Raw genomic sequence first — 67622 nt, forward strand, 5'->3', positions numbered from 1 at the left:
ATGAGCAGAAGAAAACCTTCACCCTGCTTCTCCAGGGTGAGCACGTGTTTCAACTCTGAGATGCTCCCTGCCTCTTGAAATTAATTCAACATTCCTGTGGCTTGGGCGAAAAGAACCGGAATGAATAATCGGGCTGTGCTGGCCTTGCTGCAGATTGCCTGGTAGATACAGCCCTCTGCAGGAAGGAAAAAGCCAAGAGACTGCAGCAGTGCTCAGGCTGCTCTGCTGGGCACAGGAACATGATACTTTTATATCACATCCTCTGACTTTATCATGAAAATGATCACATTACCCTCAGTTTTGGGCTTGTTTTAAGCACTTTAATTTCTCTCTTTACACAAGAGACAAAAACCCCCAGACTCCAGATGATACCATTGTATGAAGATGGGAATCAATGTCTCTCTGTGTGTGAGTTTGCTAGCAGAGAGATATATGTACCTCCATTTTCTCATGCCATCGGACTGCAAAACTTTCAGATACAAAACCCAGGCCTCTGGTTCAAGGAACCAACCTTTGTCAGGGGGCCATCAGCCAGGAGGAGAGCTAGAGTTTGGGTTTCTTCCCTAAGGAAATTTGTGGTGGTCCCTGAGTCTCAAAAAGGAGAGACAAAACACCCAGAGCTGCTTTCCTGGTCCCACAGCATCTGTGTGCTCACTTAGCCCTTATGTTGAATAGGGATTCAATTATCTTTAACTTTTTAACATTTATGACACAGTTACAGAGTGGGGACTTCCCAAGATTACAGCCCTCACTACAGGCTTTAGGAAGGGGGAGAGAGGGATTTCTTCTGAACTGAGGGCTTCTTATCTTACTTTGACCTCTGTTTTCACAGCGAGTTTCTAAATATCAGTGGTCTCCACCCCACAACCACTAGAAGAGAAACCACTGGGGCCTTTCTGCTCTGCAAACAACTGGACCATGCTCAGCTGCTCCATGAAAATCTACATGGTCCATCACAGAAAAATACCCTGGCTTGGTGTGACAACAGGAGGGGCTGGATACACTGTGCAGACATTCTTTTCTCCTCTCAGATCCTGTCCCACATGTCTGGGGCTACATGGGAGAACCCAAAGGCCAGTTGCTGTTGAGCCTTTATGTTCAAACTGTGGGCAACCCCCTGCCCACAGTTCCGACAATCCTCAGTGAATCGCACCCTGCGCCTCTGCCTTCAGTTTGGAAGGGGAAGAAGCAAAGAGGGCAAGCTGTCCTGTCAGTCATCTGCCTGCCAAGTGAGAGGCAGATGGAACCAAAGCTCCCACATTTCTTCCCTGGAAGAGCCCAGTGTGAGAGGGAAGCTGTCCAATAACCTACACCTTTCTGATGCCGGTGACCAGGTCATGGTTCAGTTTTTGCTGGCAATCTTTTTCTTACGGGCAGAGACCAGATCATAGAAAGGATCCTGTGTGATGCTGGTCCTGGAAATTAGAGGAAATGGAAGCAAAAGTAAGACATTTAATGATGGAGAGCACCACAGACAACCTAACTGAACTTGAACAGAGACACCAGTTATTAAAATGTAGGACTGGAGATCTGCAGATTTACAGCAGAGAATTTCGCTGTGATGGCTAGAGATTCTCCAGAAGGGACCTGGAAACTCTTTAAAGTCAACAAGTACCATAGTTGTTATATTGCAAACATTACTTTCCACCCCCCTTTTCAAGCTCTGATAAAAGACAACCAAATAAACTTTGTGATCAATTGTCCCTAGGGCTGAAAAAAGGCAACTCAAGCCTCAAGTTCTCCTCACCGTATTGCCTCAATCCACTCATCACGCTCTGCTGGAGTGGCTGCTGAGATCTTGTAGGACTGATGCTTGCCTTCAACCACCTTCCCATCCCCATCTGTTTTGCAGGCTTTGATCTTCTGCCCTTTGCAGTTGGGATTGAAGAGTTCAAAGCAGTTCTGTCCGAAAGGAAACAAAATGAGGCAGTAGGATTAGACAGGGGACCAAGAAGACTGCTGCCTTCAACCATGGGTAACAGGCTCAGAGAGCTTCCAACGGGCAAACAGCAACAGACCCAAACAGCAACAGACCCAACAGACCCAAAATGCAACAGACCCTATCTTTCCCCACCCCAAAAATTTCCCTGTGAGTTAGATAACCTTCCTTCCTACGTAAATACACTCCTCCTGTGAACAAATGGACACTAAAACAGGCTTTATGGAGAGATGGAGAATCAACACTTATCAAAACACACCTTCTAGGATCTGTCACTCCACTCATGAAAATCCCTCCCCTTCTTAAGTAGAGGTAACATCCTCTCTTCTGCCTGCCACCACACAAATAGAAGGCACTTTTCCCAGAGCCATGACACATTGAAAAGTGGGTATCCACAAAAGACACACAGAAGAAATGAGTCACTTCTTGGGCAAGTTCCCTAACACCAACACTTCTGTTTGGTCTACATGTGCTGTAACTCATTATGGAGAGTCCCAAGGAGAGAAATTAAACCCACATCTCCTGGTGCAAAATAAGTAGGAAGACAGCTGTGTGCATTCATCTCTGGCCCCCTACACACACGTACACACGTGAAAACATACAATACAGTCAGCCAAAGGACAGCTCTCTACTCACATCAAAAACATAAATTAAAAACACAGCCATGTCTAGATGGGGCAAGGCAGTTTGCAACGGCACCTTCCCTCTGAGAAGCAAGTAGAGTAGAAGCAATTTGTGTAGGGTAGGAGGAATTTGTGTGCATCTTCTCTTCCCTCCAACCATCTGAAAGCCTGTGTTGGCACAGTGCCAATCAATGGACACTTACTGGCTTTTTGGGATCATTCACCTTCTGGACTGATAGATTCTCCAAGGGGATAATGCCCAGAGGTTCTTTGTCCTGAAGGCAAGGAAACATGAATTAACACCAACATGCTCCCCCAGTCTATGCCACTGTTTAGAACCTCTCTGATTTCCCCTGTGTGGGCCTTTGTGGGAGTGACAAGGGCAGAGTAATGCCTCGGGAGACCCCTTCTATTGAAACACAAGAGGAGACCACAGCTGCAGTGTCCAGCCTCTCTCCTCCTCCAGACAGGAGGTGAGGAAACAGCACGGGAGAGAGTGGAGGTGTGAGACCAGTCTGGGACCACAGGGTAAAAGGGGGAGACTTGCCTCCTACCCTCTGCTCCTCCCTGGCCCCTCAGAGGCTCATAACCACCCAGGACAGTTTCCCATGAGTTAAGCCCTTACCGTGGTATATTCAAAGTAATACAGGCAGTTATCAGTCAGAATGAACCAACGGCGTTTCCAGGTTTTCACACGTCCTCCTATAGGCAGTGAGGTTCAGAAGCCATTAGTCACACATTCTTCTGTCCTTCCCCCAAGCTCCAGACATGCACACGCAGTCACACCCTCCCAGCTCTCCCTGTAGGTGAGCCCCAAGCTTGAGACATCATGGTACCACCGTGATGCTGTGTGATAGACACACACACACAGAGCCAATTTTGCTCTGATGGGTCTGGGAATGGGGAGGGTTTTTGAGTCCCTTTTTGAGCAAACAGAGCCTGCAGGAGCTGGGACAAAGGAGCAGGCAGCTGGTTTCAACAGCAGGTGTCAGCCTCAGCCCACCGCAGCAGACGGGAGTGAAGGACAGTGGAGATGACAGTAGGTTCCTGGGGCAAATTTATGGTGGGAGGCAGGCAAACAGGGAGGTCAGAGGAGCTAGGGGAGTCCTTCCCCTTACCTAGTTTCAGCAGCCAGCCTTCACGGTTAGGGTTGAAGAAAGTGTGAGTGAGGTCATTGCCATCGTCCTCTGGTATGGAGAACGGCTCGTTCTTTATGCTCTCAAACAGATTCTACCCCAGAGCATTGGTGGGGAAGGAGAGAGAGAGAAAAAGAGAAAGACTGATTTCTGACAAAGCTTGTACACAACTATCCTAGGTCCATCTGCTCCATCACTCTGTTTTTACAAGGCAAGCTGGGTGAAGGGCAGGAGAGCACATGATGAGCACTGGGGGTAAAATAGTCCCCAGTCCGCACCTCACAGGGTCTCCAGGGGGGTCACCAGCTCTTTTCTCCATCTTGTGCCATAAAAAGAGACTCAGTTTGGAAAATCACAGCTATAAAATGGTGCTCCCATAGCAGGACAAGCTGCAGTGACCAAACCCAGCACGTGACAAGTGCTGCTGTGGGTAGTATTAAGGCACTAGGATGGGACTCAGCACGGCAGAGATGCAGCCCCATTTAGCACCTGGGCTGGTGGTGCCAAATGCTGCCGGGAAGTGAAATGCGGAGACCAGCACGTAGAGCTACATGGCCACAAGGAGGCACATTTCACAGAGCCAAAGCTTTGGTATTGAGGGGCACAAAGGGTGACATTTATAACAGCAAAGTGACAGGGAGGCAGGATACTGCTTTCAAAGGATACTGAAATGTTGCTCCCATCAATGTATCTGCCATCATTTATTACACAAACCCCAAGCCAAGGGAAAAAAAAACAAAAAAAACCAAAAAAACAAGACTACAGGCTCCTGCACCTTCCTTCAAATTGCCTGGAAGAAATGACACTCTGGAGAATGATCTAAAGTGTCTACCCTGAGGGGATGCTGCTCAGCAAACCCCAGGGGTGGGATGCAGGCAGCTCCTTTGACACAAGACAGAAGTTTTTCTGCCCAGGCTTGGGTGAAGGCAGACACATCTAAGAAGGCTGCCCACCTCTACTTTACCTCACAGGGCAGGTTCCATGCCTGCTGAGCCTTCAGGAAAATGCTAGCTCTAGCTTGGCTAATGGATGCATCCCCTGTCTCTGTTTCTCAATGGACCCAGGAGATGAGAGAATGGAATTCTTCTTACCTTTAGAAGCTCTTCTGGCAGGTCCCCTCCATTGTCAATGCCTCTGTTGATGGATACAAATCTTTCAAAGTGGGGTTTGTCTTTCACATTGGGGTTGTGCAGGCTGGTGTTAAGCATGATGATAGAGAAGGAGAGTAGATAACAGGTATCTAGCAATGAGAAAGAAAATCAGCATGGGTGGCACTTGTCTTAGAGGGCAGATCAATCCACACCACAGGTGGCTTGGTTTCTAGTCACTGAAGAAGACAGTCGTCCTCTTATTTGTAGGAGAAGAAGGGAGGTGTTGTTCCCTCTGCTAGGAGAAAGAGGGACACAGTTGATTTCCTATGAGGGAGGTGATTCCATGCCCTTAGGATAATGGGGCAAGCTGGGCAGATGCAGTCTAATAACAGCTCTGCCAGCAGGAAAGTTTCTGCAGACCTACATCTGTCAGTGCTACCCCTGCTGTGATGAGGTAATACCTCATAAGAGGCTGGGAGCCCTTCTCCAGTCTGGTGCCTAGCAGGAGGGCCTGGAGCACAGTAGCAAAAGGAGGACTGAAGATGCTCAGTTTATTGAATATCTTCACAGGAACTGGGCTGCCTTCTTTAGCTTAAGGGGAAACACTTCCTAGTGATGCTGTCTGTGCTTTGTGAATGGAAAAAGAAGGCTCCTCTCCCTAGCAAACAGCATAGCTCAGCTTTACAGGCCTTCTTCCCTCAACTACCTGTGGACTGGAACACTCCCGGGTTACACTTGCAGTACCAGTTGGCAAAGGCCTCCATCATCCGGTCAATCTTCTGCGCCTCCCCAGGCAGCCGGAAGCTCCAGAGGAACTGTCTGTCAGGAGCAGAGTGTCAGAGCATCACTCAGATGGGGTCTGAGGGACACTGATGCCCCCCCCCCAACCCATGCAACACCATTAAGATAAAATAAGTCATCCCATCACACTGGGGAGAAAACACAGGGCATGGAGCAGGAGCTCTGCTCCTCTCTAGAAATTGCCTGGATACATCAGCCTCAAATACCCTAAATGCAGGAAGGAGAACTAAGCCTCCCAGAAATCACAGCTCTGCGCCCCTAATAAGACCCCTGCAAGGCAGCAGAGGCCTCAGGAGAAAGAGTCCTGCCAGGAGGTGGCCCCTAATAAAACAAGGTGCCCTAAAACAGAGTCACTTTGTTACTGATATAACCGGCACTGAGGACAGACTTTTCTTGCTGCCAAAAATAACCTTTTCCATCCCCCCAGACACTGAAACCACAGTGACCCACTTTCCTGCACATGGGCAACCCAACCAAGGGGTCATGAAAGTGTTTCCCACCCCCCTGAAAAACTGTTGACTCCTCACAGAGTAAAAGCCCTGGAGCCAACACACACAGCAGGGCCTTGGGAAGCTCCCACTTCAGCCCAAGAAGGCTTCCTGACCTTCCTGGGTGGTGAGACCCAGTGGCTGAGCAGGTTCCAGCACTGTCCCTGCACCCGGCACGCTCACTCACCTCAGCGCCTGCACCAGGTTGAGGTTGGCAAATTGGTGACATGCCACAAAGGCCTGGAGGATCTGAATGTTTGTGGGGTCCCTGTGAGAGGATAGAGGGAAAAGGTCAGACCCTGCTCTGTCTGGATGTCCCTTGGTGTGACAACACGCACCTGGCTCCATCCCAGTCTCACTTCCCCTCTGACCGAGAAGAAGCCAAGGTGCATACTCCAGTCTGGGATGACTGATTCCATTGCAGGCAGGAGAAAAGGCAGCCCATACAGCCAGCCTTAGTCACACTCCAAAGACCCTCCCAGGGGTGTCCTGCCCACCCAGCCCACTGTAGTTGGAGATTTGTTCAGTCTTGGCACCTGGATGAGGTCTACCACAAGTCATCCAAAATGGTAGTTCAGAGGGGCCAAGCAGGACAGGGCCTCCAAGGGGTCTCCTCATCCTGGGCTGCTCACCTCCCACCCAGGTAATCCCCAATGGCTGTCTTGTTCAGGCCTTCACCCTTGTGGAGGAATCTGGCGATCTCCTGAAGGTCTGAAGACAATACCTGGTGCTCGATCAGGTACTGGATCCCCTGGGAAGGAGAAGCAGGAGAGGGAAGTACAACTGCTCTATGGTCTACTGAGAAAGTAGAATCCCAACACTCTGATGTCAGCCTTCCTTAGCTTTAGTGTACTTGCTCCTCTCTTACACCCCACTCCCTTCATGGGAGACCACAATCATGTTCTCATCTTTATTCAATCCCTCTTCATCCACTATGGGTTGTCCCATTTTCATATCATCCCTAGATTTGGCTAAATGTGTCACTGGGATGGAAACTCAAAATAAGGCAATGTAGATTTAAAGGAAAAGTCAAAATAATAAATTTTAATATTTTCAATCTAAATGTCTTACTGTTCTGTTCCTAAATGTTTTTTTTTTCCTAAATTAACTTAAAAGAAACATTGTTTGTTTAAAAGAAGGCATAATAAAAAAATGTACTCAGACAAAAATATAGGCTTGAGACAACTTGAAACAATTTTTTCCTAGATTTTTCTTCTATGCCACGGAACAGAGAAGTCTGCAATCTTTTCAGATCCATCCCTCCTAGACAATAAGAATGGAATACGCTTTTTAGGGAATATAGAGGTTGTGACTTGGGTTGTACAAAGAGTCAATATCCTATTTTAGAGAGAATTTCATGACTTTTAAAGCCAGAGAAGAAGTTGAGGCTTTTTTTCAAAAGATTCTTGACAATATCTAACAGTGCTGCAGTTCTCCAGACCACACTGCAATTCTCCTTGCAATATACAATAAAGGAATGAAAATGGTTTTAGATTCATCAAAATGTTCTACTTCAACAGAATTATTTCACTTTCTCTTGCAATATATATGAAACTATTTTTAAAATGCCCCAAAGAAAAAACAGCTTTAAACAAAGAAATTGAAATTTTTGTGAGATTTTTTTCCCCACTCTATTTTCCTTTCTTTTTCCCCAGATGGATTTTCAGTAAGATCAATTTAATTTTAAAAAGCATTGCAGTGATGAAGGGGCCCCATTTGCCAGAAGAAAATGTTTCTCCCCAAAGGTTTTTATCAGCTGGATTCCTAATGCCTCCTCTAGCCTCAGGAACTTCCCATGGGATCTTGGAGATAGGAACTCATTTGTAAGTATCAGCATTGCATGGATGGAGTGTAACTTTAGAAAGGAGGGGCAAAGAAATTTCCTTGCATTGCTGCACCTCCCACTCTGTGGCATGTAGCAAGAGGGAGGCAATAATCAGAGATCTGCATTATACAGGCACAGAATATATAACATTTTGACCAGTCTGATTGGCATTGGACTCCTAAAGCTAAACTGGTTTGGGGTTAGAAATAGTTTGGGCATTCCTGTAGAGCATGGCAGAGAGAGATGCCTCAGGGGCTTCAAACCAAGCTCAGACAGAGAGGCAAAATAAAACCAACTCCCACACATGCTGTAAGTACTGACATCGCTGCCCTGAGACAACTCTCACTGGCAGAGGGATGTCCAGGGGACTGGCAAGTGCTCCAGCTGGGGTGTGGACAGTGGGCAAGGCATCTTGATGCTCTCAGCAAGGCACAGAGGAGGCATGAAAAGCTGTTCTGCAGGGCAGCAGCCACCCGAGATGTTAGCTGTGATGGTGAGCTGATGATCACAGCTTGTGGTTTTCCTTGAAGAGCTCAAAAAATGCTCTGCCAGTGAGGAGGAAGGAAGAGGGAACTGTCTTTCTCACATCTTCTCTATTTAATTATGATGGTTTTAGAGCTTTCTGCAGAGGGCTGAAAGCTATGGAGTCTTGACACCACTGGTCAGAGCTCCAGAAAGTGGAAAAGCTATGTTTACTCCACAGTTCAATCACAACGGTTTCCAAGATGACAGAGGCATTCTGTACTTTTCTGTTCTGAATGAGCCAAAGAACACACTCTCAAAACTTCTCACCTTCTTCTTAGTTCATCCTCCTCTATCACATTATAGCAAGGTCCTAGCCTCTCACAGTCAAGAAGGGATGTGCTGAAGGAACTTTGGCTCTCATGGCACGCTGGCAGTGTTAAACCATCCTCCCTTTACTTCTCTTAGGTTTGGGTTGAATTGTATGGCGTGGCCTCTAAGCCCATGATGGGGGGAAGCAAGACATAAGCTTGATCATATCAGAAGAGCTCAGTCCGGGGGAGGGTGGAGGCTGCTCCCAACAGGGGTCTTTGTGAGGTAGGAACCCATCCCCACAGTCCCCTGCCACAGTTCCTTTGATATCAGTGGCTGCAACTGGAACAGCAGCCAGCAGAGGTTTTTCCTCCCAGCTTTATCCTCACAGGTGAAATGAACAAATCCTACCTTTTCAGGATCCATGTTGAATTTCTTCCGGCCCAGGGACAGAACTTTATCCCTCTGTGACAGCTTGCTGTAAACACAAAAAAGAAGGAAAAGTCATACTTAGAATAAAGGAACATGTAATTTCACTCACAAGGGGAGATATCACAAGGACAGGTGTCTGACTATCCAGGAATAATGAGAAATCTAAGAGGCTAGAAGGGCCTCATTTCCCTGCCCATTTCTCTGCCCTTGTTGTGAACCGAATCCCATCAGTGTTTTTGTTTTTTCAACTTAAAAAGGGAGACTTTGTAAGCACAGGAATACTCATTCCACTTGCCTGATCTGCTCTCCAGGATTAGTGTCTTGCTTCTCCTCTGCATGTTGGAAACACTCAATCTCTGCAAACACCTCAGCAATCTCCTCCTTCAGCTTCTGTAAAAGAAATATCAGGAAGATGAAGGCAATGGAGGGAAAAACAGCAGACACTCTCTAAGGAAGCATAAGAGTATGTCTAACTTCTTCCCTCAGTCATAGGAAAAGGACAGGTCAGGTGGTCATGACCAGCCAAGGATGCTTATGAAATGGGCACTGCTCCGGAATGACTCTGCTGGATTCCAGATGAAAACAACTGGAAAGAGAGACAGAAGGATGTTCTCATGCCTATTGTCAATCAAGACTGGAAAAATCAAGCTTAATCAGTGTGGTGAGTGTCAGAGAACTCACCCCACTGTTGATTCCAGTTCCTCAAAGAATGTCAGATGCAAGAATCCTTCCATTGTGCCCATTCCTTTTGAGCTTTTATTTTGCATAGCCCTGCTACAGATCCAGGAAAGGAGAAGTGGAACTGATAACTGTGAGATCAATATGAACCTGAAGTGGCTGTACTGTGAAACACAGAATTTTTAATGTACCTGTCATTTAAATACCATTGAGCAGATAACTCTCTTCAGTTAGAGAGAAAAAAAAGAGAGGAAGAGTAAAGGTACAGTAATTACTGCCAGATTTTAAAAAATCAATTGTGGAATTCACTTTCCTTTAGGCCCATAACAGACCGTGGCTGCCTTGGCTGGATATTCTGTGTTACCATGGAAATGAAGGTGTCTATAACTCCTTGTTTCCATCCTGCAGTCATGTTCCACCTTAAAGCCAAAGTGCATCACAGCTCTCTTTTAGGAATCACCCAAATTCTTCCCCATACCAACCAGAACAGGCAAGGGAAGAGGGTTATTTTATGACAGATCCTTTCTCATTAAGGAATGAGGATGTGGATGGAACACATAATCAGATAGAGAAACTGAATTTCTGCAATATTCCATAACTTAAAAGAGCTTCTGGGTTTCAGTTTTGCTCTGGCCACCTTCTATTGTGCTTCATTGGTCCCCAGAGCTGTGAGCGTTCCTTACTAAGTTTTAGGTGTTGCACAAATGTAACAGAACCATGATCTCAGCTCATGACTTTCAAATGATTATCAATTTTATTATTCTATTCACTGCTGTCTTTTGCCAGTGTTACCGGTAAGCCAAGACTCATCCTCTTTTCTCTTCCCCTCCCCTTCCCCCAGATATGCCTCTAAGTCTTTGTGCTTAAGGGTACTGATAGATACCTTTTGAAAAAAAATCCCCTGGGGAAAATGTCTCTTGTTCTATGTCACTCTTTTCACCCAAACTCACTCTGCTCCACTGGACATTGCGTACTCCATTGCTTAATGGCTTTGGGTTTTAAAGCATACATTTGTGCAGTCTAGCAACCTTTCTCTGTCAATAGTGGGCAAAAAATGTAGTATTCCTGTTCAAGCATCCTGCTCTTACAGTGCCCATCGCCTGTTCTGAAAACTGAAGAGAGACAAACACACACAAGCAAATCCCAGGCATGTACATTCATAATCTGTTTTGCAAGGGGGGACAAGAGACCATTCTGGTTTGCAGCAGAGAGAGGAGGTCTGGACGCCTCTCAGAGTCTGTGGTGTCTCTGTGTGTCGGGATGACCCCAAGATTATAAAAGTCCTTGTTTCCCAGCCCGTGCAGCCAAAGGAGGAGTCTGAAATGCATAGGATCAGCTTCTCAAGGTTGTTTATGTTTCCTTACCTATAACATTCTTTCTCTGACCTGCTGAGGTCTCTCTAGCAGGTTGGCCATGGCATTCTGCGTGTTGCCTCAGAGGTGTTTACATTTTATACTAGAAATTTCGTGTACTATATTTACAATATTGTGCCAATACCTATTATCTATGTTAGACAGTGTGTCTCTATCTTAAACCAATAGAAAAGTGTCACCATCACATCAAGACATGGAGGACAAGAAGAAGAAGAAGGCTAGGACACGCCCAAATCCCTCTACCTTGTACCCCTGAATCACATTCTAAAAACCCCAAAATTCTACTTTTTCACCCTGTGTCAATTCAGCTACTACACTACTCAAACCCTTGTGGCTTGTAATTCCTCATGTAAAGTTGGCAACTTTTCCCACGGGCTAAAATCGAAGCTACAGATGTTTTTGACTTCATGCCAAGGTCTCCGAGCCCCCTGCCAGGGTCTCGAGACAGCCAGGGCAGCCAGAGGGATGTCCTGGACTCCGACAGAAGCCTAAGAAGTAACATGTAGTTTGACTTAATCCCTTATTCCATGCCAGGAAATATTGCAGCTATTCCCTAGGCATCTAGACAGCTTGATGTTGTGGAAAAATCAGTCCAAATCCAATGATTCAGTGTTATAAGCTCTCTCAAATAAGAAACCACATTTCATGGTGGAGGCACAACGGAATAGAAAGGGCACAGCACCATGCAGGACTGTGATGAAGACTTAGTGACTGATTTTGAATCTGTTACTTTCAGACATTTTAAGAGCTACTCGAGAAATAGTTCAGTCAGCTAAAAGAAAAGAAGGAAAGCAAGTTCCAGCCACAGAAACTTGTGTGGAAGGTCCTGCCATGAGACCTCTTTGAAGAGACAGGATCCTTCATGCAGGACTTGCTCGAGGTCCACAAAGCAAACAAAAGTTTGATAAATAGAGGGGGATGCTGCAGGTAACTAGGACTGATATTCCATTAGCAGGTAATCAGTAATTAAAAAGAATCATAAATGCTGAGCCAGATGCCTGCCAGTACGACTTAGTGAAGACATTTCTTTACTCCTAAATATACAACACCAGCTCATCATTGCTCATAATCTGACTAGCCTTTTTCAAATATCCCACTGGGGCAGCTGATGATTCCTGCAGCACAGAGTACCACAGGCTGGATGTACCCTGATGGCAAACAGGCCAGGGCAGCCTGAAGTTTAAAACTGAAGTTGGATCATGACTGAGAAAATGCCTCCTTTGCAAGAGCACTTCGGCATGGCCTGGACTGTTATGTGAAAGTGCTCCTTAGTGAAGACAGATTTCAGAAGGCTAGGCAGGCACAAGGGACAGGATGGTCCTTACCTTAATGTCATCCAAAAGCTCCTGTTTGTGCTTCCTGATTGTCTCTATTTCAGCCTCTTCAGCCCCACTCAAGCCAGTTGATTCTGAAAGAATAAAGATTCCTGTGAAAACTCTACTGGGGCCAACATATCATGGAAAAAGCTGCCCCAACCTCTCAGCACTTACCTTCTCCTGGGGTCATGCCACAGCAACTCTGATTTCTGTGTTTCAGCATCTGTGCTCCCTGCTGTTGCAACCACTGCACCCCACCTTTGCCTTGCAAATGGTTCTCAGCCCAGAGTGTGCAGCACAGACCATACTCCCTCTCCTTGCAGCCAGAGGTTCTGCACAGCCCTCTCAGCTGACCCTGCAGACACCCACTACTTATTCAGCCAATTCTGCTCACCCTGAGCACGGTGAAGAGGTCTCACTAAATGCACTCTGGTCGTTGTTTTGTTAGTCATCTTTAGGTACTGAAAATCGATGACCTAATTACTTCATCTGCATCCAAACCTCACAAGAAAACCACTAGCTGCATGAGTTGATCTGCCATAGCTAGAGTCAGAAATGGCTTAAGAGAGAAAATCAAGGTTTTCAAGTAGGAGGACAGGATCTAGAGGATCTGTGAACAGCAGAAAATGCAGAAATACGAGTAGGCTTCCTTGTAATGTACAGGAACTTAAACAAACAGCAGCAAAGCCAAGGCAACCACAATATGATTCATAAAAGACCTAAAAGAAATGGGGTAACAGTGCTGATGCTAAATATAATCCAGGTGAACGACAGCCTCTTCTGCAAGGAGAATGAGAAGGCTGAGAGCACTGGAGATCACTGGTGAACTTGCAGACAGGGTCCTTGCTGTACCTAAATGCTGCAAGATAAAGCTTCCCCAGGAAGCCAGGTCAAGTCACTGGATGCTCTGCTCCACTGTTTTATAAGACAAAAACCCCTGGGCCTCCAGTCTTCCCAGAAAAAGGGGAAGTAACACCAGCTGCATTGGAAATTCTCTTAGTGTGGATCTCACATGCAAAACAACTGCTACAAATGTGAGTGGAAGAAAAAAAGGGAAGGAAGCAGCCACAATAGACAGAAGGAAAAGCGACAAGAGCAATGATCTTAGTATGCTTCTTTCCTGTCATGGCCACAACAGCTCAGAAAGATCCACCTTCCCCAGTCCTAATCTTTCCCCCATCCTCCTGGCTGGTTGGGTTTCCATGTGCTAAGTATGTTCCTGTTACTTTTCTCAGGCTTCAGCCTCTCTCTTGCCACTCTTCCTGATGGTTTCAAGCATCGCATTCCCTGGGGAGAGGCTGCTGAGTCTGTGGGAGTAAAGCACTGGACGAGGAGCCAGCATGAAGCCAGGCTGGGAAGGACCCATGTGCCCTCCCAGCCCTGCAAGCAGCCCTTGTGAAGAGCAGCAAGAAGCTGTCTGATTGATGAAGCCAGTCCAGAGAGAAGGAAAAAGGCATCCAAAAGCTTACAACAGCCAAATCTGTAGGTGAGGGGAAAACCAAAGCAGTCCAGAAGGTTAGCAAAAAAAAAAAAAAACCAAACAAATGAAAAGAAACCACAAAGAAAAACAACCAAAAACATGCAGTAGCTCTGGTACTTGTAAGGTGGCTTGCTGACTTCCCTTTGAATGTCAGCCCTGTGCCTCTGAGCAGTGACCAGGCCCTTCAGCTTAATTTATGTATCCTGCAGTTGTGGTGTCTGCAGGAGCTCAGCCGGCCTTTCAGTCTCTCCAGCTGTATCTCTCTCCCTCCTGTCGGGGCTCGTAATTGAGGAATCACTGGGGTGACTCCTTGACAAATTACAACAAAGACATTTTGCCCTGTGTTCTTTCCACAAAAGCACCATAGAAGGACAGCCCTGAGGAACCTTGCCTTCCCTGCCCCATCAGCAAACTCTTTGGTGTGGCTGGTTGCTTTGCTTCAGTTGTTCTGCGTCTACTAAAGCATCTCAAAGAGTCATGAGGCTCCCAGAGGACGCCCTCTCACCCACACGACCCCCAGCAAGGCTGTAATTAACACAGTCCCCTTTCCTCCTGAACATCTGAAAAGCCCAACTCCCACCTGCCGAGTTGGTCAGAATGAGAAAAGTGTGGGAAGGACTCTGTATGTGGGGAGGGCAGGGGAGAAAAAGAAGGAGTCATAGAGAAGGGGAAGGAGTCAAGAGGTAAAAAAGTAGGAAAGGGTGACAGAGTTTGGAAAAAAATGGATGGATCAAACTTTTAGGGCAATTTAGACTGGGCTGCAGAGAGGGTCTTTGTCAGGATTCCTATACAGCTTAAGTCCTTGATTGCTTTAGAAAATGGCCCATGCCTTGTCAAAGACCTCAGTACCACCCCAGTTCTACTTCCCTCTAGGACTAGATCAGCACACAGATGAACCATAGCCCTGGTCAGGGTTCTCTGCACAGGGGGAAATTTCACCCTGATGAAGAACTCACCACAAAAACACCCGCAGGTTTCAAAAGGATGCTGTCAGCCCAACCAATACTGAAGTTTTCCAGTTCAGACAAAAAATGGCTAGTATCCTCTCCAGAGAGAATATTAGGTTGTTGCTTGGAATTTATTTTCAGAGAGCAAATGTTGAAAGGCAAGTGCATCAGCATCACATTTGTGGGTCATACACCTGCTCCTGAGGTTGTTTCCCCACTCTCAGGGCAGACCCACATAGAAAGACCTGCCAGTTCTTCACAAACTCACCAGGATTGTATTTTCAGCGCTGTTACTCAGGACACAGACTTCAATTCCAGTTGTGTGGCTTATGCCTTCAGCCTCCCCACCCAGAGGGCAAGTCAGAGTTGCGCAAACGTCTAGGTACTTGTGTGGCCAGCAGAGAGTTCTGCGTTCACTGGTTTCATCTCCCATTGCAAAGGGCTGTGCTGAACCACCCAGGTGTAAGGCTTTCAGTCCCATGGAAAATTATAGGAATAGGGAGATGGCTTTTGAAGCACAGAGGTAAGTGGGAAGTGACCACCCAGGAGAGCTGGAAGGATGAACTGCAGAAGCTGCAGGGGAAGGTTATGAAGAATGATGGTACCTGTGCCACCGCTGCAGACCCGTGTGTTACACACCCACGGTACCACAGCAAAGGCTCATCAGGCTCATTTACAAGGCAATGGAGGGCTTTGAGTATTGCTGCTAAACGGTTTGAGCACCTCCACCCACGGCAGCACAAAAGCAAAGCAGCCTGATGGGCAGCTTCTGCCTGAAGGAAGCTCTCTGGCAGAAAAATTTCACCTGAAATTCCTTTTTTTTTTTTTTATATGGCTGCTGTGTCATCTCCAGTAAAGAGCACCACCTCCATAGAGAGGTACCAGTCTAGTAGCAGGGAGATGACAGAGCCTTCCAGTCCTCAATTCCCTCCAGCCATGTGTGTCTCCCTCCTGCAGCATTCCACAGTTCTCTGCCAGCTTGTGTCAGAAGAAATTCAACATAAGCCCCAACATGTTTAATTTGCACATTTCAGCTATGGGGGGAAAGCTGGGAAGAAGAATTTATGTCCTCTACTGGTCCCCTTATCTCATGTGACACCTGACATCCATCCTTCAGGATAGCTTTCCATGACTTTTGTCTACAGCTCTTACCCCACACATCCCAGCACAGGGCACCACAGTACCAGTCTGCTCTCCTGTGTGTCACACATCCAGCTCAAGGGCTTGGCACACCACCTCTGTGCCCTCACTCAGACAATCCTGAGAGGGTTCTGAAGGAAGCTGGAAGAGGACACACACTGCAGGGAGAACCAGCCTCCCTGGGATCAGACAAACAGATCAGGACCATCATGTCTCCAGGTAGGAGTGGCCCCAGAGGAAGATGCGCATACACCTCTGACCTTCCAGGACAACCATGCCACAACTGAGCAATTCCAAATGCATTCAGTACTCTAAAGCTCACTGGAAAACTGTTTCTGGTGGCAGCCTTGGCTCCCAAGGGAGTTCAGCATCAAACAAACCCACTTTCTCACCTAGCTGTGGAATGACAGGATGAGCAAAAACATCAGTCAGAGCCAGCACATCTCTCCAGGTATTGCCTGTCTCCAGGCTCTGCCTCTACCCAGAACTGAGCAAACCCCCACGGTGCCTGAATAGGATCTCATTGTGCTACTGCAGTGTGTATACCTTCTTGAAAGTATGCTTGCTTGAATGTGTAACTTTCAAGACATAATTAATGCAGTAACACATAACTTGAGTGAATGACTGTGTTAGATCTTCAGTTAGGAGACCTCCAGTTTTTGTCAAAGGCACACCTCCAAAAAAGATAGCAAAATATGAGTTATCCCTCCTCCTGCCCAGTTTGTCCACAGTTGCTTTCAGGTACTGAGGGCTGCATGATCAGAAGAGAACCATTTTCACCAACATTCAATACCAGTCAGATGCTGGCAAGAATTCAGCTCCTACAGGTACCATCAATTTCCCTGGCAAGCAAGGCTGGTATGTGGTTTGAGCATGCCCTTTCCTTGGCTACACCTCAGAGCTAAAAAAGTGCACAATAGTTGTTGAAACTGGGCACTGCTTTTTGCTTTCACTCTGTGCTCCATATCCTATACACAAAAGCCTGAGGGGACAGAGTCAGAATGAGAAGAGACATTGCAAGGTGATCCTTTTTCTTCCACTCAGCTCTCCCTCTGACACACTCAGAGCTTCCTCAGCCAGAAGCTGGAAATGTTCAGTCTGGTGGCATTCCTTTCCTTGCTGAATCCCAACCACTTTACCCACCACCTGCCAAAGCAGGAAATAAAACCGAAGATCTCTCTCAGTTCCTCAGATGCGGTTTATTTCCCCTCACCCACATCTGCCCACTGAGACTGTTTCAGGACCAGGCAGGCCCACCTGTAGACCACTTGGAGCTTCTAGAACCCTAATACAGTTATTTACCTCTAACGTGGCCATAAGCAAGGGAGAACCCAGCACCAAAAGCCTTGCACAGGTATTACACTGGGATACCCAACTACATCAGAGGCTCTGCAAAGGCAAGCCAGCTCCTGGGATCTGTAGGGAAACACCACGGAGGAGCTTGCCAGAGTTGAATGAGAGCAGCCAAAGCCTACAATGCTCACCCCAGTGTCACATACACCGTTGACACCGAGGAGTCAGTTCCCAGCTCGGCCCAGCATCACTGGCCCAAGGAATCAGAGCAGTAACACTCTCAGCACAAAGGCCATTCAAACCAGTGGGGAAATTTCTCCCAATGGGAAAGGAGAGCAAGTAAAAAGAAACCCATGCCTAATGCTGAAAACTGACAAGCAACTAACTGTACCACCAGGGATCTTCCAGCACGTCATTCCTCCAGCCACAGCATCCACTCCAGCTGCTGGGATTTCATGGTGTGCTCTTCTCCATCAAACTGAGTGCAGAGCCCTCACCCCAAAAAAGACACACAGTGGTTGAGGCTTACCAGCAGGACAAAGGTCCATCCTGAAGAGCACGATATATTTTCAACACAGCCGGTGTTCCTCCTTATATTTGGTTCGTTCAGATGCTTCACAGAACTGAAACAACTTGGAGCCAGTGAACCAGACCGCAGCAGCTTTGGGGGGGCGGGTTTCCCTGTGACTCCTCCTTCCTCTCCTCATCCTCCCCCCAGTCACAATGTCACAAGCTTGTAGCAGTGAAGAAAACCGTTTACATATTTCCACGAGCCAAACGAGGCTCATTGCCTACTTTTAAATGCAAATTCACAAATGCATCTCCATCCCAGCAGATTTTTGGGAATTTTTATTTGAGGAGACTAAAATGAGTGGTGAGAGGCTTTTGCCTGAGATACTCAAAGGAGAGAGAGGGAAAAAGGAAGTTCTTGATTCAGAAAACCCATCTGACTGGGGAAGTGGTTTCATTTTAAAGGAAGATTCTTCCTGTGTAAATTCAGCTGCAGAGTGGGGTGGGGGCAGGGATGGGAATGAAGGCTCCAGAACTGGAGGAGGGTTGATGGAGGGCAAGGATAAAGTTGTCAGACTCTTCTGCCTCACTCAATGCTCAGTGTAACTTAAAGTCTTGCTCCTTTTTCCCCCCCAATAACAAAGTGTTTTTCATGTGAAACCTTGTAAGTAAGGATAGAGTGAATTAAGAAGAAATGCAGTCCTCTCTCAGATTTAGCAATATTCCTGATGGTGATAGACCTGGAATTAGCAGCCATTCAGGAACGGGAATGAAATCTTGAAATCAGAGGACAGAGCTGAACAAACACTCCTGAAAGGAGATACTGTCAATCGAAAATGAAATTGAAAAATCCAGAAAATTTAAAGTGGAGTGACTACAACTGAGATGAAATTGAGTGTAGGGAAATAGACCAAAACGTGCCAAAATTATTCCCTTTGAAATACCTAAAATAAAGGAAAAAAGGTTAAAAAAAGAGACAGAAGAGAAACAGAAAAAAAATGAAATATAAAAAAAACAACAACAACAAAAAATAAGAGCCAATGGGATGCCCTGAAGTGCAGGAACATGGACCAAAGTTTGCCCAATTGATCCTCATTGAAATTGCAAGATTTCATTCCCTTCCCTGAAAGGAAATTCTTCCTTTCGAGAAAGGGAATGAAATCTTGAAATCGGAGGACAGAGTTGAACAAATACTCCAGAAAGGAGATACTGTCAATCAAAAATTAAATTGAAAAATCCAGAAAATTTGAAATGGAGTGACTACAACCAATGGTACTGAGATGAAATTGAGTGTAGGGAAATGGAGCAAAACGTGCCAAACTTATTCCCTTTGAAATCCCTAAAATCAGGAAAGAAAGGTAAACAAAGACACAGAACAGAAATAGAAAAATTGAAATAAAAAAATTTTAAAAACCCCATGATAAGACGTGAAAACAAGAAAAGCCTGTGGGATGATCTGTCAATTTTGTCCTCTGATCTCAAGATTTGATTCCCTTTCCTGAAAGGGAAAGAACAGAGTGGAACAAACACTCCCAAAAGGAGATCTTGTCAATCAAAAAAAAATAAAATTAAAAATCCAGAAGAAATGAAATTGAATGATTACAACAGATCATACCAAGATGAAATAGACCAAAATTTTCCAAAATTATTCCCTGATTCAGTCCCTTGCTCTAGGGCCATTTACATCTAGCCTCAGAAAAAAAGAAACAGATTGCCCTCCTTTCCTCCCAGTGTCTTGTACTTGCTTTAAGCTGTGATTATGCTGAAAGTTCAGTGCTGTTTTTGGATGAACCTCCAGTGAAGAGTGGGAGATATCCCCAGCTTATACATGTCAAGTAGTGGCAGAAATCCAGAATGAATTTACACAGGCAGCTGTAGGCAGGGTCACAACCTGGGAGCCTTAGGAAGACTTGGTGGTATGCATTTAGGACTCACTTTCTACAGCCAGTTTAAGCATTTACTAAGAAGCAGTTAGAAACTTGGGAGTGAAAAAAGAGGAAGGGAGTGAGCTACATGAATGCAAACTTATTTCCAGCTGTTACACCCATGTCTTCACTCAGATCTTCATTACACAAAATGTCCACACCTAAAAGCTATCATAGGCCTGCACTTGGGTCACAAATTGTCAATATGCAAACTGAATTTCTGTCTTGAGATTCTGGGCTGCATAAGTGGAGAATTCACTGCTCCACAACCTAGGCCCGAGCCCCCAGTTTCTTCCCTGGAGCTGGTTCTGGTGTATAACCTCCAGTTCTTCCTTCCATCACTCTTTTCTACAAAAAAGTAGTTTCAGCAGTACTGCAGCTAACATCAAGACATGTCAACCTAAAGTACTCACTAGAAAGATGTGACCTTGTCACAGCATATGTCACAGGTGAGATGGCCACAATACACAGAGTAATACCATACAATTTCAGAAAACATCAACCCACACTGAGTAACATCAGCTCTCTTCAGAAGGCTGTAAACATCTGCCTTTCTTGTTCTTTAGCCCAACCTTTTATGCCCCTCATGTTCATGCACTGCACCTGTGTGCCCTCTGTTCCCTTTGGTGATTGGTCAGTGCACCCAGGCACCCCAAGTCTCATTGCTTTCAGTGCTGCTCACCTGCTTTTCACAGCTGTAGCCCATTAGGGATGAGGTTTGGTCATAGCCCCACTCCTAATCACCACAAACTGTGTGCCTACATGATCTTGCCTGCCACAAAGGTAGGAGACAGATACAGGCAGCTTGATCAGGGCTGCTCTTACACACCTGTGTGAGCAGGTCAAACCACAAAGACCTGTAAACACCAAAATGGAAATCACTGTATACACTGCAGAAGTACTTTCAGCCGCTCCAGCAGCGTACAAAACCTGGCCCTGTGTCTCTCCGCCATACTTCCTTCATCTTTTAGCTCCTAGATGGTTCTTTCTCAAAGGTTTTTCTGCCTGTCTGTTGGAATGCCTGAATGCCCTGTTTGGAGACCTTGCTCCTATTTCAGTTCAATGATCACCTCCACTACTTGCATTCTTCTGGGTCTGGTAGCCTTGCTTGTAACATTTGATGGACCTTAAATGCTTTCAGTTATTTCAGCCAGAGGAGTCTGAGTGGGGAATGCACTGATAAAAACCTGCATGAGTCTATGTCATGTGAAAACAAAGCACCTGTGAGATGTTTTCTCATGAGGGTACACAACAGACAGGATCATATAAGTAAACTAACCCTAGAGCATCTCCCATTCTTTCCAAAGTTCAGGGAAAGTATGCCTCTCTGTTGTGGTCCCTAGTCCTCCACTAATTCTCACTATGGACAAACTACTTCAGTTCTAGGCTTACCCTGGAGCAATACAACCCATTCCTCTCCTGAGGAAACCTAGAACTAGTTGAGAAGTCAGTCTACTTGAGCATCCCAGACAGGCAATACAGGTCCGTAGTCAGTTCAGATGGATACCAACACTACCCCAGCCAGCAATGTGTCAGAAAATGCCCTTAAAGTGTCACATGTTCTGGGGTCATGGCATGAAAAGACCGTGAATGGAATACAAAACAGAACTTTCATTATTTCAAGTAAAAAAGGCAGGGGGACAATACCCAAAGGAAGACACAGTGACAGAGAGGAAGGCAGGAAGGAAGGAAATAAATGAAAATTAATTATGCCCTTGGGATATAGGATCAAATGTATCCTAGGGAAAACAAGGTTTAAATGCTGTATGGTGTGGTCAGAGTTGCCCATAGCCAGTGGCTCAGAGCATGTGGGTTCTCCCACAGGTGTTGTCAGCAAGGCCAGTGTGTGCAAAGGGGGTATCCAGGCTGGTCCACTGTTCTCACCTCATCAAGCATGGGCAGATTAGGCAGGCTGCTGTGGATCAGTACTCCAGGCATTACTCCCTGTGCCTCCTGTGCAATGGACCAGTTTTTCTCCCCAGATGCTCCCTGACTGCACACAAAAACTTAAATTTGAGCTGGAAATATCTGTTGTTCTGGTGGTCATGATGGAAAATATCAAACCAATAATGTGCGTGCACTTTTCAGCTGCTTGGTACAGGCTTAAAATAATTGTGTAAATAAAAAGGACATATAAATATTTCCTACTGCTTTCAAGGGGATAAAGGCAGGGACAAAGTGCCATGTATCTCTCTGTGCTGAACATGTCAACTGTATTCCCAAAATTCTCCACAGAGCAACAATGTACAGGTCTGTTCAAATTCAATAGCCCCTTCAGGAGGCTTGGGCTGCCATTCAGTTTAGGCTTAAGGACTGGAGTCTATTTTAAAGGTAGAAAGATGGTGATTATAAAAGGCCATAGGCAAGAAGAAACCCTCTTATAAAGATTACAGAGGGGTCACTTAGAGTCTGATAAACTTGAATGAAGAGCCAAAGGGATTTTTTTTTTTTTTTTTTGTTAGACTTGAAAGTGCAGCAAGATTGAAGCTTTATGCCTTTGAAATAAAATGGTGGAAGGGAAACATAAGATTTTACTTTGGCAGTTCAGGAAATATTAGTCTTGTAAAACAGAGTAGCTATAGATTTTCTTAGTACTCTAAAGAGCTCTTTTCACTTCCCTGGTGCAGCCTTCCTAGAAGACATCATCTCTTACAAGTAAAGATATGTATTAGATCTGTATTTATGAAACACAGTGTATCTACCATCTGATAACATACAGAGAGTGCTAGCAGGGAGGGGAATCAAGTCATGCAGCTGAATTTACACACATTATCTTTAGTCCCTGTTACCTTCCTTCTACAACAGGCAGGTGAAAAGTGTTGTTCAACTGTCTAAGCACCTTGTGGGAAAGAATGTACAGTCAGATATTGATCTGTATTTATTGCCATTAAAGTGGCACACTCCTATCAGCAAGATGGGCGTTGTCACTGGCTGATAGTAAAATTTCTCTGGGAATGGAAACTCACATCAGCATCACTGGGGACCTGCAGAAGTACAGAGAAGCAGATAAGGCCAAGCCACAAAACCCCAGTAAGACAGTGTCTGTGAACAACTTCTTGACTGAAGGAAGTACAAGTATGAAACAACCATCACAAAGAACATGAAGCCCAAAGGTTTGTGCCAGGCTCTTCTGCTTACCCAGATCCATAAGGGAAAGAAAAGATGAAGATGAGGAGGAGGTGAACCCCTTTCAGTGCTCCGGGTAGGAAGATGGCAGCAGAACTGCTGTTTTGGCCCAAAGTGGAAAGGCTAAGAGCAGTCACACTCAGAAGACAGAGAAGCCTCCATGACACAAGGTCAGGAATGGGCCACCTGCCTCTGATTGCAGTAGGGCTGGTCTCCAGAACAGCCCATGAGTGCAAAACTAAGTAAGCACTTTTGCAAGTTGAGTTGCTTATGATGGATGTAAAATAGCTTCAGTGTCATCAGTGAGGCTGGATTGGAAACTCCGTTCTTTTTCTAAGGTTTTGTTTGATAGAACAAATTTAGGCTGGAGAAGAGGACCCCATCAGAAAACAGACCCTGTATGAAACAACTCCATAGCCTCTCTAAGAGGGACTGCAGAACATCATTGCCCACTTCAGCTATGATCTGAACTCTTAAGTCAAGACAGGCTTTTCAAGCAACTGTGGCAGTCTGAGAAACCGCAGCAGTGATGGGGGGAGGGGAAGCAGCAACGGGGAGGAGTGGGAATTTTGGAAAAGAGAAGCAGCAAAGCAAGAACTAAAAGCAGGAGACAGATGATATGAAGCTGTGTCGAAGGGGAAGTGGGAAGGTACAAAAGGAGAATATAGGAAGGGGGAACAGTTTGCAGTCCAGTCAGGCTGAAGCAAATTAATGTTTACCCTGATGAGCACTCAATGCACAGAGAAAAATTCTCATGGCCACTCAGGACTGCCTGAGAGAGAGGTTACATCAAAAAAAAAAAAAAAATCCAGGGGGATGAGAAGACATGCTGTGACTGTGTCCCGTGTGTGCAAAGAAATGAGCACTGTGCTGCCTCCATGAAAGAGTTCTCCCTGCTATTCTGTCTGTGCTCAAGGACAAACCTCTTGCTCAGCTCCTGCCCTCCTGTACAGGGCTGTGATGTGCAAGCACCATTTCTGAAAGAGCCCCCTTACTTTTATCCCATCATCCTTGAGGAGGCAAAACACCACAGAAAGAGAGGGAGAGATAGGTGGTCCTTACTGCTTTGGATCCTTGATGGGGAAAAGCAGTATCATGCATTTCATCCTTGCTCTGCAGTCTCACATGGGTGCCATGCAAACCCAGCACATCCGGGTCGCTCTGAGGTGACCCAGCTCAGGATCCTGAAAGCCTCCCAGAACAAAAGTGTCTCACTGAGCAATTAATTCCCTTTAGCATCTCCCTCAAACTCAGCAAAGGGAACAAGAAACCACAGATGTATGCCCTGATGCACATGCAGAAGGAAACTCATGTCAAGAGCACCTCTTGGTGGTGTGAGAGGACATCAGAGCAGCAGCAACACATCTGTATATGCTCAGTCCAGGTTTATGAGCCTGTTTCCTGCAGGTTCCTTCCTTTTCCTGCAGCATGTACAAATGAAAGATATTAATGCAGCAGGTGCCAATTGTTCTCGGAGTGATTACTGTATGTGTTATTTGAGTGTAATATCCCATTATTAAATAATCCGATTTAAATGTGATGGAAAGAAACATCCTGAAATCTTTTTTGTAGATCCCTGTTGTCCCTCTACAGAGATGCTGGCGGAGGAAGGATGTTTATAGATTCACAGCACAGACTTCTGACTGGACAAGAACTGACTGTCCACTGCAGTTGCAGGGAATTATCTTGCAAAAGTAACTTGCCCAGAAATGGGCTCTTAACAGGACTTCATAGCTCATTGCTGGACATGCAGATTTACAGTGTCTTTGACATCAGGCCCACCTGTATGTGGGTTCTCCACAACAATCCCTCTTCCCTGACCAATTAAACTGGTCTTCTTCACTGGTCCATTCCACACTGCCAGTCCCACAAGCCCATATGCCAGACTACCAAGACAAAAGCAAACACTGGTGTTCAGGTGTTCAGTAGGTTGTTATTCATCCCTGCCACCAGGTCCTAGAATGGCTTTTGTCTTTCCACCAGTAGCATTCTCTAGAGCCTGATACACCTGCCTTCTAACTGAGTTCATGTATTCTGTGCCTGCCTGTCCTTTCCAGCTCCCCTCTGTAAAAGCCTTTGTCCCTCTCTCTTATGTCCTTCTCTGACCTGGATTCCTGTGTGCCATTCCTGCTCTCACTTGCAGAGGTGTCAGAGGGTTTCCTTCCTCCCCTTTCCCTACCACCCACAGAGGGAACACCTTGTACAGCTGCTCATTTTGTACTTCTGAAATAGCGGCAAGACTTGGAAACATTCCATGGTTGAAGGTTTCTGGGCTGTAGCTAGCACTGAGTAACAGCTGGGAGTGCTCTCCTCCAGAGCAGGTCAGTCGCAACAGCCTCCTGCGGCTGTAGCAGCACAAAGGTCATCAGCCTTTGGAGAAACACTTTACTCAGAGTTCCTTCCTTCAAGAACATCCCAGCTGCAAACCCACTGTTCTTGCTCTAATTGGCCTCCAGGCAAAGCCTGGAAATTCTTAATTAATTCTGTGCTACCATATCCCATATTCTATAAAACCCATCTCCTGCCCATCCACTCATGAGGTCAGGCTGGAGCACCCAGATGCGCACACATACACTCTTTTTGAGGCTTAATGTTGCATGGGAGGAGAAGGAAGGAAGAGGAGGCAAACCCTCATTTCAATAAAGAAAGGAGTAGAGCTTCCCGGGATCATTCTGCTCTTGTCTCTTCTTTCTTAGGGTGATTGCTTTCTTCTTCTCAATGCTTAGCTCTAAAAATCTTTTCTGAGGACAGTGAGGACTGCCTCAGAGAGTTGGGGTTGTTCAGCTTGAAGAAGAGAAGGATGTACTAGTAGTCTGGGCAGGTAAGTGAGTGCAGCAATACCTTTTACCCACAATAGAGGAGGAACAGAGCAGCCATTGGGTCGCAGCTGCTTTCTAGAGGCTGCATGACTTCCTTGTTCAGCCTTCTCAGTATTATTCCTCCTCTTCACCCTTGACTCTTAGGGGCGCTGTGGAGACCTGAAAAACCTTCATTACCCCTCATCACCCTAGTACTCCCACTTCAGATTCCCTTCCCTGCTAACACCTCCTCCAAAGCTTGGATGATAAAGGAGGGAGGAGAAAACCCACCCTTCCACATTCTCACCCCGCTTCTAACCCTTGTTCAGCTCCCCTGGAAAAGCAGTTTGGTGCCCCCCGCTGTTCATTGGGATGAGATGGGAAGGGAGTGGGTGAGACAGGCAGGGAGAACGAGAACTATTACAGCAGTCGTCATCCCGACCGAGGAGTCACGCCTGCTCCGCCTTCAGCCAACGGCCTCGGCCACCGCGCTGCCGCTGCGGTGGAGGGGCGGAGGGACCGGAGGGTGATCGTCGAGAGAAGTTCCCTCTTCCACTTCCTCCCTCCTTGCAACCTGCTGTTGATACCCACATTTGCCCATCCCTCCCCGCTGTTTGCCTTGGCCTGACTTCCATTTGCCTCGGGCACCGTCCTCCGCCACGGGTCCAGAGCCATGCAAGCCATCAAGTGTGTGGTGGTGGGAGACGGGTACGTACGGTGAGGGTTTGCTGGGGGTGCGGGGCGGGACAGGCTCTGACCAGGGGTACGGAGAATGGTGGATGCTTGGTGAAACTGGCCCCGCTTTGCTTCTGACCTCCTGCAGGCTTGCTACTGCTGCAGACATGCTCACTCCTCCCTCCCCGGGGCAAGGGACATTCCTCTGGGAGAGTGTGGAAGAGGGCATTTCGCAGGGCATCTGCACGGAAATGCTGGTCATGCATCTGCATTTCCATCTGCATTCATGGGAAGTAGAGCATATCTGTCCCATACAGGAGGTGATGGTGTTCCTGCCAGATTCAACTTGTAGGCAGGAGTTAGATTTAAAACCCATTAGGTGCAAGTGCTCTCCTGCAGGTGAATGGCTCCTTGAAAGCCATGTGCTCACTGGGAATGCCTGGGAGAAGGCATGGCACTCTGGTCCTGGCAAGATGTCTATCAGGATCTCCATGTTCAGCTTTTCTCAGCAGGTTAGCTCCGTTCTGGGGTGTGCTGGAGACTGCTGGCAAGGGCCCTCTGTGGAGCTCTTTCCACTGAGATAGGCAAAAGTATAGGCCACTTTGGGAGTGGGAGCTAGCAAAACCTTGCCTTCACAACATGGTGGCTTCTCTGCCCACGTCCCCTGATGCCTGGAAATGGCCTGATCCAAGCCAATCAATGAGTTAAGCAGTCATCACTGCCTGGGGCTGTGATGACTACCTAGAAGCTGGCCAGACTTATCTGGGGCAGCTGTAAGGTAGTAGATAAAGAGACATTTACAGCAGTGCTGCTCCCCACAGTCACTTCCTCCTTTAGACCTCGCCTGGGAAAGAAGATGTCTGCACACGTACCCGTACATGTCAGACATGTTCTCAAGGGCTGGGGCAAGGGGGCAGGGAGAAGGGATGAGAAAAGACAGAGCCCCAAATAAAACCCGTAACCTCTAAGAAAGGTCCCTGAAGGCTTTAAACTGGAGCTGGATTAACAACTCCACTGGGAATTTATCTCTTACCCAGTTCCCCATCCCGTTTGCCCCTCACACACAGCACCAACTGCGTAGCCTTCCCTCAAGGCAGCATCCCCTCACATCATGGTTAAGGCTTTATAAAGCCTTACTTATCAGTAACAGTCCTGCTTTCAACCTCTAGGACCTCAATTCCTCTTAAATGTCTTCTGTCTCATCATTTTGCTTCTCTGTACACTGCACCTCTGTACACCTCTCACCATCCTGCAACACAGTCCCCATTGCTCTGAGCTCTTCGTTCCCCACCCCTCACCTCCCTCCTGGCCATGCCAGCAATGTCACCCTCTTGTCTCAACCCTAACAACCACAGGACCTTCTCCTATCACTCAGCCCACGTGTTGTCCCATAGCTGTTCTCCCCCTATAACCCCGCCATCACAGATCACTGACCTCTTAACATGCTCTGGGTTCAATCACAGGAGCCTGCAGATGCCACTAACCTCACCTCTGTGTGGTAACCTTCACCCCTTCACTGACCCTTTGCTCAGCTCTCTGTACAGCCACAGCAATTCAGAACCTCCCCCTCATCCATGACTGATCCACACACAGGCCCATAGATCTCCTGAGGCATTTCCTGTAGAGCTTCACCTCCCTCCATAACTCCATGATAAGAAGGAAGCAAGGCACCTGGGGAAAGAGCAGGGACTGAGAGAGGAGGATCTAAGAAAGGGGGGTGGCAGGAGGAAGAAACAAATGTCAGAGCATGCCAAGAAGCTCAGCTTCCTCCTCAGCTGCCCCACAGTCCAGCGACAGGCAGGTGCCTTGTGACCAGGGTGCCTGTCAAGGGCACACAAAAAGGCAGAGCTGCAGCCCTGTGATAGGGGACTTTGCAGGTACAGCTGAGATGGTCTGTGAGTCCCAGCAGCAGAATTGCAACCTTTGCCCAGAAAATACCTCTCCCTCCTTTTGGGCTGTGCTAGTTGAGGCAGGTTGCTGTCACCTGCCTGTGTTCTGTAGCTGAAACAGGGCCAAGCTTTCCTAGGCCACACAAACCTGAGAAACAGCATCCCAGCAGGAGAAGGATTTTCTTTCCAACACCTGTCTTGGCTGCTTAATTTTCTTTCAATTTCTCTGCAATTCTTTCCCTCACCACAGGCTTCAGCTTGCCCACAACACCTTCCCCCACATGATAGCCTTATTGCTCCTTATCCCACCAATGATCTCACCCAGTCTGGACGGTGTTGCTACCTTGCACTCCACCCTGCTGCAGCAGGCTGTGGGGGAGGCTGAGGGGAGAGGAAGCACCAGCTTCTAGCTCAGGAACGCCACCAGCAACCCCATCAGCCATGGGGATAGGCACCTTTCTGGCTCCTTACAGCTCTCTGTGCAGGTGTTGCTGCAGCTTATTGTAGATGGGAAAGACTGGGTAAGTCAATAAAAGTTGCTACCAGTCTCTGGCCACAGCAGCTGAAAAGCAGGCAGGAGTACCTGTACTCGAGCACTGAAGCTGGCATGGCAGCTTTGTCATGGCACACCAAACCAATGCACCTGTCCTGGCTGTGAGCCTACAGCACTCTGCATGCACTGTAAAATGGGCTCCCACCTCCATCTCAGAGTGGATTTGTTTTACCTGAGAAATCTCTGTACTAGACCATAAAAACAAGCCTTCATGCTCAAAGACAACAAATATTTCTGGGCAACATCCTGTCTTTCTTCCTGCCAGGTTTCTAACCTGTTGTTGTGCACTATCTGGCACTGTGAATGTGTTTCTGCTTCCAGGGGTCTCCAGATAGGGCTAGGTGTGGAAGGATTGCCCCATCTCCATCTCACTCTAGCAAGACTGCCTGCACTGCCATGAATTCCTGCTATTGTTTTCTTTCTCTTCCAGGGCTGTGGGAAAAACCTGTCTCCTTATCAGTTATACCACCAATGCCTTCCCAGGAGAATACATCCCCACTGTGTGAGTAATTCATAAACAGGTCCTGGAGTGGGTGGGAGGCATTAAAAGCAGGATGTGAAGGGGCTCAGTGACCTCTTGTTGTGCACTCCATGGGTCACAATCTCCATGCCAAGCAGAGGAAACCCGGTGAAGGTCTCTCTAACTTTGGATCTGTTACCTTTCACAAGAAGCAACCTTATAAAACCCTGGTAGAAATGGGGTATTTGGGAGACTCCAACCAACTCAGGGTCTATCTGCTTGCTAAGTTTACAAGTAGCAAATGGGATCTTACTGGCCAAAACAAAGAGGCACTAGGTTACAACAACTGGGCCAGACCCAAGAGAAGGATGGACATGGGAGCCCTCTTCCTTCCCTGTCCAGAGCACCTGCTGTCATTGGAGCAGTCATAGATTCTGCATGGAGCAGAATCACAGAATTGGTTGGAAAAGACCTCTGAGATCATTAGGTCCAACCACTAGCCAAGCCCTGCCAAGCCCTCTACTAAATCATGTCCCTTCTAACGTGCAGATGCCATGAACACATTCAAAAGACCTTTGTGTTGGTTCCTCCCTATCACTGGTTCCCCTTAATCTGGGAAAAAAAGTACCAAAAGGACCAGGAAATAAAATTTTCTAGGATGAGGGTAGGAACTTCTCTGTTGCTTTATTATCCTTTTTTTTCCTACCAAGACTTTACTCCTAAGCATGCAATCCTGACAGTTGTTCTAAAATATTTCAGGCTCAGTTGTCAAAGGGTGATGGGACACATTGTTCTCAGTTCCAGCAGGGCTGTTGAGGAGTGCAGCAAACTACAGAGACATGGATTCTTCTTCACTTATAAGAATAAAACTAGGTTTTAGAACACAGAAGAAAGACGGGCTTGGCGCAGTTGTGGGAAGGATATTGGGGGAAAAAATGGGAAAACAGTTTGTGAACGTGCATGCAAGATATCAAAGGTGTAGTAGCTGCAGCCAGGCACCTGTCCAGGACAGCTGAATGATGGGGAGGAAGTTGATGAGTGAGGATTCCATAAAGTGGAGGTTAACAGGAAACCAGCATCACCCAGGTGAGCTGAGAAGAGGAATCACCACCCTTTGCTCCTGGGTGCACCTAGTGAGCCCCACCTACACTACTGGAAGGGCTCCCTCTTCTCCTGTTTGAGCCATGGCCTATGTCTCTGAATTTCAGATTTGATAACTATTCTGCCAACGTGATGGTTGACAGCAAGCCTGTAAATCTGGGACTGTGGGATACTGCTGGACAAGAGGATTATGACAGGCTGAGGCCGCTCTCTTACCCGCAGACGGTGGGTCACACTCCATGCCCCTCCTCCCTTCCTCTCTCAGCTACATCTCCATCCTTCACTGCAAAACTCAACATGTGCCATGGAAGAGTGACAGGGTTGTTACTGTCTCTCTCTGCTCTTTTCTGAGAATATCTCTGTTGATATACAACTGCCTTGAAACTGAAAGTTGAAAGATATCTCAAGGGTATTTTGGAGCCTTTATCTAAACTCCCATAACTGGTATAACTGAGCAAGAAAACAAGACATTCAAAGACACTCTTGAGCCCAGCTGACACTGACTTCTTGTGGAGCAGATGCCTTACACAGCCCCCTGGAAAAAAACTTCCCTTTGTAAAGTTAAGGTGGTTCATGGAATTTAAGAGCTGAGGCAGGAGCTTGTCACATTTCTGTGAACCCCACTCTCCTGACTTCTGCCTTTTAAAAGAGATATGATTTGTGGGCATGTGTTTGATCTGCTGGTGCCTCTAGCAGAATAAACAGGTGCCTCAGATACTGTGTTCACCAGTTTTTCACCACACTGACAGAGTGATTACAGGGTTTGAGGATCACCTTCTCTGAGAATGTTGTTTCCAGCAGTCTTTTGGCCAGCTCAGAAAGACCTTGCTGCATCAGACATTAGTCTGAAGGTTGCCAATGCAGTCAAAAAGGTTAGGAATTGATTAGAAATTATTTGTTTGGGCTAGCTTCAGCCACCTAAAGATCAGACACCTGATATAAGGTGTTTTTGCCTGCAGTCAGTGCAAGTAGGTCTATTTCTCAACAGCATGCTTGCATCTACCCTGAGACATATCTCTAGGATAGATGGAGGAATGTTTCTCCAAGGTTTTGGTCTCTGATGGCTGTAGAAGTATGGAAATGGATAGGCTGGGTCTGGCACCACTGCTCCAGCTAGGTGAAGCTGGATGAAATAGACATAACCTTGATGAGCTGGTATGGTTTTGGTTTTGTTTGGTTTGCTCTGGTTTTAAAGGAAATCTGAATTCTACCATGCCCATGAGAATCGCTTACCTAGAGAGCTAAAACTGCCTTCTCTGAGTCCTGTGTGTGTATACTTTTTAGGCTGAAACTAGGTCTGTCTCAACTGTAGGCAAAATTACTTTGGCCTGAAAGCTCTCTGGTGTTCCATGAGAAATGAGCAGGAAGCTGCCAGGCCATTTCCCATGAGGATGAGTGTGCCAACCGCAAAAACCCCGTCCTCAGAGTTGACCATTTGGTTCTTCTGATAATGGTGGCTATGGTTACCATGACTCAGGGGAGCAGAGATCCTTCTCTCCACTGGAGGCAAGAAGCAGCAGTCCAGACTTTTATATGCTAGAGAGAGCTTTCCCAAGCACAACCCTCTGCTGCAGAGGGAGAGTGCTGCCCACACTGACCTTCCCTCCCCTCCCTCTCCTTCCTGCTTCATCATGCCATCCCATGCTCCCATCCTAACTCTGCACCATGGTTGTATGCCTACAGGATGTCTTCCTGATCTGCTTCTCCCTTGTCAGCCCAGCATCTTATGAAAACGTCCGTGCTAAGGTGAGACCCTGTCCTGGTCCACCAGGGGCTGAGGGAGGTGATGTTGGTGGTGGTCTTGCAAGAACAGTAATTATGGGTGGAGACTATCAGTAGGATATCTAGGTTCAAGAGGTCATATCTCTTTCATCTCTTTCTGGTTCATTTAAAGAGCTCTACTAATGGGCTACTATTCATCTTGCTGGGCTATTGTGCTGTCAGATCACAGACTTATATTCTGGTGGCATCTTTCAGCCAAGACTGTCAAAGCACAGACACACAGGACTGGTCCATAGGGTATAGAAGCAGGTACCCACAGCTTTTAGGTGGGAAGTGAGGAAAGAAGGGAGAGATTGGTGAACAGAGAACAAGAGTATGTCCTCCCTATCACTTTAATGTTCTTCCCTGGGTGGGAGGGTAGAGGGCTGAGAACAGCTGGTGCTTTTGGATAACAAAATTTGAGCTCCCTGACAGGGATTTTGCCTGAGGACCCAGCAACAGGAGTTGCCCTGGGCCAGGCGATAGTGCCCAACAATGGATGTGAGAAAGGACAGGCTGTTAGCTACCTTGCTGACATTTTTTTCAGGAGTGCCTCTTTGTTTTCCCATATGCATGCCCATACATGTGACCTCTTCTCACACCTTTGGCATTTTGCTCCATTGCTAGTGGTTCCCTGAGGTAAGGCACCACTGCCCAAGCACTCCCATCATCCTCGTGGGCACAAAGCTGGATCTCCGTGATGACAAGGACACCATTGAGAAGCTGAAGGAGAAGAAGCTAGCCCCCATAACGTATCCTCAGGGTCTTGCTCTGGCCAAGGAAATAGGTATGTGTTTGGGAATCATCTTGGACCTACTGAAAAGAGAGAGGCAGAAGAAAAGGGCTTCATCTCAATTTAATGAGGCTTTTGTAGTGGTATCTCACAGTGGTATCTCTGAGGGATACAAGGTAACACATCCAAGGCCATGGGACAAAGTGCACTTCAGGAGACTCAGGAAGATCTGCTTCTTGAGGAAGACTCAACCCCTCAGCCCTCTGTTTTCTGCCTCTCTCTGGCCACCATCCTCCACATATACACACTTTCACATTCTCCTCCCCTTTTACTCTGCTTACTTCTGTCTGGGACAGTATTTTTCCTGTGCAAGCCACAGTTGCACTGTGGGCAGAGGCCACTCCTCCGTATCCGGAGAGGCAGAAGAGAGGCTTTTAACATCTCTCAGGAAGAGTTGCAGCTGCAGTTTCCTGTCTCTGCTTCTGTCTGCTGGGGCTTATATGTGCAATCCCACGTATGGGTGTCTCACTTCACCATCCAGCTCTTCTCAGATGTGGCACACAGAAACAGGAGAGAGGATGAGAAACATAGCTTGAAGGAGTTTTCAATAAGGAGCTCACTAGAGAGAGTGTCTGGCCAGGATGACATGGTCAGACACACACAATGGCTCTGCTCTGGCTACCTGGGTAGACAGTAGGCAAACCTAGGTCTAGTGCAGCTGGCAAGCTTTGCCGTGAAATCAAGACTGTCTGAGTGAGTGAAATGTGTCCTGACAATGTGTAATGTCTTTGATCAGCTGAGATGTGTTTATTCAGCTTGGACAAGAGCCAGGTGCCATGCTTTCTAGCATAAGGAGCAGAAACATGGGTACCCCCACTGCCTACCCCAGTTCCCTTCCTCCCCATTGCAATACCTGCTTTCCTCCCGACAGACTCTGTGAAGTACCTCGAGTGCTCGGCTTTGACGCAGCGAGGCCTCAAGACGGTGTTTGATGAGGCCATCCGAGCAGTCTTGTGCCCGCAGCCCACCCGGACAAAGAAACGGGCATGCAGCCTCCTCTAAGCAAGTAAGTCTGACAGGGATCCCTGGGAGTGACACCAGTGGTGCTTTCCTGCTCCTGAACCCAGATGGTCAGGGCCACTCTGTTCCTGGTGAGGCTGTTGGAAAGGGTCACCTTCAAAGGGAGAGAGGGAGACAACAGATCCTGCTTGAGGAAAGGACAGGACATGGTATGATGTATCCAGGATCAACTTCCCCCTCCTTTCTGCTTGACTGTGGGCAAGTTTGTTCCCACCTCTTGATGTGGGGCAGCATAGGATTTTCCACAGGTGCCCTCACAGAGAAGAACTGTCTGTCAGCTTCTGCCACAGAGGGAACTACATCCAAGCTGCCCTGGGGATGACCTGCCCTGAGACCGATGGGGCCATAGCCTTCACCTATGGAAAAAAAAAAAAAGAAGGAAAAGAAAAAGTTGTTCCTTATTCATGGCAGTTACCAGTGTCCCTTCCTCTTACCAAGCCCTGCTCACCGCAAGAGGTTTTTTGTGTTATTCATTGGCAAGTGGCAGCTTCTCCTACAGGACTCCTTTACTCCTCATATTGTCCCTGCCTGCCTCCACTTCAGTACAAGGCAGCAGAGGGAGGAGAGGGGCTTCAGGACAAGAGTCAAAGCTGGTCAGAGCCTGATGAGAGAGAAGAGTGAGAGCCTGCTAGTTTGAACCCTGTCCCTTCATACACCCACCATCACCAGAGCAGAGGGAGGGAGAGCAGGAAGATGGCTGAGCTAGTATTATGAGGTCTGTCATGTTTTTGGCTATAGATCCCAGTGTCATCCTGATGCCAGGCACTGCCCAGCACACAGGAGAGTGATGGCTCCAGCAACCCAGAGTTCAGCATCTTGAGGCCGTCATTGCTTTTTCCTTCTGCCAGCTTGAAAGACTGCTGTGGGTCTGTAGCACTGGTTTGTCTGTTCACACAACGTCCCCGCTCTTGCCTCACCTGCCCAGCTGCCCCTTCCCTTCCTTCCGGGCCCCTGAGGTTACAATGTAGTGAATAAGACCCAATAAACAGACTGTACATTCTTGTCATGTCCGTGATGTGCTGCGCCTCAGGGGGACAGCCCTGAAGCCCTGAGCAATGAGACTGCTGGGCTGGAGGCACCACCCAGCTGTGCCCCTCCTTCGGCAGCGACAGGCAGCCCCACAGGAGGCCTGGTGGGCTCCAGTTGCTGTAGGATGATTGCTAAGTTGCTAAGTTCTCAGCTAAGCCCCCCGCATTCCTTTTGCCTTTCCTCTTCTCAGTCTCCATGTGTTCAAAGGAAAAGTTGTCTCCCCTCTGTGCCACTCAGGATGGGATGCGGGTTTTGGGAGGGGACACCTGGATGCAGACTCCTTTCTGTGGGGACTGCCCCCGCAGGTTGCTGGGGACATCTTTTCACCAAAACATTGCTGCATTAATCCTTCTAAGCTCTGGCACTCTCTCACACTACCAGACACAGGCAGAGTGAGAATAGGAAGGGGGAGGGCAGGGAAAAAAATGAAAGAGGGAGGAATGAGTCACCAGTCCAGACAAATTGCCTCCAAGACACTAAAATTAAGCTGAAGAGAGTGGTCCCAGCGGTACTGTGGATCTGGCAGCTGTGAACACCTGCTTTCCTGATGCATTGCAGGGACTTCAGAGTAAGTGTTACAGGGTGGCTGCTAGTGCCACTACTTGCAGGAGAGGGGAGGGCTCAGGTTGTGATGATTGGCACTGCAAAATCCTGCAGTCCTAAGAGGGCACAGAGAAACTATGGAGTTGAGCCAGATTACTGCTCCTGGATGCAGCAACACTTCTGAGCTTCAAAGGCTGCTTCCTGCACTGAGGAGGTGCATTGGTGATGCCAGGTGCAACCAGACACAGTGAAGTTCCTGAGGTGCCCTGCTGCCAGAGAGATTTCTGCAGTTCCAATTCACGGTCAGATCTGAATGAGGCAATTAATTCGGTGATGTAACACATTACCTACTGATAAAGTTCAGAGCAGCCCTTGGCAGGCACCCTGTGGCAGGGAGTTCCACAAATATCTGCACTGCACATGGGCTGCTGGATGAATTGCCCAGGCCCCATCCAAAGGTAATATAAATTATGTCAGTGTAAGTCCAGAAGAGTAAAAATGAAACCTCTGGTATGGGCATAGACCTGTGAAAGGGCAAGGGACACAAAGTACTTGAAAATGGCATCTAACCTCCTTTAAGCATCCTAAACATGACTCAATGCAATATATTCCCAGTAGTTTATTACTTCTCTCCAGATTTCAAGCCTTGGCTTTTATTTTTTTAGTCTGCCCCATCCCCTCTAATGTACAGCAATGCACATGATGTGTGTGAAACAAAATTCATGTATCTGCCTACCTGTGGAGGTGCACAGGCGGAGCTCTCCTCCTGACACAATTTAAGCACTTTGCACAGCCCCCCACTGAAGCTGAGGCAGGGAATGGGACACGACTCAGAGCACTGAGGAAGTGATCTGGAGACCTGGAATTTGTGACTGTGTTTATGCTAACAAGTCCTGCAAGGTTAGCAGGACTGTGTAGAACTCTGCTGTTGAATGGCTGTTTCTTCTAACAAAGGAGCTTGGGGCCTTCTGCATGGTGCTACAGACACCTGCCCTGCCATGGTAAAAAAAAATCTCTGAGTGCTACGCATGCCATTTCTTTCCCAATGAGGATTCCTCTCTCCTCTGTGTCTTCAGACAGCATTGTGGCCAGGTTCTGGCCTAAAAAGGCTTGGCAGCTTTGAAGTCCTACACTGCATTCATCAGCTCACCCCTGAGCAGCACTGACTGCATATAAAGTTGCCCAAGTAGGTTTGGATGCCAGACCCTGGCTATGTTGTGCCTGAAGGGATACTGCCTTCTTTTGTTAAAGCTGGAATTTACCCTAGGGAGTCAAATGCTCACAATAGCAGTGCCAAATGTCAAGAACTGGGTGATGCACAGCACAAGGAGTCACTGATGTTGGCTGCAGGGCAGGAAAGGGGGTGAGAATGACAGGGAAGCTCTTTGTGCAGGGAATGGGATGGAAAATCCTTCATGGGACAGCTGCTCTCACAAAGATTAATTTCTTTCTTAGATCCATTTCTTCTGGGTCTATGTCTTCCAGGAGAGATAAAATTTGGTAGGAAAAATTGGGGCTGTTAAACTGGAACATTTTCCCAAAGAAGGTGCAAAAGACAAGAGATCATGTATGAAGCCAGGAAAAGAGAAAGAGTTGAAAGAGACAGTTCCCTATCTTCCCATCTGCCCTCATCTTCATCCGTCTGGAGGTGCTCAGAGGGCAGAACAGAAGGGAGAAGGGTTTGTGTGCTCAACATCCGCCTCGATTTCTGAGCACCCTGCCAGACAGAAGGTTTTGCTGTGTCTCTGCAGCTCCAAGCAGCACCAGTCCTGCCTGCAAGACCCTTGGAACAGGGGCCCTTCTCCTGGGTGCCTCTAGGAGAGCCGAGCCGAGTCGCCCCCTCCTGCATGCCACTCTCCCACCACATAGCTGCTCTCTGCATCCCTCTTTTCTTCCTCTCCCTCTTCCCTCCACTGTCCTCATCTTCTTTTACCACACTCCTCATTCCTTCATCCTCCCCTCTTCTGCGCTCCCCTCATCCCTCTGCCCATCTCCTTGCGCCTCCCTCTCCCGCTTTTATTTTCCATCCCGGTATCTCCCCCCGCTCATCTTTGTTCTCCTGCCCTGTCGTGCATCCCCTCCTTCTCCTCCTTCTCCTGCCGGTGTTTCCGTGCGTGGCGCCCATTGGCTACCGGCACCCGTCCCCCGGTACCGGCGCTCCGCTCCCTCTGCCCGAGCCCCGCGGATGGTGGGGGCTGCGTGGGGGAGAGGCGCACGGGCGTGGGGCTGAGGGGCCGCGCATCCCGCCGCCCGCCCCCAGGCCCCTTCCCACGCCAGGCACGGCGGGGGCGATGGGCAAGTCCGGCAAGAAGGACTCGCGCCTCCGGTAGCGCCCGGCGGGGCTCGCTCCCTCCGGGAGCGCTTTGCTCTGTCGCGTTTAAGAAAGAGGAAGGGGAAAAGCATGACACGGATTCTCCCGGGGAACCGGAGGAAAATGTACATCCCGACGACATGTAAGTACCCGGCGGCTCTGCCCGCTCTTCCCAGATGTCTCCCGCGGGCATGAGTCCATGCAGAAGTTAAGTCTGCAGTTCCAGAGAAGAAAACCTGCCGGCCACCCCCCGCTCCCGGCCCTCCAACTCTGCCAGTCCAGCCTGGTCCTTACGAGAGAGCTCTACCCCGAGGTGAGATGGGAGAGTCCTGAGCTGGAGCAGGGCCGTGGGAAATAGGGGGGACAGGAGGAAAGGGGATCAAGGGAGGGTGGTGCAGGTTATTTGGCTGTCTTGTCCCTCCCAAGCTGCTATTCATGTTTTGTTACCAGGACTAGGCTCAGCTTTCAGCATCCACCTCCTCCTCTCATTCAATGCAGAAATATATATATATATATATATTTATATTTTTCCCCCTAAGGAAAGTAGTAGTGCCAATTTCCCATCTCCTCTTACCTCTCTGCCTTCTTCCTGGTCTCCAGCTGCATGAGCCATGCATATTCTGGTAGCACCTGTTAGAGGATCCCAAGCCTCTCGCAACAGGTGCTGTCCACATTAGGAACAGATCCAAGTGGATGCTAACACACTATCAGTCTGAGGCCAGGGTTGCTCACCAACTCCTACCTATGCATGTGCTGCCAAAGCAACCAGCAGAGTGGATCCAAACTAGATGGAGCACTGGTGCCCAGTGTTTTTTTTTGCCAAACTAGCCAAAATGTGTGATATGGCACTTGAGCTGTACATGGTACTTGACAGTTAGAATGACCACACCTACTTAAAGATCAAGTTTCTCCCCTGCAGCTGCCTAAGCAGGAAAATGAACTTATAGGAAATACATGCTTTTTGTTGCACGCCTTAGCATTTTTGATAGGGCTTCTGAAGCTACCCTGAAGCTGGATTTACTGTATCGCTAAACAACGGTCTGAACAGCTGGCTTTGAGGTCTGGATCCCAGACACTTCTCCAAATGCTTTGCAGCTCCACCAGGAGTATCTCCATCCATATTTGGTATTTGTAAGGCTCAAAATGTTTGGCCTTTTTCTTCTTTAAATTCCTTTGCATGCAGGAGGAACATGCAAAGGGATTCCTATCTATGTCTTCATCTTTTAGAGGATCATACTTTCATGAACATACTGCTCTGGCTTCTGCCACCTTTTTTGGGATCTTTGTCCCTAGAGCCGCCATTGCCCTCCTCTTTTCTCCAACAAGTGGTTTGTGTCACTAGAATAGAATTGGAAAAAATATCAGAGGAAATATCCTTGAACTCAGAGTTTCAAACCACTTCCTATTCTGCTTATTCATTGCAGCCACTCATGATGTGTGGGACAACCCAATGCTGCAGGACCTCGTGAGATGGGCTTCTGTCAGCTCAGTCACAGCCCAAGGCATGTGAAAATCAAAAAAATCTAAACAAGCCCAGTCATTCAAAGCTCAAATACTCTAAAGCAGAAAACATTTATACAATAGCCTGTAGAAATGGCCTTAAAATGAGTTGCTCAACTGTGTTTTTATGGGGCATCTCAGATGAGGTTCCTTCGGCATAAAATTTAATACATCTGTAGAGTCTGTTGGGTTTGCCTGTCTGGTGTCCAAGGAATCCATCTAAAGCTCAGGTCTCCCCTAGGGTTTCCAGAACTTGGAATGACACCTAAAAAACAAACAAATAACAAAACTCCAATCAAAAAAAAAAAAAAAAACCCAAACACTGTAATATTAGACATTTGAGAAGAATGTTGTGATGCTACAGAAAATCACATCTGCAAGAAAAGTCTCTGGAGTGTCTCTGGCCTCCTGAAAGTAGTTAAGGTTGGGAGTCCTTTCCTTTGACATCCCCAGTTTTAATTTCAATAGAAAAGGAGCTTCAGAGCCCTAAAAGATGTGTTGAGATGTGAAAAGGTGAGCCTCAAGGTTCCCCATTCACTTCCACCAAGTCATCTTCCCTTCCAAAGACCTAATTCAGGGGGATGACCCTGTCAGTCCACACTTCCAGAAAATTTTTCCAGAGATGAAGTAATCCTGAAAGAACCACAAATCTCCCCTGCATTAGGTTTTCCAGGGTGTCTCTGGTCCACAGCATGTGCTGGGCTCTGTATTTCACATATGGAGCCCTGACAAAAGGCACGTCTGTCCCTTCTCTCCCTGCAGCAAGAGTTGGTGTCAGCAGCGAGCTGGTGGTGAATGAAGAGCTTGTTTGCTCAAGGCTGTCTCTGAGTGAGCTGAGTGCTGTTTCCATGCCAAACCCTCGTATGTTGAGCAATTGGGCTCCTCAGCTTAGGAAGGCTGGGACACTGCTTTGGTGTTGCAAACAGGTGGGGCGGGCAAAGCCTCTACCACTAGCAGTGTGTTGCAGTGTGCAGAAGGAGAAGGAGAGAATGGCAGGGAGAACAGGAGAAAAAGAGACAAGAGGTATCTGGACTGATCCCTCTTGGTGTACCCAAAATTATCTTTCCTTTACTCTCAAACTGGCATAACATAAACCAGCTGCCCTTCAGTTCAGGTGCTGAGCTAAGCCTCTCTGCTTGGATTAAAAGTGCTTTTCCTTCTCCTGTGGCACTAGAAATAATCTGGCCAGTCCAAAAAGAGCTTCAGCAAGCAGGAGAATAAGGAGAATAGGAAAGTCAGAGTTGGAAAGACACTTTGTCACTGGATGCTTTTCCATCTTTTAAAGCACCTGCCACTCATAAATGAGAACCAGGCCCCTGGTGACCATGTCCTCAGTATTGGATCCATTAGCAGAAAATGAAAAATTTCCCTGTCCTTATGCTAGTCTGTTGTTCTTTCCCCAGAGAATCTTTCACTAGAGGAGAGGCCTAAACTGAGCCCTGTTTGTCCCTCCATGTCCACTGTGCCTTGCAGGACTAGATGGGCTAGATTTTCCAGAATCTGCTAGCTTCCACAAACTCCCCTTGATTTCCCATGCCTGCCCATACCTAACACACAGTTAATGTGGTGATTTTACCTGTGGCTTGTTCAGCTGTCATGTCCCCAGTATCAATGTTTTTTTTCTCTTCCCCTCAGCTCCAGATTGCTAACTGATCCTACAAGGACACTGCCCTCTGCCCTCTTCCCTGCCTCTGCTATGGACACTTCTGCTTTTAACCTCCCCACACCGGCTGTGTTGGAGGAGGGGAATGCCTCCAGTAGCTGGGCAGGCTTCACTACCCCCAACAGCTCCTCCACTGTCAGCCCTGGTGTAATTGTCAGCGGTGTCCTCATCCCCGTGGTCTACCTCATTGTCTGTGTGGTAGGGTTGGCTGGGAATTCTCTGGTCATTTACGTGGTCCTGCGGCACTCCGTGAGCGAGTCGGTGACCAACGTGTACATCTTGAACCTGGCCCTGGCTGATGAGCTCTTCATGCTGGGCCTGCCCTTCCTGGCTGCGCAAAATGCCCTGTCCTACTGGCCCTTTGGCTCTTTCATGTGCCGCCTGGTGATGGCCGTGGATGCCATCAACCAGTTCACCAGCATCTTCTGCCTGACGGTGATGAGCGTTGACCGCTACCTGGCTGTGGTCCACCCAGGGAAGTCCTCCAAATGGAGGACAGCACGGGTGGCCAAGGCCGTGAGTGTAACCGTGTGGGTGCTGTCTTCCATAGTGGTGCTGCCCGTGGTTGTCTTCTCAGATGTCCCTTTAGGGATGAGTACTTGCCACATCCAGTGGCCAGAGCCTGCCTCGGTGTGGAGAGCTGGCTTCATCGTCTACACTGCTACCCTGGGCTTCTTTGGACCACTGCTGGTGATTTGTCTCTGCTATCTCCTGATTGTTGTGAAGGTTCGCTCCTCTGGCAGGCGGGTAAGGGCTCTGTCCTCCAAGCACAAGCTTTCAGAGCGCAGAGTGACCCGCATGGTGGTGACTGTGGTGGCTGTCTTTGTCCTCTGCTGGCTTCCCTTCTACGTCCTCAACATAATCAATGTTGTCTGCCCACTGCCAGAGGAGCCATCCCTCTTTGGAGTCTACTTCCTTGTGGTGGTGCTGCCGTATGCCAACAGCTGTGCCAATCCCATCATCTATGGCTTCCTCTCCTACCGCTTCAAGCAGGGCTTCCGCAGGGCCATCTTCAGGCCATCCCGCCGAGTCCAGAGCCAGGAGGTGCCAGCATGCTCCCCAGAGAAGATTGATGACGAAAGGGAAGAGGGTGAGATCAGCAAGATCACCAGGGATGGAAATGACAGGCAGGAGCGCCCTCTAAGCAGTGGAGAAGGAAAAAGCAATGAGCAAAAACCACTCCCTGAGGAGCCTGCGGGATGCGAAAAGAGCAGCAAGTTGCATGTCAGTTATTTATGATGAAAGGAGTGGTGCAGGGGAAAGAGACATTGGGACATGGGATCCCCTTCACCTTCTCTGCTTTCAAAGGCAATGGGAGACGATACAAGGAAATAATAAAGTCCAAGAGTAGGCTTAAAGATTAATAGGGCTCCATGATCTTGTGGAAGAAGCAAGACATTGTTCTTGGCTTTGGAATGGACACCTGAGGTTTGTGTGGTACCAGTGTTACCAGAAATTGGTAAAAAATAAAACCTCCCTAACATTAATGTAGCGTTAAGAAGCAGGCATTCTTTATTTGGCTGGATGCGTGAGGGGATATCTCCTTAAAATATCATGCATGCTGAGTACCAAAAAAGCTCCCATTTATGTACTATATTTTACATACATGTTCATTTATTTTCCCAGTATAAACATACATATGATCTTACTTTCCCCAAAACCATTAATGTATTTTCTGTCTCCTTTACACATGTGTTCTTCTGTCCTGGGAGTCTCTTAGTAGTCCCTTGTGGTTGGTGACCCCAAAGTTATACCTGACTGCCTGGTGAACTGGTAAAAGTTGGCACAACTGGGCTGGTTGCTTTCGAGTTCTTCCTACAGAATAAACATTGTGCAGTTCCATAGGCCAGTGGCTTTTGAAGAATAAGCATTGTATTTGCCACCAGGAGCAAACGATTTTTCACCTAGCAACAGCATTTAGGGAGAGCTGAAGAGGTGATGGGCACTTAGAGTACAGAGAAGCAAGGTCAGCCCTAGAGCAATGATCTGCCCTTAGATGATCCAGCTTTGGAGGGCATAGGCTGCCATCTCATGGTGGCACCTTGAGGAAGTCCCCAGATGGCATATACCACATGTAGGCAACCCAGTGCCTTGACTTATAAACATGAGAAGTGGTCTACCTTAAAAGATGAACAGGAAGGAGAAATGTCTACAGCAAAGACATACCAGCCAGTTGCATGCATGGCTGGCCCCTCTCTAGTTCTTCAAAAAGTCTTTGGGACAGATTTCCTGCCTGTGCTGGTCATGGCTAGAGACCACTTACTGCTCAAAACCTCCTCTTTCTTTTCAGAGCTCTTATGGACTCTGGGCAGGATGACGAGACTTACCTGGGAGAAAAAATTGGAACATTTCTTTCCTGCACCTCGCATACCTCAGGGTTCTCCTGGTGCCTCTGCACCCTGGTGGGAGGTGCAACAAGTATAGAGAAGAAGACAATGAGACATGAGTTGGAGGCAGCATTTCCTTTCTTCTCCTTAAGCTTTATTATAAATAAAGAAAAAGTCTGTGGACTTAGAAGGCCAGGGGGGCAAAACCATTCTATGTGTTTAGGGGACGGGGTGCTATAGATTTGGCTCTCCTGAGAATACACAATGTCTTTGAGTTGAGTCGATCTCTGTACGGAGTCATGTTTGGCTGATACAGGAGGTGAAGGCATCTCTCAGTACAGGACGGGGGCAGGAAGCAGACAGAGGTCAGGGGATCTCCAGTGTGTGAGTGCTGTGGTTGTAAAGAGTCTGAGCAATACTAGGAACCGACTTATCCTGTGGGAAGTGGTAGAGTATTTGGTGAACAAATGATGCGTCTGCATGTACACAAAGGTAGTTTTAAGCAAAACTTTGTTCCCTGGACTGTGCATGTTTGGGATGGCTGAAGAGGATCAGAGACCAAGGAGTCAGGGCTGGTGGGAGGCTGGTGCCAGTCCTGGGCACTGATGCTCATCTGCTGGGGGTGTGCACATATGTGCAGGGGTACCTATGGGGGTATGCATGTGTGTCAGTGTACACTAACACAGATGAGGGAGTGTGTTTATGTAATTGCAGGATGTTTAAGTGCAGATATGAGTGCTTGGATAAGAGTTGGAGAGCAAGCGTGCTGCTGTGGAGTTGGATGAGTGCTTACTTCTGCACACTGCTTGTTGGAAGGAAGATGTGGATGGGCCCATCTGAGTGTCCAGGCTAGAGGAGCAGCACTGTACAATGGTGGGTGGGATGAAGGTCTCCCTCTCCACTTTGGCTTTATTCCTGCAGCTCTGCTAAAATGTCTGTCCCCACACTTTTAACTTCTCCACAAATGCTATTGCTAAGTTACAGCCACCGAAATGACCCTCATACCACAGCCCTTTGGGCAGTTTTCTTTACAAACAATTTTGAGAAATGGGAAGGAGGGACCCACCAGAAGGATACATGCCTCCTGAGGTCAGAAGATGTTGCAGGAGGTGACTTGTGGAGGGTCAATTATGGGAGCTGGCTGGGTAATGGAAAGATGTCTCACAGGTCACTTGAGAAAAAGTAAGAGAAGGAAAGGGGTGGCATGGGGTTGGGTGTGCTGGGACAGAAGCCAAAAGACCTGGACTGGGAAGCAGAACAAGCTGCAGCAGCTGAGGATCGTGGGAACAGAACCACTTTATGAGGAAGCAAGAGTCAAGGTCATGCAAAGGCAATGTGAGAAGATGTGAAGGCCTGGCAGGCCTCAGAACTGCAGTGCAGGACACCTGACTTTGGAAAAGGACTGTCACAGGGTGTCAGGTGAACGGACAGGTTCTCCTAGCCAGGTTAGAGAGCAGAGGAAGGGTAGGCAGGGACTGCAGACACAACCAACCAAAACATATTCAGCTGTGCTCTCAGTCACTGGTACTGCCATCACCTCCACGACAAAGATCGTCTCCCTGAAATCCTCCATCCTCATGTTTCCTCTTTAAGCCTGGGACACTGGTGCCAAGTTGTCCATGCCTGCAGGCTCAGCCTTGGGAGCTGAGCTGCCTGCCAGACCACACAGGAACTGCTCAGCTGCCCTTACAGTGCTCCCCTGAGCACGGGCAGTCAGACACCCAGGAGTGCAGGCTCAGCTCATGGGGAAAAGAAAGAGCTTTGTAGCCAGTTTCTATCTTCTGCTGTCTTTACATCTTTTTCTCCTTCAATCAAGGCATCAGCTTCCCACACCATGGGCCCCAGTCAGAAAAGCAGCCAAACTATTCATGGGCGTGGGATAAAGTTTGTTGGACTAAAAAAAGCCTCTGTTTTAGTTTCATGGGGAGCTCCTGCAACATCCAGTGGATGAAACACAACCAAGAAATCCTGGCAGAATAAGGATGGACTGCCAAAACTTCTGCCTCTATAAGGGGCAACAAGTGGTGGAAAGATTTAAAGGGCTGACTACCAAATGGTCAGATAGATGGACAGCACAGCACTTTAAACTCCAGTCTGTGTTGCTTCTCTTGCAGAGAAGAGCAGAGCCAGGTGAACGCTGGACTCCTCTGGCAGAGCAATCCTAGTAGGACAGAGCAGAGCTTGTATTATCTGAGGAGCTTGTAGCACTGCTCATGGTTGATGACCAGGCGCTGAAGAAGGCATGTGACTGTGATCAAGGACCTTGCAGGAAGCAGCTCGGGAGGATGGGGGGCAGATAGAGGATGGGTTTCCTTATCCATGGAGTAGCAGCCCAGCCGCCGTGGGGAGATGGGGGGAGTTCCCCAGCTGCCAACACACTTAACAGAGACAGTCTCCTTCAACTCCAAACTGAGCTAAGACTTCATTTCAAATGCCTTTGCAGCTCCATCTGCTGCAAATCACCATTCAAGAAACTCCTTCGACTGGCTGGCTTCTTAAAATACCAACATTCCTTAAGAGCCCGAGCACTGCAATGCCAGCACCAAGCAAGTGTGCCAAGGAGACATCATTTTGACACACGGAATCTGAGCTCCCATCAAGGCAGCTCTGCAGGGCAGCATGCTGGGGCAAACAAAATGTGTTCCAGAGAGATCTGGAAAAAAAAAATAAAAATCTTTAGATTAAATAGGAGCTTAAAAGAAAAGAGACACAAGTATCACATTTTTCTGTCTTGTGTTTTCTTCGCCCCCTTAGGCTGTATCCTGTTTTGCAGTGACAAATTGGAGAAATAAAAATTGAAGATTAACAGAAAATAAGACGGGGGGAGGGGAAGGAAAAGGTATTTCTTGTCCAAAATTCATGAAGAGAAAACAAATGCCACAAAATTCTTCAAACTATCACCACTGACTTAAAGGCTGGTTTTCATAGGAACAGGCATTTGGAATGATGATCAGGAGGTTGCTGCCTCCTGACCCCTGCTCTTTCCTCGGCACTGTCTCCCTGTTGGTGAATCCCCAGAGTTTTCTGTGGTAATGGCATTAATCTGACTGCCCTTGTGATCCCTCTCCTTAACGATGCTGTGGTTGACTCTGGGCAACCCAGAGGCCATGGGGACCATGTGCTAAATGAAAGTCTGGATGTGTTCAGGGGGGATTTGCTCCAGTCAGCTATGGAAAAGATCTTTTCTATTCTGGGTGCAGAGACACAGAGATAAGGGCTCCATCAAGCCCTGTGTTGCACAAAAGGTTTCATTCTTGTCACGTAGTGATCAGAGCTGCAAGACTAGAAAGGGCTGCAATGATTTCAGCAGCATTGTGCAATCCTCTTCCCAGCAAATGTGTGATTACAGATGGGGTGATAGAGACACGGGGAACCCATTCTGTCAGAGAGTTTGTGCACACATGTCAGAGCACACATAAGCAGAGAGAGGCAGGCATTGTGTGTGCTGTGTAAGCATGCATGCAAATGAGTGTTTATTGCATGATTGCATGTGTGTGTATGTGGATGTGTGTAAACACACAGATATATTCATGCCATGCACAGATTCAAGCACATATATGTGTGCATGAGACCATATGGGGCCACCACACCGGTGCCCACACACCCAGACCTGCGTGTACCACTCAGCCTAAGCTCGAACACCAAGAACATGGCACATTCACCTTAATGCACACAGGCTCAGGCTGGGAGAAGGCAGCTGCTCCTTGCCAAGGGCCCTCCACACACACACGCACATACCCCAAACCCAACCACACAACACTGGTCTGGAGCAGCTGCTGACCCACTCAGTGTGACCTTTCTGCCCTGCAGTGGATCTTCAGGAGGAAAACTGGAAGGGTGGCAAATGGTGATGGCAGAGGGGTTCCAGTGTGGAGAACCGAGGGTATGTTTCCAGGCTGTTACCAACACAGCCCACACATAATGTCATTTGAAGCTGTTGTTAGGGAGCCGCTGTATTTGTCATCAGCAGGGAATCACAGCAGCTCAGATCAAGCAACAGCAAAACTGTCCAGGCTATGTTCTGCTTTCTGCTGTTGTACAGGGCTGTGGAACAAGGGGGTGTGTGGAGGGGGCAGGAAGCATTGTTGTAACAGAGTAGCCTCTAGAGAAAAGAGACAGGGGAATACAAAAAGGGGAAACACCTTTATAAAAAGAAGATGCTCCTAGCTCTCCTGAGGATCCGACAGAGAATTGAAATGCTTTATCTGCTCGAACGAGTGGAAAATATGCAAATATTTGCTCATGAAAAATTGCTGTTCTTTGCCTTCCCAAGCATAAACTATGCAAACGCTACACACCACGCAGCCGGCTCACGCAGATCTCACACTCAGCACGTCACGCACAAACAGACACACGCGCATACCCAGTGCGTCAGTGCAGCCGGGCAAGGACACGTGCCTGGGCTGCAGCACAGCAGCCTTCTCTACATGACAAACAGGGCTGCGGGGCACGGGAATACGGATGCCTCGACTGGCAAACAGTGCCTGGGGAGGCAGTGCCCCGCCGCGGCTCCCCGCGGTGCTCTGGAGCCGGAGCGGCTGCGGAGCTGCGGGCGGAAGGGACGCGAGAGCCCATCCCGGTCCTGCCTTGCTCTCGGGCACGCAGGACACCTCCGAGGGACACGCAGCGGGGCGGGAGGGGCAGGGCGGGGGTGGCGCCGAGCGGCGCGGGGGACGCGGGGCGGGGGACGCGGGGGATGCGGACGCTGCGCGGCGCGTCCTGCAGGGGGGGATCGGACACCGGCCGGCAGCGGCGAGCCGGGGATCGCGACCGGGCTCCTGCCCTTCTCACCGGGGTAAGGACTGTGCTGCCAAGCGGCAGTGGAGCCTCTCCGTGCTAACCCCCCGCGTGTCAGACATCCAGAGGGACCTGTGCAGGCATGAGAGGTGTGCACTCGCACACACAAAGAGACACTCGTGTTCTGGGCTGCATCAAAAGAAACGTGGCCAGAAAGTCGAGCGAGGTGATTCTGCCCCTCTACTCCTCTTTGGTGATACTCCATCTGGAGTGCTGCATCTAGGTCTGGGACCCCCAGTATATGAAAGACATGGACCTGTTGGAGCAGGTCCGAGACGACAGCGATGAAGATAATCAGAGGGCTGGAGCATCTGACCTATGAAGACAAGTTGAGACAATTGGGGTTGTTAGCCTGGAGAAGAGAAGGCTTCATGGAGATCTTATAGTCCCTTCCAGCACCTAACAGGAGATTACAGGAAAGCTGGAGAGGGACTTTTCAAACGGGCATATAGTGATAGGACAAAGGGAAATGGCTTTAAAATGAAGGAGGTCAGGGTTAGATTAGCTATTAGGAAGAAATTGCTTACTGTGAGGGTGGTGGGGCACTGGCACAGGTTGCCCAAAGACACTGTGGCTGCCCCATCCCTGGCAGCAGTCAAGGCCAGGCTTTGAGCAATCTGATCTACTGGAACATGTCCATGGCAGGGGGCTTGGAATTAGATGATCTTGAAGGCCATTTCCAACCCAAACCACCCTGTGATTCTATAATTCTGTCATGTCAGTCTGGTTCCCGTAGTGGAAAGCACCCCTCGCAGATCCAAGAGTTTGTGAGCTCTAAACACCAGCTTCCTTGCCCATACAACTGTCCACTCATGCCCCACCACCCCATCCCCCCTCCACAAAGTTTTTGTTTCTTTGGTGAGAAAGCTCATGGCTATCTCTGAAGAAAGTTTTCTCACCCAAACTGCTGAGCACCTTTCTCAGCACTCCTTGTGAGAACTGATATGCCCTGAGTAGTGATCTACTGTTGATAAGTGATATGAGCAGGTGTAGGAGCGTGTGTAGGAGAGGATGGCAAAGGAGTAAAATTTTCTGGGTCTACACTGGAGTGGATGGGAAGAGGGGGCCTTCAGGTGCATGCAGATACAGAGAAGCAGAAGGCAGCAGGCTTGCCTGAAGGTTATTTTTAAGAACTGGTTCAAACAGGTTACAATGTCACCTGGTATCTCCCACCCAGTCAGGCTGCTGGATCTAGATGTTCACATGGCCACAAACTCATCCTGGTTGCAGTAGGGATAGTCCTTGTAATTATATGCCAGAGTTTGGGGTGGATACCAGCACAGTGCCTTGGACTCACAGGCAGAGGCACAATGCGAGGGTAAGAGAGGGGACACTCAAATTGGAAAAGCTGCAGATGGAGAGAGGGACAGCCTGAGTGATGCTGTGAGGCATCTCCAGCTGATGCAGCTTGTGAGCCAGTGTCTGATTCCCTCCCTGCTCAGCTGTGTCACACAAGGACTGGTGTGGGGGCACTGGGAAGTAGAAGACAAGCTCACACTTTTATGCTCAATATTGGAGACTGCCAAGTCTAGCAACAGCTTTGCTCAAGCAATGAGTGCAGGTGAACAGCTCTTCCAGCTGCTCCTCAGCCACGTGGCATTTCAGCAATGCACAGCAGAAAGAAAAAAAAAAAAAAAAAAAAAAAGCCTTTGCCAGGCCTTGATCTCTGTGTGAGACAGGCCAGGCCGCCAAGCAGCACACAGCAGAAATCCCTGCTGGCAGAAGTGCCTTCAAACTCAGCAGCAGCCTGCATAAAGCCAGGGAACGTGTCATTTCTGCTTGGTCCAGGCCCCACATGGGCAGAAGTCTAAAGAGAAATGTAGCCTGCAGCTGACATCTAATAGTCTGCCCATCCTTAGAGACATAGAAAGTATTCTGGGCCAGTAATTTTGAACCATGCTGGTGCTCTTGAGTAACAAGGGCTGACTGTTGCACAAGCCCTGTGCACAGGCATGGAGTCCACAGATTAGAAAAGATTCATCAAATCATAGAATCACAGAATAGTTTGGGCTTGAAAGGACCTTTAAAGGTCATCTATTCTTCCCAGCCTCTTCTGCTGCCTGGCCAGAGATGATCAGCGATCCTAGTACAGCAGAGTGACAGCTGCTATTAGAGGATAACCTGAGGGCACCACAAATTACTGAAGCAAAAAACCACATTGCCACCTTTTAATGTCTCGGGTGTACCCCTCCCCATTTACAGGCACTACGGAAGGGCAAGGCAAAGGTACCCAGGAGCAGCCAGGCTGTGATGGAGAGGAGGCAAGTGCAGAGCAGTGCTGCTGATCCCTTCCCAGCTCTTGAAACACGTGTGAGCTCTCTCTCTAAGGGTAGTAACAGCAGTAGCCAAAAGCCTGAACTTTGCTTCCAGGAGGAATCAGCTGTTGAACTGAGCAAATTGTGATGCTGGGTGGGTGGAAGAAGGGAGGGAGGAAGGGAGGGAAGAAGGGAGAGAGGGAGGGAGAGCCAAGCCTGACACGGGCCAGAGCAGGAGGGGAGGCACTCACAAAGGCCTTGGAGGCAGGATGGAAAAGACAGTAATTACATAAGAGCACTTGGCGAGCATCTGGCTGGAGTCAGCTGGGCCCTGCCGGCCCTCCCTCCCGCGCTGCTAACCAGGAGCAGCTGAGGATACAGGATACAGATAACTCAGCGCGGGACCCCTGCGGAGGGGAGTGGAGGTAAGAGGTGCTCCGCTTCCCCTCCCGGCTTGTGATGCTCTAGAAGATTAGGGGCAGAGGAGTGGGCAGCATGGGGAAGGAAAGGCAGCTGTGGTGGGGGAGAAGCAGCAGTGAGGAAGGGGAAGAGAAGTGGCTCTTCCTCTGGCTCTTGATGATACCCCTTCACTCTGGAGGTTTGATGAGGGAGGAGCTGTGAAGGGCCAGTGTTTGTGCGCGATGTGTGCTGTGTATGTGCAACAGGGCAGATGATCCACATGTGTCACAATGGATCTGAGCTGTACACAGGGGCTAGAGAGGAGAGAAGGCATCAATTTCCTTCTCCATACCTGTGCTAGAGGGGGGTAATAGGATGGATGCAGCCACTGAGGTAGAGACAGTCTTTGTCCCCCTACTTTGCTAGTGTTGTGGTGGGTGTGCTTGCCTCGGCTGCCTCCAAGGCAAAGTGTGTGATGAGGGAGAGCAAAGATTGTTGGGCACACAAAGTGCTCTCAGGCTTGGACTGCACTTTAAAGCATGGCTGGCACAGGTTTACTGGATAGAATTCTCAAAATCTCCTGTAAATGTGACTGCCCTGGCAAAATATTGCTGGTACACACTGGTACACACTGTTCCCTTTGGGGAGCAGGGCAATATTACCCTAGCACAAGTGTCTTTACTGGCATAAACTTCTGCCCAGCTGGGCAATGCCACCAGAGCATGTCTTTGTTTGCTGGCTCCTGGCAGGTCCCTATTCAGCCCAGCTGAGACATTAAATACAAAGTCCTGCTTGCTCCCCATTGTCAGCTGTTCTTGCAGTCAGATGAAACACAGGCAAAGGCCCCAGCTGATGAGGCCCCCCATGAAGAACATCTGCTTGTCTGCGAGCAGCTCAGGAGTGCAGATGGAAATGTGGGACGGAAATGAGGACAATGGCCTCCCTGCTACCTGTTTCCTTTGGAAAGGTGGAAGAGACCAGGCATAAGGCCAAGAACCCCAAGTGAGTAATGTCACGTTTGGAAATGAGCAAGGCAGGAAAACCTGAGAAAGGCACTGCAGAAGCTTTTTTGGGACAGAGAGGAACTTTGTCTTCCATATCAGTTTCCAAGTTTTCATGCACCCCAGAAAATCTTCTTGCCTTTAATAGTACTGTCAGCTGCCCAAACTGCCAGCAGCAGGAGCCAGGAGTAGACAACACAACTCATCACAAAACCCCTCTTCTGTCAGCTGGTAAGTCTCTGTTAGCAAGAAGTATTGCCCTAACCTTCCCCCACCTCATTTCCCAAAAGGGGAAACTGAGGCACGGGCAAACGTGGGCAACTTGCAATGGATTTCATTGCACGTCGGTGCTGGAGCCTGCTCAGGAGCTTATGCACTCAGCAGTGCATTTCTCCGTCCTCTTCCTGCCCCAGCTGGAAGGCATGTTCACTCCATGTTCATTGAGCTCCAGGCTGACAGGCAGCCTGAGAATATCTCCAGGCCTCCCAGCCCCCATTCCTCCCTTCCCCCTCAGCTCACAGTGCATATTTTCCCAGAGTTTTCCGCTTGCTCCTCCAGTGGTTCTGGGGTCCTGCCAAACGCCATCGACTCTCTGGGAAGCAGGGCCTCCCATTCCTAAACCAAACAAATGGGAGAAGGGAAACAGGAAAAAAAAGTCCCAGCACACGTAGACACGCTCAAAACCTGATTCCCCTCAGAAACCTTGAAGCCTTCTGCAGTTCCACTTGGAAATTGCAGGAGGCACAGCGCTGATTTGGCATTTCTGTCCCCTGCAGAACAGAGATATTGTCCATCCTTCCTTCTGCCTCTCAAAGATCTGTATGTGCACACACCCCACCCCCCCACCCCACACATACCCAGGGTATAAATACCCGGGTCAGTTTTGGTGCAGGAAAGAATCTTCTAATCCTCTTCCCAACCGACTCTGCAGTGTGAGAAAAATCTCCCATCTCTCCTACCCTGCATTCTTCTCCCCTCCAAAATGCCCTTCATTCCAATACTCTGGTGCATCCACATTGTGCTTACCCCAAAGGCACAAGCTTGTCAACTTGGCGCCAAGGTGGGGACAATGGCCACAGCCAGGGTTTGTTTCCAGATCCCCAGTTTTGCTAGCAGGCTGCTCCCAGCAGCCAGGCTCTGCTTCAGACCAGGCACACCCCTCCCATCCAAAAAGCTCGGCCTGGGACCTAAACATGGGATGTGACCAAGGGATGACACGTGCTGGAGCACAAGGCTTGGGGCTCTGCCCAGGCAGAGGGGATGACCAGAGAGGGAAAAAACTGATGCCTCTCCCAGTTGGCAGCTGCTCCTGCTAGAAATATCATGCCTGGGGCAAGAAGCCACAGTGATGTGCAGAAAAAACAATGCAGGAGAGAATGAAAGATGAAGTTTAGGGACTATGAGGGGGTCAGGCACAGATGGGGAGAGAGCATGGCCAAGCATGGCCATGGGACAAGGGACTAGCACAAAGGACTGAGGGCAGAATTCTGTAGCATCCTGCCTGAAGGAAAGTCTGTCTCTTGCACCAATGCACCTTACCTTATGCATCCTGAGATGCCAAGGGTGGGACATGATCCTGCTGCTGTCCACCCCTTGCACAGGGCACAGTCTGTGCTGCTTGCATTTTTTGCTGGCTGGAAGTGAAAAGGCAGAGAATAAAACCAAACTAACAACATGTACAAGGAAAAGGCACTTCCTAGGAAAGAGTTAAAAAGACGCTGAAACCCAAGCCGATTTAGGATGGAGAGCACCCAAAGCCAGGGAGAGAGAAGGAGGGAGAGGAGAGGGGAGGGAGCCGGTCCAAGCCTAGCTTGCGCACCCAGCCAGCGCTGAGCAGTGCCTGTGCCAAGAGCCGGCTTCCTTAAAGCCATGGACGCGGGGGCCTGCCCTGCGGGCACAGGGGAGCCGGCGAGCAGGGGCTGGGAAGCGGAGAGGGGAGCCTTCGGCCCCCGGGGTGAGCAGCTGCGCTGTGCCGGGGGCAGGCAGCAGGATGGGGGGCACAGGCTGCGACAGGGCTTTCTCAGCTGCTTGGCGTGTCTGTCTTTCGTAAGCATACTTCTCTGCAAGCTGCGGAGCTTCACGTCCTTCACCCTCGGCAGCGAAGCAGCTCCCCTCTGGTCCGCCCAAAGGCTGCGCTGGGGAGCCGGCCGTCCCCTTGGGAAGGTGCTGGGGCTTGCCTGAGAACCCACTGGGCATGGGTGGGAGGGGACCGAGCTGCCGGGACGGGTGGGTTTTGGCGGGGGAGAGAAGGGGGCTGAAGTTAAGTTCCCAGCCCACAGGAGAAGAGGCATATCTTCTGGGACATGGGGATTTTGGGGTTAGATTCCTATAAAGAGCTGATACGCAGTGATAGGAGAGCTGGAGATTTTTTTTACAGCGCTTCCCACAGATTGAGCAGCCTACCAAAGCATGCTTTTGCTAAAGAGCTGTTGAGGTTGGACTCAATGACCCTAGAAGTCTTTTTCAATCTTCAGAATTCTATGATTCTGTCTCCTTCCTCTATCCCAGCCTGGGGACTGAATATTCTAGTGGTTTAAATGGTTTGCCTAGTCAGCATCAAGCCTTGTCCCAGGGTCAGCACTGAGTCTCCACTGGCCTGGGCAGAAGGGCGTGGGGCATCCTCTTGGGCCATGCGGTTGCTGCTCAGATTGCAGCCTTGAACAAGCATGTAAGCTCCCTCCACAGGACAATGCCATTTCATCTCACCCCTGGCTCCAACCACAGAAAGATGTTTTATCATGATCTCTGATCCATCCCTTATGTCCTCCCCCTTCTTATACCTCACTCTTGGCACTTCCTCGTATCTTCCCAGGTCACCATGGACATAACCTACCTGCGCACATCCCTGACCTTCCTTTTTCTCCCTCTTATTGTGTTTGGGGCACCTGCTGATGAACCCAACCTCACAGAACCGGGCCCTGGTGCTTGCAAGCGCTGTTGTGACTCACTGGACTCTTCCACAGATACCCCACCAGTCCCTCCCAGCCACCACCACTTTCCCTACCCAGTGCCAGAGGTCCGTCCCTATATCAACATCACCATTCTGAAGGGTAAGTCTGCCCTGGGGTGCCAAGGCCAGCTCAGGGACTGATGGCATTGCAGTGGAGGTGACAGCTGGATTGCTGGCATGCTGGTTGTGCTAACAGACCACCGGGAGCCATCCTGGAGGATAAGTGACCACACACACAGTGCCCAGGGTTTAGGTGTTTTGTGCTGTGATGAGGAGAAACCTGGGGAGATGGAAGTCAGTGCTTTCTCTGCTGTGATTCTGTGTCTCAGCATGCTGCCTGCTACTAACTCTTCCTCCTTGCTAACACAGGAGTGGCACTGACAGCCTCTTGCCAAGCTGGAAGGACACATTCCTTGTCTCAGATTTACAGAGCCCTGTAGTGCCTGAGGGAAGGAACACTCCTTATCAACTACAAAATAAGCATGTTTGGAGGGCATTGGCACCCAGGGAGATTGTGGGGAACCTTCTCCAGCTCTGTGGGTCTGTGCATTTGGGAGCTGGAGCAAAGGGAAGCAGCAGTTACTTGCAAGCACCTCCAGGTCAAACTGGCAGTAACCCCCCAGCTCATTCCACCCTGGAGTGGCTGGCTTGGCTAATGGGAAAAGGTTCCCTATTTTCGACCAGCTCCTCCCTTCAGGACTCCCCTTTTAGCCTTTGCTGTGGGCAAAAGCCTGTTCCCAGCTGGACGCTGCCACACGCTTCTTGTTGCTCTGTGGTTCGTCTGGGCTAACTGGGCGGATGCTGTCCCTCCCCTGCCCTGCCTGGAAGTAGCTGCAATCCATCAAAGTTCAGAAGGGCAGATAAAGGCCTAGACTAGAGTGGGGTGTTGTAGGGAGGCCTTAATACCATGCAGGGGATGGAAAGAAGAAAAAGAACAAGATACAGATTTTGAATGCTGTCAGTGCTGGAGGCTGCTCTGAGTCCCATTTCTTCTCTGTATACACAAAGTACATTCTGGTGCTGGTCTCTCTATGTATTGATGCCTGCCCAAGTGTGTGATGGGCAGTGCACACACCCCACTTTAGAACTGCATTATTAATTATACGAGATGCTCAAAGCATGCCAGTATTGGGGAAGCATCATCCCTCTAAGTTGCAGTGCTCCATCTACCCAGTCCAGCTTGGATTTTTTCCCTGTGACCCACCCTGTTGTCCCTCCCTAATCATATTCCCCCACAGATGTTAGCAGTTCTTCCCCTCCTCCAGCCTACAGCAAGACCAGTGTTGATCCTATATGGAAAATTGGGTCATAGGAGAGGTGCATGGAGGGCAAGGCTGTGCTGGAGGTAAAGGTGTACGGGGGAGGTAGAAGAGGTCAGTGGTATTTTGGACTGCTGGGCTCCCTCTGAGGCTGAAGTCTCCTAGGGAGACATCCTGGTGCCTCCAGCAGAGCCGTATCATTTGGTGAGCAGGGGATTCACTGGGGAAGAGACTCCAGTCACTCCCAGAGTTCTGCTAGTTCCTTTCCCATGAAGAGCAGTGGTATTGTGGCCCTCAGAAGTGTTCCTTCTTTTGGCATTGCCCCATTCTTGTGCAATCCTCTGCCTCCTCATTAGGCTTTCTCACCGCCACTTCCACGTCTTCTGGTATCACACAGGAGTTGTGTCCTCTGCTTCCTCCTGTAGGAGAGAAAGGAGACCGGGGAGAGCCTGGGATGCCCGGGAAATGGGGCAAAGAAGGACCACGAGGCGAGCGGGGAGCCCAGGGCCAGAAAGGCAGTAAAGGACAGATGGGCACAGCGGGAGACCCCTGCAAGCATCAGTACGCTGCATTCTCTGTCGGTCGCAAGAAAGCACTGCACAGCAGCGAGGGCTTCCAGGTCTTGATCTTTGACACTGTCTTCGTCAACCTCTACAGCCACTTCGACATGTTCAATGGCAAGTTCTACTGCTCAGTGGGTGGACTTTACTATTTCAGCCTCAATGTCCACACCTGGAACTTCAAGGAGACCTACATGCACATCATGCACAATGAAGAAGAGGCGGTCATCCTGTATGCCCAACCCAGCGACCGCAGCATCATGCAGAGCCAGAGCCTCATGCTGGAGCTCCAGGAAAATGATGAGATCTGGGTGAGGCTCTACAAGCGGGAGCGGGAGAATGCCATTTACAGTGATGATGTTGATGTGTACATCACCTTCAGCGGGTACTTGGTCAAGCCCAGCATTGAATAACTCCTCTTCCTTAGGGCCTCTTAGGCCTTTTCCTTTTTCCCGCTCTCTCTCTCTCTCTCTCTCTCTCTCTCTCTCTCTTTACTGCCCGTAACCACTGCAAATCACCTGGAAATGGGCCTGTCAAATCTCAGGCACTGAGTGTGAAACTTGCCACACTGGCTCCCACCTCACGCTCTCTTGTAGCCAGACCTGTATCTGTCCACTTTACATCATGGCACTACCACCTCTTAACCCTCACCTCATAACCCCAGCTTAGGTTATTGGCTTCTTCTCAATCTGCCAGCAAGCTGCCTCTGGCATTAGGGTTCTAGAGCAAGAGGAAAGCTAAAATGCTGCTCCTGGGCCTGTGTCCTTCCTTGGGGCTTCATACACAAAGGACTCCTGTGGACAGGGCTATAAAGTCTCCACTGCTAAGGTACCTCCTGGCTCCTCTCCATCCCAACTAGACATACCAGTTTTGCAGCCTGAAACAAGGTGTTAATGTCACCTCTGATATCTGTAGTCTGGAGAGCAGACTGGGGTCTGATGGTTTCCTGTAGCACAAGGAAGATGTAGGAGCACTGGGAGAGGATATTGCCTTTCCAAAAAGAGAACTGTTGGCCTTCTAAACTGGCTTTCCATAGACACTCTTCTGTGTCACAGAGTCCAGGCTCGCCACCAAACCTAGACCTGGTGGGATTGTCCTCTGTGCCAACTCTAGCTCTTCAAACGGATGAAGGGTCAGACACCTGGCCAGACCCTTCATGGGCCTCTGCCCATGATTCAGTAGAGGCGACCATTCTGTTCCCACTAGGGATCACCAGTACAGAATGAGAGACAGAGAGGGAAGACCTTGAAAACCCCCTCCCACACTCCCCTGGGGTGCTACTCAGTCTTGGCTCGTCAGCTATGGGAAGCTAGTCCAAGAGAGTGAACCGGAATCTGCTCTCCTGTGGCAGAGGTGCCATTTCATTGTTCTCCTGAAGGTGGTTCTCCCACGCTGGTATTGAAGGACCACTATTTCAGGGCCTGAGCTCAAGGCTGCAGGGGAATTGCAGTTAAATCAATTCCAAACGTGGACAGGCTGCCACTTCTTTACCTCTGTGATGGAACAGAGATAGAGGTGAGACAACAGCACCTTGCCCAAGGGTTAAAAGCTTCCCTGCCATATACTCCATGCCCTTTTCTGGCAATCTCATCAGAGTAACTGAGAAAAGCATGTGGCTAAAACAAACCCTCACTCTTTTTGTCAGGTTGGACATGTCGCAGTGAGAAAGGAATGCCAGTGGTAGGGTTTTCTAGTACTATTTATATTGGTCTCACACTGCTCCCATTTGCATCCCTCTGGAGGGGATGCTGCAGTCCTGGGGGGAACAGGTGAGGCTGGCTCAGGACTTTAGGAAACCTACTTCCACATGTCATGATGCTCCCTCCCATAAACATCAGTGCCAGAACTTGTCTCCTTTTTGAGTATCAGGGCAGGACAAGCAGGAGAAACACAAGTATTTCTCCTCTGCTCATCACTGGTCAAGAAATCTTTGGACTTATCCAGGTTCTGCTGTCTCATTGATGAGCCACGGTCTCTGCCTATAGCACCTGGGAGTACCAGGGCTTTCCCAGAAGAAATGTGCATCATTATACAAGATTATGTCTGGTACACACAGCCCAGGATAGCAAAGGAACAGGGACAAAGGCTAAATATTAAAACTGACCTTGAAAAAATTGCAGGGCATTTTCTCTCTTATCCTGCTTACTTACTCTCCATGCTTTCCCAAAGAAGCTGTAAAGACTACAGTGAGTTCCAGGAACTTTGTCTGGATCCTCCCCACCACTGTCAATGAGGCAATGGGTATAAAAACAAGGTTTCACTAAGGCAAGGCTGATTTTTTCACCAGGAAATGTGATGAAGGGATCATAGAAACTAAAGGAGACTGTGGGTTTCTTCCTCCCCCTTAGCAGGTCAAGTCAAAGGGGAGGTCAATTCCTCCCCTTTGGAATTGTTCAAAGACAGGATTTCAGACAGCAGAGGAAGCAGAAAGCTGGAAGCAATGCTTGGGACCGAATCCCTTTCTCTCTTCCTCAAAAGGCTACAAACCCAAATATAGTCAATGTATAGTGTATAGTGCCCCATGCCTCCCCGAAGAGAAGCAAGCCTCTCTAACACTGAATATCTCCATAAACAAGCTTCCTTCTTTCTCCTTTCCTATTTGGTGATTGAATGCTGGTGACAGGTCTCCTGTGCTATCCATGAGCAGCCAGAGGGTGCCTGATGCACATGAGAGAGGAGGGCAGGGGAACCAAAGGGTGTGTTTAACAGGCTTCTGGTGCTAAACAAGATGGCATTCCCTTGGTGCTAAATCAGATTTCAGGAGTATTGGGTGCTTTCTGGAAAGTGTAGTAGGCTGAGTTGTGATGTACTCTGGAATTAATGGTGCTTTATGTAACAAAACCAAACAAACTCCAAGAACTTTTGTATATATATATTTTTTCAGTGGTATTAAACTTTTTTCCTTGGTTGTTTTGCACTTAAATCTGTTTTTCTCTCCCAACCCATTCCTTCTAGCTCTGGTTATTGCTGAATTATGTGATGGAAAAGACACTGGCCTGAAATTGACAGGTACAAAGTTTAACTCAGCTCTGAAACTTCCCTGGGTAATCCTTGGCAATCTTGTATTTGTTTCCTTTGCGAAGAACCATTACCTTAAAATATTAACTGCTCGAACACTTCTAATTATGGCTATCCTCTCCCTTTTGCTGGAAAAGCTTTCAGCAAATAAAAAAAAGGATTCTTTGGAGATTACAAAAACAAAACAAAACAAAACAAAAACCAAAAAAAAACCAAACCTCCCAGGACAATACAATGGGTTGTAGGAGTAGGCTTCAAGTACTCATTTATATGGAGGAAGGCTGGGTTAATGTTGGAGTTCTCTTAAGGGAGATCTAATCCCTTTATCTTATGAAATTTTTTAGCACATTCTTCTATCAAGTACTTGGTAAGCACTGTTTTCCCTATGACATTTCTCTTTTCTCTCCCAAGAGCTGAAGGCCAGGAAGCACAGTGTGGGAGGGATAGTAAACTGTTGATTGGACACTTGTGCTTCCTAATATTGGAATGAGTGGGAGTTCCAGAGTTAAGCTGGACATGCATATTTGGAAGACCTGTGTGTGATGAGAAAGGCCTGAGATTCAGGTCAGAGGTGGAAAGACAAGGGGCAATTGCTCATAAATTTGAGGGAGAAGGGAAGACATGAGCAAGGACTGGAGACTTGTAAGCTTGAGTGAAAGATCTAGAAGGATAGAATCCTAAGGACAGGGAGATGCCTTTTGGGGTCTCAGTCCAAGTCAAAGAGGTACATGGGGTTTTGTTTATCATCTTTGGACTGAGGGGACTCCTGCAAAAGTAGAAGGATAGGCAAAACAGCAAGACGAGGTGCCCATATAGGACCTTCTGGTTTGAGTTTCATTTGCATTCACATATTTTCTCCTGTGGTTTGATGTGTACCAGACACTTCTTTTGGCAAAGGGTGGAATACATAATCATACACATCCCTACAGGCCTCTTTGGTCCTGTGACAGGCCCAGAGCAAGAGCTATATATATCCTAGTAAATGCAATACTCTGTCAGGTCAGAGCCCAGCCTTCTTCCCATTTTTTACTTACTTCTGAGGAGGCAGATAAAAATGTGTTCTCAGGAAGTGTAGCGGTTGTGTTTGTGCATGTTCTTGTTCCTTGAGGTGAGATGCTGGCAGATTGGAAGTGACTTTGTCACACTTACTAAAGGTGAGGAAAGGAGAGAGGGAGGGAGGGGGGACCAGAAATGTGTAGCCAGATCTCCAAGAAAACTTTTCTATGATTCAGCCTTTCAGCCTGCCACCTGAAGAGTCTCCTCAGCCAAATCCCTTGGGGCTAAGATGCACAGTGGCAGGCAGGGTCTGTAGCTGGTGCCACCCATCACACCATGAATGCCTGACCAGGGACTTCCTGCAGGTGAGGCTCAGCTCAGGCAAGGTGGACCCTGCAATGCTTTGAAGGAACAAGGTCTAGAATGGGTCAGATCAGCCCTGCCACCTTGCCAGTGAGTACACCCATGCCCAGAAGGCCATGAGACCGTTCATTCATTCATTCATTCATTCATTCATTCATTCATTCACCCCAGCTCTGTGTTTTTTTCCATGCAATGGAGCTGCCCTGTGGAATGTGATTCAGGGGTTGGTGACAGCCAGTATCTCTCTCCTGGGCAAAGCAAGGGCCCTGGGATGTGCAACTACAGCACTACCCCTAGAGCTGTGCCTATATTTTTGCCCTGAAAGACTGATCCAAACTCTGCTGCAAAAGGCTCTGTGGACATGTCTGAAGTTTGTTCAAGGCATCAGTCACAGGGCTGTCCCTGAAAACTGCCTTCCTGCAGGTCCCTGGTCTTGCAGGTATGAAAGGAAGGGAGTGGAAGAAAGGACACGAAGTGCAGGACATGGTGCTGTCTCTGGGAAAGGAAGCACATGCCAGGGATAAGTCAGGAGAAGCTGAAGGCCCTGCAATAGCTCCTTGCCCTGTGATAGCTGTGGGAGAGGGGAAGAGAGAAGCAGGGCAAGAAAAGTATGAAGGAGGCCTTTGACCCTGCAGGTGGGCACAGGTGGATGTGCTTGCACCCAAAGCATCAGGGAGAACAGAAAGCACAAGAAAGCAGGACCTGGCTCCACATCCCTTCAGAGCCTTTGTCACAGGAGGGGCAGTCACAGGAAGTGTCTCTGGCCTTGCCTCAGCTGCCAGCTATGGTGTAAGATCTGCCCCACGTCAGTGCACAATTCAGGGGCTACCACGCTGTACTGGAGCAAGTTTGCCCTCTGCTGCAGCCTGCTGTCCTTTCTCCTCTCCCAAACCACCCAGACAACTTGCTTCACTCACACCTCAGTCTTGTTTATCTCCCAGGGTCTAGAGAGGGAGAGGGGGTGATGCAACACCCCATCCAGCATCACTCAGTGGCAGAAGCAGAGCTGCCACCTCCCTCCACCTAGCACATAGCAGCCAGATGCCAGCAGTGGATTCACCCTGCCCAGACCTCCTTTTTCTCAACTTCCCTTTCCCTTTGCTGGCTGGGAGCTACCACAGGTTTGAAGGGCTGGATGTGGAGCCTGCTCAAGGCTATGTGGATGGTGGGGCACAGCTGCATTTGAAGGCAATTGTTCCACTGCCTCATGTGGTGTGGACCTTCTCTGACCACAGGGGCAAAGCAGGGACTTGCCCAGTCACACCAGGCTTTGGAGGCCAGCTCGGTGCACACTCCGCTGTGACACCCACACACGTATACCCACACATGCCAACACACAGACCAGCCTCATATGGACATCTCTCACCTTCCTGACAACGGAAACTGTTGCCCTTTGCAAGCCTGGCTCGCTCTGAAGATGCTATCAGGAGGTGGGCAGAGGGTGCTGAGGCTCCAGGCCTCTTTGGTACAAGCACAGCTCCCTCATCTAATGAAATACCTTCTCTTTCACCCACGAGCTCTCTGTGATCTCTTGCTTGCAGTTACACCACAGTGAGGGCCAGGGCAGAAGGTTTAAATCAAAAGCTTCTGACAGTTTCTCATTCCACAGACCACCCAGTCTCTTGAGTTTGTGTCACTTAACTCACAAATGGCCTGTGAATTATTGCAAAACTTCACACTTTTCCCAGTGCACTTTTCTCTCTTTGCAACAGTTAAAATGGGAGGGAGCAGGATGTAGAGCTCTCGCTTGGAGAAGCTAAGGAGTAGGGAACTCCCCATCTACCTGGGCAGCTTGTAAATAGAGCCCTGGGTGAGTGGGAGGCAGGAGTCTGTGTTCTTTCTTCATTCATTTTAACACACTTGCACCCATTGCCAGTGTGGGTGAGGATGGAGAAGTGCAGAGGTGCCTCCACTGCCGGTGTGAGCTGCAGTGCACCCCTGAGGGGGCAGATGTGCCCAAGCCTCACAGGGGTGCTACTGAGGGCAGATGGAATGCTTCAAAGTAGCCAGAGGAAGAAATGGTCCACGGAGAAGAAGGAAGACAATAGGTCTCTTGTCTAACTGACCCACATCCTGCCGGCATCATTTTCACTGTTCTGATTCCTGCTCTGAAGCCCTGATCACCTTCCAGGTGTTTGACTCAACAATGCCCTAGAGCAAGCATCTTCCATGGGATGCCTGATGGTCACAGCATTCTGTTTGCCCCACCCATGCTTTTCTGGGTTTGTGGCATTCTCATGTTCACCCCTACAGACACTATTTTTCTCCCCACATGTCCTCAATTCTTTCCCTGAAATAGTGGAATGGGGCAGATCACTGGGAAGGACATTCCAGGCAACAAAGCCCTGTCACTTGCAGCCACAGCCAGCAATTCAGCAGATCTTTAGGGCCAAGGGTCCACAGGATTACTATTTCACACACAATTCAAAACACCTCTCAAGCCCTTGCTTTGCCCCAACTCCCACTTTTCTATGTGTAGTGTGCTGGTGGCATTGTTTTAGTCTAAGAGAATTATGCAGGCTTTGACAGTTGTACCACATGATTTAATTTTTTTTTTTTAATTCTATTTGTTCATTATATGGCAGATACTGAAGCACTCCCTTGACCCTCAGACAGGCTTCCTTCTCCTCCCTCATCCCCAGTCCTGCCAGCCGTGGAGGCAGAACATCTGAGCCTTCAGCTCAATGGGTAGACCAGGCAGGGACAGTAGTGAGTTGGCTCAGCCCACGACTCTCTTGTCCTGCAGGATGGCAACCTGAGCCCAGAGGAAATGGAGAGAGCATGAATGCATAGCCTTCTCTTTGCTGCAGGTATTTTTTTTTTTTTTCCCACTCCCCTCTCCTTCTTTGCATTCCTATGCCAGTCCTCCTCAGCATTTCAAAGCACTGTGCAGAGAGCTCTCGGAGTGCAAAGTGCAGGGAGAGCAGTGGGAGGGCAGGTGAGGACAGAGAAGGGCGAGAGGAAAAGGTCAGTGACGAAAGCCCAAAGCGATGGCTCTCAGCTGAGCTGCGGTTTGTCCGTGGTGCTCTATTTCTACTCGGCAACAATTCACACATCTGGGGACCACAACTCCTTCCACCGCCCACACTCTTCCCTCCCCCACCATGGGGGCTGAGGCAGGGGAGGGGGAAGGAGGGAGAGATGCTGCACCAGCCTGCCAGCATCATTTCCAAGACCAAAAGGATAAAACCCTGAGCAGTCCTTTCCATCAGCCACCTTTCCTCCGAACACTGAGCATCTCTGATGAAGGAACCTGCTGCCTGCAAAGAGGGTGGGGAAAGTAGCAAGAAAGGGGGGGATCTTTTGTGGTGCACGGAAGGTCAGAACTGGAGAAATGCAGCGACACTCTCCTCCTTGAAACATAAAAGCAACAGTACATGTTTCCTATTAGAATGAAAGCCTTACCTAAGTGGACCGTGGCTAAGAGAAGGGAGTCTGGTGCCTGCAGACATGTGCTGTCCTTGGCCTGTTTCCAGGATAAGCATTCAGGTGGAGCCAAGTGCTTGATGCCCCCATGCTTCCCCCCTGGGCCTGAACTGTGCTCTGAGTGTATATGTTTGTGTGCACAAATGTGTGCTCAGGTGCAAGCACAGGGCAGTGCCCCCATGGACCTTCTCCACAGGCTGCTCCAACTGCAGGGCACAGCACCTGCCTAAAATAGCCCTCCCAGCCCCGTGCAATTGCTCTTTGCAACTGCAGGGAGAGGGAGGGTGAAATTCTGAACTGCTTCATGCTCTGTGCCCTTTCCTGCCTCTTATGTGGGAACTACCAGAGCAACAGGGAACAGTGATACACAAAATGACATTTCCCCCCTGCCCATGCATGTCAGTCAGGAAGAGAAGAGGAGGAAAGTGTAACCCTGTGTGTCTTTCAGTGAACTAAGTCCCATTTTCCCTGAGACATATACATCCCATTTCCCAAATAGGAGCACAGCCTGCGGAGCAGATGAGGTGAGCTGCAGCTTGGACTTTGTGTCATGGCAATGAACTTGGCAGGTACCACATGGACAGGGTTCTGTGTTAGATCTCTCAAGGAACGTCTACAGTTCCTCAGAGACCACAGTGAGGAAAACAGTAGTGTTTTAGCTTGTTTTTCCTCCAAGTAGTGGTCTTGCAATGTTCCCAGGATCTTGTTAGTAGTCTCCACTATCATGCAGCCTTTCCTACCCATAGCCACAAAATAGTCTTTTCGATTGTGTGCAGCCTCCTGAAGCCACAGAGCTGCTCTGCTGCAGGCAGTTCACCTCAGAGGAGGGCTCCACAGGAGGAAAATCCTCAGAGGAGCAGTCCCCGAGGTAAAACCCTGGCAGAGGTGTACTCTCAGGAGGGCTGGGGAGCTCTGTGTTCTGAGCTCTTTCACAAGGTAGCGGTACACCCCTTGAGGGAGTGAAGTGCCCTCAAGTCCTTGGGTCAGGTGGTCCACCTGAACACCACTCTTCAAGACTTCCACTCCTTACACCCAAGTTCACTGGCTGTGGCCTTTCTCATCAGACCTTCTGCCTCCTAAGGTGGGGAGCAGCAACGTTAGAGGGCAAATGGGGGGAGAGCTGAACCCAGGAAACCACAGAGCAGAGGGAAAATAGCTCTTCTGGCTGAGCCCAGGGGAGAAAAAGGAATGCAGTTCCTGAGCAGTGAGCTGTAAGGAGGCAGGAAGCTGCCTCCAAATAAGTAATTTCTGTTCAGGCATTTTAATGACATGAAAGTTAATAATTACTGCAGTCACAAATCAGTAACCCCCAGAAGGGCTTAGGGGGGAGTAGGAGGTTGGCCCTTGGATAAGCATGACATCACCAACCATATTTTAAAACAAAATCAACAATCTAATTAACTCCCTTCCTAGATGTGGCTGAGGCAAAGAGATGAAGAAAACGGAGGAGCAAGGAGAGCTCTGAGCAGAATGGACGTGGTGGCTGTAATGATTTTTTTCCTCTAGAGAAGGAAGGGAAATGTGATCAAACTGGAAGGAAGCCTTGAAAATCAAAATACCTCAGGGTTTATTCTCAAGAATCTCCTTACAGTATCTTGTCTTGCCTTCAAGCAATCTTGAATGTATAATAAATCCCTAAATTCTTCCCAATTTATTAGGTCTGGAAGCTGTCATTGCTTTGTATTAGGCTTGTCAAGTGTTTGTACCCTCTAACTTTAAACAGAGAGAGATGTAACACATTGACAGGCTGGAAAACAGAGCAGGGCTTTATCTCTCCAAGACTGCCCAGGTAATAAGGTAATGATTTCCCTCAAGGACAAGAGCAGCCACTGATGCTGAATAGCAAATCAGCCAGCATTCAGCTCATTACTTTGCTTGGGCATAAGACTGCTTTGAGTCCAGTGCTGCCTTCCTGTAGAACATGTCACTTGCACAAGCAATCCATCTTCAATACAGGTCTGTGAGCAAGTTCTGTAGGCAGTCTAGCCATGCACCTTCAGTATTCAATGCCGGGAGAACCCTCAGGGATTTGCAGAGGCATGTTTAAATACTGTAAGTCAATAATGACCCTAGAGACCTGGGTGTGATGCAAGACCCAGAGCCTGGTCTATGAATCTGTTTTTGAAGAAGATGGGAAGGTGTCCTTTACATCCCTTTCTCTGCTGTGGAAATTGAGACTCAGAGAGGATGTGAGAGCTGTACACAGACGATGATAGTCCCGTGGGTGCATACCTTCCTTCCAGCTCCCACTGCTGAATTTTCCATCGCAGTGTGCCAGAGTAAGACCATCTGCATACACAGGCACCATGATTAAGCTGACAGAGATCACTTGCCACACTGCTGTGGCTCAAATGCCTGCTGGGCTTCAGACACCATGTCCCCAGGCTCAGACAAGGGTGTAGACAGTGGTCTTCCTTCATGTTGCTGGGCCAGGCCCAGGATGACAGCCCAGGTCTTCCTTGAGAGTCTCTAGGGAGGGACTCTGAGTCTGAACAGCCTGTGTGGCACCACGAGCACTCACCTGGGAGACAGGCATCCACTCCTAGGAGCTCTCTTAACGCTTGATTCTGCTGCTGGGCTCCAGCCTCTCCAGCCAAAGTCCTGACACCATCTAGTTCAACCCAAACATAATGAGGAGCCAGGGGTCAGGTCCCAAGCAGGAGCATCTCGTGACTGTCCCATGCTCCTCCTCATGAGATCATAGCAGTGTGTTCACAGCCAGGCAGGCTAAGAGTGAAACTGCTAGAAAGTAGCATGCTCTCCCTCCCACCCTTTTCCCCCCACTTCTCTAGGGCTGTGACCATCACTGTCAAGGAGTGAAAGTGAACACCTCCTCCATCACCTCCCACCTCTGGCCTCTGACTTGCCTCAAGTGAAGGTGCCTATGAATGCCTCAGCCTCCTACCACTTTTGTCCATGTTCTTCTATAGCCTACAGGGCTAGGGAATCCCTGCTTTTGAACATTTTGTGTAGTCATGTGTATATTTGATGTCTACTGCCTTTATCAGGCATGTCTATCAGGAAACTCTGTAGGGCAGAATTTGGAAGGAAAGAAATGCAGGAATATCATCTACTCTATAGGTAGGCTTAGTACTTGCTGCCCAGCATTGTTACTCCATTGTGGCACCTGATTCCAGATCTTCAACTCTATTGCTTAAATGCCTCTCCACTTAAACACAGTGATGGAGATTAACCTGAGGGCAGTGTTTAGCTTGTAGCAGCAATATCTTTAGGAATCATGGAGCAGGAGGGAAAACATCTCTCTCACATCAGCCCAC

General features: G+C 48.7%; 3 protein-coding genes across 8 annotated transcripts; 2 read left to right on the plus strand and 1 right to left on the minus strand.

The window, feature by feature from the left end:
* Window positions 1–329: 329 nt before the first annotated feature.
* CYTH4 (cytohesin 4) lies at window positions 330–33929 on the minus strand. Of its 2 annotated transcripts, none has more exons than XM_053942443.1 (13): window positions 33781–33929; window positions 12486–12568; window positions 9405–9499; window positions 9089–9155; window positions 6711–6829; window positions 6266–6346; window positions 5496–5608; window positions 4790–4938; window positions 3681–3792; window positions 3188–3264; window positions 2766–2837; window positions 1748–1902; window positions 330–1415 (listed from the first exon to the last, which is right to left on the minus strand). In XM_053942443.1, exons 1-13 carry the CDS (start codon window positions 33866–33868, stop codon window positions 1343–1345), a joined length of 1284 nt encoding a protein of 427 aa, XP_053798418.1. In that variant the 5' UTR covers window positions 33869–33929; the 3' UTR covers window positions 330–1342. The 2 variants fall into 2 exon arrangements, with proteins under 2 accessions (XP_053798418.1, XP_053798419.1); XM_053942444.1 differs by lacking the exon at window positions 33781–33929 and adding an exon at window positions 17866–17944.
* A 2999-nt stretch (window positions 33930–36928) lies between these two features.
* On the plus strand, window positions 36929–42868 carry SSTR3 (somatostatin receptor 3). 3 transcript variants are annotated; one of them, XM_053942448.1, is made up of 3 exons: window positions 37412–37972; window positions 40966–41740; window positions 41880–42232. In XM_053942448.1, exons 2-3 carry the CDS (start codon window positions 41027–41029, stop codon window positions 42135–42137), a joined length of 972 nt encoding a protein of 323 aa, XP_053798423.1. In that variant the 5' UTR covers window positions 37412–37972; window positions 40966–41026; the 3' UTR covers window positions 42138–42232. The 3 variants fall into 3 exon arrangements, with proteins under 3 accessions (XP_053798422.1, XP_053798423.1, XP_053798421.1); XM_053942447.1 differs by having other exon boundaries at window positions 36929–38143; window positions 40966–42868; XM_053942446.1 differs by having other exon boundaries at window positions 40966–42868.
* A 7850-nt stretch (window positions 42869–50718) lies between these two features.
* On the plus strand, window positions 50719–59645 carry C1QTNF6 (C1q and TNF related 6). 3 transcript variants are annotated; one of them, XM_053942469.1, is made up of 4 exons: window positions 51921–52003; window positions 54585–54822; window positions 56407–56852; window positions 59497–59645. In XM_053942469.1, exons 2-4 carry the CDS (start codon window positions 54591–54593, stop codon window positions 59539–59541), a joined length of 723 nt encoding a protein of 240 aa, XP_053798444.1. In that variant the 5' UTR covers window positions 51921–52003; window positions 54585–54590; the 3' UTR covers window positions 59542–59645. The 3 variants fall into 3 exon arrangements, with proteins under 3 accessions (XP_053798442.1, XP_053798444.1, XP_053798441.1); XM_053942467.1 differs by lacking the exons at window positions 51921–52003; window positions 59497–59645 and adding an exon at window positions 50719–50797 and having other exon boundaries at window positions 56407–59458; XM_053942466.1 differs by lacking the exon at window positions 59497–59645 and having other exon boundaries at window positions 56407–59458.
* Window positions 59646–67622: the final 7977 nt, after the last annotated feature.

The sequence above is a fragment of the Vidua chalybeata genome, chromosome 5 (assembly GCF_026979565.1).
Source record: "Vidua chalybeata isolate OUT-0048 chromosome 5, bVidCha1 merged haplotype, whole genome shotgun sequence".
In the NCBI taxonomy this organism is placed as follows: Eukaryota; Metazoa; Chordata; class Aves; order Passeriformes; family Viduidae; genus Vidua; species Vidua chalybeata.

Coding starts and splice junctions, on each gene's coding strand:
- CYTH4 (XM_053942443.1), bottom strand. CDS start 33,868: ATGGCCTCATCAAACACCGTCTTGAGGCCTCGCTGCGTCAAAGCCGAG. Junction 9,500..12,485: donor AGCTTTTGGATGACATTAAG/GTAAGGACCATC, acceptor TTTCTTTTACAG/AAGCTGAAGGAGGAGATTGC. Junction 3,265..3,680: donor AGGCTGGCTGCTGAAACTAG/GTAAGGGGAAGG, acceptor CACTGCCTATAG/GAGGACGTGTGAAAACCTGG.
- SSTR3 (XM_053942447.1), top strand. CDS start 41,027: ATGGACACTTCTGCTTTTAACCTCCCCACACCGGCTGTGTTGGAGGAG.
- C1QTNF6 (XM_053942467.1), top strand. CDS start 54,591: ATGGACATAACCTACCTGCGCACATCCCTGACCTTCCTTTTTCTCCCT. Junction 54,823..56,406: donor CAACATCACCATTCTGAAGG/GTAAGTCTGCCC, acceptor TTCCTCCTGTAG/GAGAGAAAGGAGACCGGGGA.